The sequence below is a fragment of the Elaeis guineensis genome, chromosome 4, assembly GCF_000442705.2.
Source record: "Elaeis guineensis isolate ETL-2024a chromosome 4, EG11, whole genome shotgun sequence".
Classification (NCBI taxonomy): domain Eukaryota; kingdom Viridiplantae; phylum Streptophyta; class Magnoliopsida; order Arecales; family Arecaceae; genus Elaeis; species Elaeis guineensis.
In genome coordinates, this window is record NC_025996.2 from 139,515,759 (window position 1) to 139,587,847 (window position 72,089).

General features: G+C 36.8%; 1 protein-coding gene and 1 non-coding gene across 11 annotated transcripts; both read right to left on the bottom strand.

The window, feature by feature from the left end:
• Positions 1-2,728: 2,728 nt before the first annotated feature.
• Positions 2,729-43,446, bottom strand: LOC105060817 (ATP-dependent DNA helicase Q-like 2). 10 transcript variants are annotated; one of them, XM_073256887.1, is made up of 21 exons: positions 43,273-43,440; positions 41,725-41,945; positions 41,041-41,187; positions 40,742-40,957; positions 37,692-37,796; positions 37,484-37,588; positions 37,248-37,370; positions 31,415-31,503; positions 28,804-28,840; positions 28,688-28,721; positions 26,297-26,349; positions 26,154-26,231; positions 26,009-26,074; positions 25,718-25,784; positions 25,554-25,607; positions 22,646-22,753; positions 9,593-9,675; positions 7,374-7,452; positions 3,882-4,099; positions 3,194-3,797; positions 2,729-3,072 (listed from the first exon to the last, which is right to left on the bottom strand). In XM_073256887.1, the coding sequence occupies exons 1-20, from the start codon at positions 43,331-43,333 to the stop codon at positions 3,600-3,602; spliced, it is 2,142 nt and encodes a 713-aa protein (XP_073112988.1). In that variant the 5' UTR covers positions 43,334-43,440; the 3' UTR covers positions 2,729-3,072; positions 3,194-3,599. The 10 variants fall into 10 exon arrangements, with proteins under 10 accessions (XP_073112988.1, XP_073112989.1, XP_073112990.1 ...); XM_073256888.1 differs by lacking the exon at positions 41,725-41,945 and having other exon boundaries at positions 43,273-43,394; XM_073256889.1 differs by lacking the exons at positions 40,742-40,957; positions 41,041-41,187.
• Positions 43,447-57,106: 13,660 nt separating this feature from the next.
• LOC140857639 (small nucleolar RNA R71) lies at positions 57,107-57,213 on the bottom strand. The gene has a single exon (XR_012141131.1). It is a non-coding gene; the product is annotated as a small nucleolar RNA R71 (small nucleolar RNA).
• Positions 57,214-72,089: the final 14,876 nt, after the last annotated feature.

The window sequence follows — 72,089 nt, forward strand, 5'->3', positions numbered from 1 at the left end:
GTGACAATGATTATCATACCGTGATACTTGTCGTTTGGATGGAGATCACGATATAACTGCATATTTCTAAAAATAATAAAAAATTTATTTAAAAATTTTAAAATTCAAATTCGATTGTTATAGCGATAATGATGGTAACAAAAATAATAATAATTTAAAAAAATAATAAAATAATAATGACAATAGTAATAATGGTTGAGATGATGAGATGGCGGTGAACTTGAAGACAGCAGCAATATTAAGGAGGGTGGTATCGATGATGGTGGTAAAAGATAGAAGTCCTTTATTTTTCACAACAATAAAAATAAATTATTTTTAAAAATAATAAAAATAATTTAATAATAAATAAATAAATAATATTAAATATAATTTTTGTCTAAATTTTCTAATTTTAAATAAAAATCAAAACATATCCTTGCTTGACACTGATAGCCATTCCAAAAATTTATAGCTCGATTAGGAACCTTGAACATATCTCATTCAGCAATAGCCAAACAGACAAAGGCTGTTATAATAGGTTATTTAGCATTATAACAATTTATTGCAATATATATATATATATATATAATGGATATTATTTAAGCTTATATTTTTTTAAAAGAAAATATTAGTTTTTTCTTAATTTAATTTTATGTATTAAATTTCTCCAAAAGTGATTGTACAATTCAAAGAAGCAATATGTTTTTATTCAATAAATTGTTTTCCCACTGTTACCCATTATTTTACGTAAGACACCATTATGATAGTCATTATTTTAATAAACCTGAAAAAGCTAATGAAGGGCCTCGCACCGTCAATAATGCGTCCGGTGGATATCTCTAACGGTATACATTGTTCAAAACTTCGCTGTCCAAATTTCACCCTGAGTCTGCGCTATATGCACCACATTATTCATGCACCGCACCAATCAGATTTTTCATCCGACTCGTCTGGGATTGACGTCCCCTCCTCATCTTATTATGAAACTCGGATGATTTCTATGATGCACGGATGACGTGATGCATACGGTGAAAAGTATAATTTCTCGTTAATGAAGTTTAAAAGAATAAGACAACCCGAATTGATTGATATGGTACATGGCATGGCCATACGGTGCACTCTTTTTTTTTTTTTTGGCTATGAATCAAACCTCCTTGTCTAGCCTGATAAAGATGCACACACTTTTGGGACGAGCATGGGGTCTAAATAATAGACCCACAAAAGAACGCAAGGTCTAGGTCCAGCTGTTATTGAACCAAAAAGTATGCATGTAGGATAGACAACAAAGAAAAATAAGAAATTCTGTGCACCGGGCGTGGTGCGGGATGCACATACGCATGGTGATAGATGATTGGCTCACACATAAGATCGATGAAAAAAAAAAAAAAATTTTCTCACATGCTGTCCAATCCTAGTGTGAGCTAATCACCGTGTGCGCGGTGTGCACGTTCCGCACCGCATACAGTGCACAAATAATTTCTCAAGAAAAATATATAGGATGGACTTCCAATGACCATGTTTTTCATAATATCCATCTTAAAGTAAAAATTTAAAAATCAAAACTTCTCATAATAACAGAGTTGTTAGTTTCATAACTTTTTAAAAAAAATATAATATTTTTTTTATATATTCAGAATATATTTTTATCAATACATACTATATCACTAAACGATACACATTAGAATTGAAATCAGATCAAATACGAATCAGATATCTTCATATCCATATTTATTTTAAATAGATACAGATACAATTCAAATATTAAAATATAAATATAAATATAAATTGAATGATTAAATTTTATGACTATAAAATTAAAAATATTACTAAATAAATAATAAATCAAATTAATAATATATTTATATGATTGTATATTTTTTTTAAAATTTTATAAATATTATATAAAATTATATAAGATTATACGTAAATTTAGATATTCGAATATAGATCAGATGATTATCTATCCATATCCATTTTTTTTAATATATATAGATATGAATACGAATATTAGTCGAACCTTCCAATTTTTATCCATATCCAAATCGATTTGGATATGAAAATAAATTCGACAAGATATTATTCATACCATTTTCATCCTTAATACACACCAAACAAATTAATCATCAAGCAAGTAAATATATATTTCTAGAGAAATCGATATACAATATATGATTGGATGATACATACTTAACAAATCATACATCTAATAATACAATATAAATCTTCAAACAACTCAATATATATTTTTTAATATATATTTACCAATATATACTACATAGCCAGATGATACATATTTATCAACTTCTTGAGACATACCACAAGCTTTTTGATACACACCACCTAGTAGCAATTTAATACACACATCTCGGTAAAAAGCACGTTTTAAAAATTATATCAATTTATCTAAAGATATATATGGAATCATTGTGGGATACATATCAAAAAAAAGTTAATATTTTTTAAAAAGTCAGTGTATATTAACTAATCATATAATATATATTGATAAACATGATATTTCAAAAACTATATATGAATCTACTCGAAGACATGTATGGAATTGCTTAAATAACTAATTTTTTAATTATATATATGAACACTGGTTTAGAAACTAAATAATGATTTACTTAGATATATGATTTACTTAGATTTATATATTAACTTACTAGTTATGATTAATTTACTTGATATATATTATTTTACCATACAATGTGCATATACCAATAAAAAATATATTTTTAAAAATAAAAAAGAAAGAGAATACAACATGCAATTTTCTTTTTTAATTTTTTTAATCATGAACCCGACTTCATTAGCAGAACAGATCCCCAACTTCTAAACTTCAACTTTAATATTGATATAAGAGGAAACATGACAAAATAAAATGTCCGCCCCATATTTTCTTCTTTATTATCCGTGCCATATGATTTTTGTTCGCTATTACTCGGCAGGCCAAATTGTCCGATAGGTAGGGGTTGTAGGCAAGCAGAAACAGAGTAGGGGGCACAAACCCGGAAACAGAAGACGACTGATAAAGAGTCACATGATAATTTTTTCATGTAAACCATGTCCCTTGAGTTAACCGAGTGACCTTAACTGCAAATTATGTAGAACAAGCAATTATGAAGGAAAATTGCATAATCATGATTAACATTTAACCATTCAAGCATAAGAATAAAATTATAAATATACAAAACACAAAGAGATATAATCTCACCTGTGTGTTGCTAATTCGCATCCTTAGAATATACTTTCGAGAACAGCCTGCTCACAAGCATCAGATCTAATGAAAATATTATCAAGGCTAACAGTTCATCTGGTTGTGTGCAGTCTTGTATGCTCGCCAAAATTATGTTTGAAATGGAAAAGATTCAGGAATCCTTGGAACATAAGCTTAAGTCCACAGCATATCCAAATTCGAGACACGCTGGAACCACGTCATATACATCGTGCAACCGGTCAACGTACTTCATTTCTGATCTTCAAAATCAAGCCTTCTTTCCATGATGCCACCTTACCGCCTGGAAAAGACTCAAAAAAACTAGTTACCCTTCTCGTAAATTAGCATGGGAACATAATTTAGAAACCTCTGTGCCCCTCTATATTAATCCCCTCCAACTACTTCACTCCTCATCTTCACTGCTTTCAATTAGAATGAGACTTCTATTTTTCCGCGGCCTTTTATTTGCTCTGTTTTCACTGGCTTCAGCTACCCCGGATGTATCACCATTAGGCTGCCCTGACTCGACGTACTGCTGAATTAGGTCAACAATTCTATTGCCATACTTCTCAGCCTTTACTTTTCCAATCAGCTTCTCCACCTGCATGAGTTTTTTACTCCATATTGCAGCATATAAAAAACAATATCATTTGAAAGCAGTAACTCGGGAGATGAATAGTCTTACCTGTGTTATGGATGTTGGTTTATGGGTGCTCAATATGCTGATCTGTTGAGTAGATAGAACAGCATGAGGAAATATTCCCCCATGGGTAGAAGACAGTTCCTTACGCAATTCATCCAGCTTCATTTCCAGACCAAATGTCTGGCTATTCCTAGCATCTTTATGAATGCTGCTATTTCTGCGCTGCCCCATGCAGATCTCGAGCACAACTGGTTTTTTCCCTGTGATGAACAATGCATTTAAGGTGGCATAAGCCGATGGTTATGTTGTAATTGAAAAAACACAGTCCATGAATTAGAAAACCAAAACTTATACATTTATGCTGTTAGCTTCCCCTTTATTCATGGTTAAGCTATCTTTGCCACAAAGTAATGGTGCAACATTTCATGAAATTGAAAATGCCACGTGACTTCAGGAAGTATGGTATGAAAATCTTCACCATGCACCTCAGTATTTCAAACCTTCAAGGATCCTAGGTGCATCCTTCCACAAAATCTTAGAAAAGTAATCCTCATCAAGAGAGGCAAATTTTCTGCCCACTATGACGATAAAAATACATGATTTCATCCATCAAATGGTTGACAAAGCAGTTTTGCTTAGGGCTGAAAATGGATCGAATACGGATCGGATACCACCATATCCATATCCATATTTGTTTTGTTTGACGAATACAAATACAGATACGGATATTATTCAGATGCAAAAATTCATATCCATATTTGTTTTAAACGGATACAGATACAATTTGGATACTGAAAGTACGGATATAATTACGGATATTACTTAGATAATTAAACTTTATGACTATAAAATCGAAGATATTACTAAATAGATGATAAATCAAGTTAATAACATATTTATATAGTTGTATATTTTTTAAAAAAATTAATAAAAAATTATATAACATTATAGAGGATTACATATAGATTCGGATATTCGGATATGGATCGGATAGTTGTCTATCCATATCCATATCCATTTTTCTTTGACGGATATGAATACGAATATGAATATTAATTGGATCCTCAAATTTCTATCCATATTCGGATTGATTCGGATACAAAAACGGATCCGAACGGATAATATCCATACCACTTTCACCTCTAATTTTGCTTATCTTTAACTCTCCAGAATGGAGCAGATTGTGGAAGAGATTGTAAACCAGTCTTCCATATCTTTCAATACAACTCACTACATGAAGGACACCATGGCAACTTCTGCTGACATGACTTTCATTTCTACTCAAGGTTTCTCCTCCCATCGGGAGGTTATCTCAGTTTCATCCACAAATAACTAAATAAATAACTTTGCTGCAAGCACTCTTTTTAATGTAATAAAATCTAATAAACTGATAAAGGGTAGAAATGCCTTCCCTCCTCTTAAATGGATACTAATTAACCTCAATTTTCTCAACTGATTAATCCGGTGCAGTTTTTAAACAACAGAAAATTTACATGATTTACCTGGTAATGTTGTGCAACATGTGAAATCTTAATCAGTTTGCTGAACCAGTGGATGTAGGATGGTTTATAAAGGCATTATGTTTTATATCCAACATTATGTTTATCATTCTTGCATCCTATATGAAAGTATTGATTCCTTATTTTTTTGATTGCTACTGGCTTATCACCGTCTTATGCAAAAATGCACACATACACACGCACTTTTCGTGCACACACAACTATGCAGACCACACAAAAATAGTGGGTTGCCTCCACCATATAATACTGTGCACATTTTCACACGAGTGAATGCACATGCAGATGCTGAGCACACAGACAACCCTCCCCACTCTTAACCACCATACACGCAACAGAACCACAAGATCTGCAAGCCCACTTGTTTCAAGTGGGACATAGATAATAAAAAAATGAAAGGAAAAGAAAAAGATGACCTTAAAAGTGGCACTATGTGGTCATGCCACCACAACTAAACAAACATCTGCACAAGCATCAGCACAGGAGCATGGTCCACGAAGTCGCAAGGCATAATTTCATTGCACTGGGAGCCTATGGACTAGACCATACTATTGCCTAAAGAAGGTGCAAGGGAACCTGTTTAGGTAGTGATGTACTTTTGTGGCGAGGTGATCTACATGCTCAGTGACTGCTAGCCACACCAGCGTCTGCCTACATACACATATGCTAGATAATTTGAACCTCGGTACAAGTATGCTCTCCTAAAGTAAATGTCTTGTTATGCCTGCATAAAGATGTAGAAGACGAAGAAACTATATTATATATAATAAAAGTTACTGTTACAAAGGTTTTAAAAATAAACACTTTGATAATTGCAAGCAACAGCTACATGGTTGCAATTTAGTTTTATTTTGTGGTGGGCATAAATTAAATGAAGTTAAGCTTCTGAAACCTATTATAAATGTTTGTTCTGAGACTTGGTTGACCCTCCAGGGGGGCCCAGTCAAACCATCAGTCACCAAGCTCAGCAGGTTGGGTCAGTTTGGCATCCAGAATTAAAAGAAACCTGGGTAAGCCATTCAGCCTGGATTGTTCAACGACCAACTGGCTGGGTTGAACAGCAACAACCCTTGCAGGTCAATGAGGCAAGACAAGAAATCCTGATGTTCAAGTTTCCTCTCGCTCATCTGTCTCCTCTCTAAAATGTCTGTTGCAGCCACAAATCCCCAGCCCATCCATTGCTACTACAGGTCACCACTGTCGCCATGGATACCATTCGGACACCAATCAGTCTCTTTCAACCTTTCTCTCTCTCCAAAATCTTGTCCTGACTGTTGCCATGGTGGGGGAAGTAACATCAACGAATGGGTTCTGGATTGGTGGGCGAAGCCTCGCCTCTTGCCCATACGAAACTAAGCATAGCCAGTAAGAGAAAACGTGAACAGGTGGACTTAAGCATTAGGGTTTGGAACTGCAGGGAAGGTGATGGTCATATCAGATAGATTTTGCTCCCAAACAATAACGGGCCGCCAGATCCGATGTCATGGAGAAAGCTACGGGTATAAGAAAGGGCTTGCTGTGAGATTGGGAGAAAAATGAACAATAGAGGTTAGAGATAGAGCAATGCAAATGGACTATTGCTACTCGCCTCTCGTGGTTGGCTCATAAATGGCTTGCAGTTGAACCAGAAATTTATGACCCGGTCGTCAAACAGGTTCAAGGTGGGTCACCAAGTTCTGAACACTGGTTCAAGTCCTTCAACTCTTTTGAATCACCTCAAGTCCTTCACCAGCTCACCGCATCACAAATACAGATGATGGTGCTAGAATGATTATTTTTTTGTCCTTTTTAATCAAGCTGTTGTACATGTGTATTCATGCATGCACATATGTATTAGGATATTTGTATAACTACACTTATAGTGTTAAATTCCAAAGGGATCTTGAACTCCTGTGCACCTACCTAGTCCCATAAATCTTAAAAAATTAGATATCAGAAAGAGCACGACTCAAGAAGCTTTTTTCATGATAACTATTGCATGAAATAATATCAAAGCAAAAACAAAAAAATACTTCACCTTGCAATGCTAGCTTCCACAGTGGCCCTAGTGCAACATATGCATTAGTTGCATATGCTGTATGCTGAAATTCTTCTTTCTACATGACAGAGAAGCATAATGATCAATATTGGTTGAATTTAGTTAAATCACATGTTCAAAAAGCAATAAAACAAAACAAGAATCCAGGAAAAGAATAAGGACCTACAAGTTCATATAGGTAGGTATATTACAGTAAGAAATATCAACAACTAAGGGAAATTCTTTGTGCACCGCAGGCGGTGTAGAAAATCCGATGTGGAGCGCGTCGCTTTATATGATTGGTCCACGTAGCCACCGCTTCCTAACGCGCATTTAATGCCTGCAATTCCACTTTTTCATTTGAAAATTTTGAATGACGAAAATTCTCCTTTTTGAAAAAAATTGACATCTTATGTCCATATTATGACATCTTGCGTGTAGAAAGTCATAATTTTAACACAGGATGTCATAATTTTTTTTCAAAGATGAGCTATTTACGTCATTCAAAATTTTCAAACGAAAAAGCAGAACTGCAGACATTAAATGCACATTAGAAAGTGGTTGGATAAAAATGTCCCTTCTATATTATGACATTTTGGACCATATTATGACATCCTGCATGCAGAAAGTCATAATTTAACACAGGATGTTATAATATGCCACAGGATGTCATAATTTTTTAAGTCATATTATGGTATCCTGCATGTAGAAAGTTATAATATGTCATAGGATGTCATAATTTTTTTCAACGAGTAAGAATATTTTCGTCATACAAAATTTTTAAACGAAAAAGCGGAATTGCAGGTATTAAATGCACGTTGGAAAGCAGTGGCTACATGAACCAATCACATAAAATGGTGTGCTCCACATCGGATTTTCTACACTGCCCGTGGTGCACAAAGAATTTCTATAGCAACTAAAGCAAGGTGCTTGCAAGATATACCCAACAACAAAGCCCACAAAACATGATCCGAACTGAACTGTAACATATAGTTCTACACTCACATGAAAGCACCTATCCTTTTTCTTCTCCTTTCAAAGTCTATCAAATCTAACAGTGTAGAAAAAATCCTAGTAACAGAACTCTTCACAATGCTGAAGAAATTGAATATAACAGAACTATTCACATTGCTGGAGAAATTGAATATCTACTTGAAACTTTCTTCTAGAAAGATTTTCTTTGAAAAAAAAAAGGTAAAGCAAATTTATGAATTATTTGGTGCAAGATATTCACTAGATATATATATTCAAAATATTATAAACAAAGTTCGTCATCTCGGTATTGGATCCCATACTAGTACCATCCTATTATAGTATCGGTATGCAGTTTAATATGATACAAGACACCGTACCGGTATGAGACCGGTATGGTATGGCACGATATGAGGTGGTACAGCAGACCATAATTCTGAAGAATGCTTATCTACCATTTGAAATTTCCTAAAGTTTATAATGTGACACTTCCCCAAATTTAGCTTGTGTTAATCTTTGCATATTTAAGGTTCCCATAGAATCAATGGTATCTATAGAACAAATTTGTTAATGTGTTAAAAAAAAAGGGGGCGGCATTAAAATACAGCAGACACAAGCATCTAGAATGATTTGAGATCCTATATTTCCATGGATAGTTATGAGTTATTCTTTATTTTTCCAAACATGTCTATGTGCTATCATAAAGCAGCAAACTTGATATATGTTTCACAAAACTCAAAGAGTGAAGTACCCTATCTTATTGTGCTAATAGAGTATCCTTTTACATGCTTCCATATCTTTTCCTGTACCACTGTGTGCCAAATGTCTTCATGTTACAGCATGAGCTGCAGGATATGCATGCTGCACCAGCCTTTGACCAGCATGGAGACAATACACAATACTTTTGTCCTCATTGCTTAGTTGGGGCAAAAGCTGGTATAAAACAAAAAGGAAAGAAAAGAAAAATGCATTTAGCAAAACTCCAGAATAGATAGACCATCAACATGTCCAGGTCACAGTGATGTTTCCAAAAGGTTATACTAAAACTATGTCCTTGAAAGATCTCATCCCTAAAACCTCAGTGTTGCATGAGGGGGGAGGGGTATTTGTCAAAGGCAGGAGTGTGAGAAAAGAAAAAAAAAGATGATGCCAAATCAGGGTGTGAAAATTTCATACCAATATCAAATTAAGGTATTGGAGGCATTGCTTTATTTCAATATAGACGTGCAAAGAGTTCATTATCTTACCAAAACACGGTCTAGTATCAGCTGAATTATCAACTGCTCTAGTTCATCTTTCTTGAGATCAGAAACTGAGTTATTTGAACCACCTGATAAAATAATGTCCCAAATATTCGTTATTGAAAAAGCCTACCACGATGAAAATGATCCAATTACATGCAGGTTTAAATTAAGAAACCGTGCATGAAACACTTGATATCAAAAATGATGATAAGCATATTGATTATTTGATACATTCAATAGTCTAATAATCAGAGCATGCCTTCAGCAGATATTCATCTAAAAAAAATTTGATGTCAAAACAAAAAAGGTTATAGGAGAGAATTTATTAATGAGGAAAACACCTATTTTAGCATGATTCAAGACTCTTCAACCAGCACCTTCAGCATCAATGACAGGTAATGAGGAACTATTTCAGTGTTTTACAAGGCACAAATATAAAAGGAAATCCATGATTAGAGTTCAGCAAACTCAAGATCTAATATACAAAGGAAATGCTTGAACATAGTGTGATAGAAGCTGGCTCATATTATTTTCTGGTGTTTTTTCCCCAATTTATCATGTATTCCCCCTTTTACCACTTCGGTAATTTTAAATCTGATAAACTAATTCCAACTCATATCCATGAAATACCTCAAAATGAAATGTTCTCACTTAAAGCTAAGTTGAGATATGTCTCATATCCGAAATTTTAGACCTCAAATGCAGAGCTAGGTGGGCAACATGTGTAATTCTCTAAAACAAATATAATACAGGAGATAATGCTGATGCATATATTATAAATGATGGATGCCATGTTTCGATAGGTTGAACCCATTAGTTATTAGACACAAGTTCCAACAAAATTAGACTGCAGAAACTACATCCAATGTACAGATTCCTAGCTCCACAGATGCATTATGACTTATAGAACCAATCTTGGGGTAATCCAAAGGGACAGCAAAATAACAAGAAAAGGGACAAGATGTCTACATGCATTCGAAGATGACGGAACCATGCTCCAAAAATCACTTTACCATTTTAGGAATCCAAAATAAGCTTTTCTTCATGAAAATTTATGCGTTTTAGGCTGTTTTCTGGGGCTCTAGAAGGCTCAAGAATTTTAGTAGATAGAATTCAAGGACATTATTTTGACATAAAAACATAGCATGGAAACTCTTAGACAATAAACAATTGTTTTAGGACTTGATGTGATATATGAGACTAGGTTCTATAAAGTATTACCATGTCATGATGAAAGTAAAAGAGGTGCATGCAATGGGCATGAATATGATTTATTTTTGACATTACATTCCAAACTTTTAGGCTGTAACAATTTTCCTGAATATGTTAATTTAGGTGGGCATTGCTTGGTGCAATGGTAAAAAGCTTGGGCTGACCAAAAAATAGCATGAATTCAACACCTGATGCAGCCACTTTGTGAAAAAGAAAAATGTCCAAGGTTATCTGTCCCCGGTTCACTCCTCCCAGGACCCCAGACCACTAGAACCATAAATGGTAACGGCCCTTTTATAAATCATATTAATTTCTTTACTTAAAGAACTTCTGGATCTAGAGTATTAATCAAAGACATGATTTACTAAAATTCCACTAAAAATAATTGTTCGACTTTATACCATTTTAAGTGTCACTGCATGTTAACCCATCTCTCAGCATGGTTTAAGTAGGAGGCCTGATTTTATTTTTTTCTTAATTTAAGGAGTGGACAGGAGAGATATATCAGAGTTATAGAGGTATGAAGTAAAAGATAAAGCTGAGAAAAATTTGTGTAGGAGACCAGAGACTAAAATATGGAGAATGTCTTTAGGAGTGAATCAAATCTTAGATAAAGTCTACAAACACATTACAGCAGTTCAGTTAGTGAGATAAGATGGTAGTTAGTGGGATAAGGTGGTGGTGGAAGACACAAGCCCTGTAAGAGGAAGAAAGGAAGAGGAAAAGTAGGCATGGGACAGAGATCAGTGAGGAAAACTGCAGCTGGAGAAGAGTAAAGCTGTGTGTTTCATAGATACAACAAAAGAAACTACTATTTCGATAAAGATTTTAACTTTGTGTAGTAGATACTTATGGTAATTTAGAAAGAAAAAAAGGGAACACAGTTTTTCTTTAGGATAGGCTTGATAACTTTAAAAAGGAAAAATGCAGATTCAACATTTAAATAGCATCATTCTTCAAGGTTAAAGTTTTGAACATGTTAATTATGTGCAATATATTTGCCTGTTTATATCGTGAGCTTTCTAAGATTTACAGCTCTTTATTATTAGTTACTCACCTTGTTACAATCACTTCCTAATACGAGATGCCAGTTTGCCTCAGCTAAGCTTGGCGTTACCTAACCTCAGCTACATGACGACCTGATCTATGCTGAGCCGAGGTGATGGGCCAAGATTTGTGGTGGCAGTTATGCACCGAATACTTGCCTTATCTACTCCACACGCCATATATGCTCCAGATTGAATGGATAGTGGCCCACCTCAATCAGATAAGGTAGAAGCAGCATGCTTCACTCTACCACTCCTATCCGTATTTCCAAAAATGGCCGGCAGCCCCACCTAGAAATAGGAGGGTATGGGGGACCTTCAGGCCAAACTCTCCCATTATTCTCTAGTGACTGACTTGAGCGCCAAAGTATCCCCACCGGAAACAGCTCCGGTCAGAGACTTGATTTGCATATTTATTCCCATCCAGTGTGGAATCAAGCTCCAACCAACCCAAATCTATCAGCTCCAACACTAGGTCCGATGCTAGCAGCAACAAATTAGCACTAGGAGTGCCCAGGCCTACTCAAAAAAGAAAAAAGAGTTCGTAGCCATGAGATCTCGAAGAGAATCAAATACCTCACAACGGTCCAACTAGACGAAATCTCGTCCAGCCAAGGTGCAACCACCACCAAGGTACCGTCCTAGGTCGAAGCGCCACCTCCACGATCCAACAATCAGCCTCCACCCTTTAGCAAGTCCAGAAGGTGGCCCTCGAGCAACTTAACCTGCTCATGCAGGTCCAAACTCTGACTACGGCCATCCAAGCAATTCAGCAAGCGACCACAACCCCTCAACCGGCCCTACAGCAAGTACCTCGGTAGCAACAATAGCCTCAACCACCTCCCCGAAGTTCAGACCAAACATAGTAGAGCCGGCATAGCCAACCGAGGAGTCTGGAATAGTAGCATCAAAGGCGCTCCTTGACTCCTCAATCAGGAAAAGACAACCCCGGGAAGATCAACACCTTGGCAATCTGAGAACTACGCTACTCTAGATGCCGACATGAATCGCAAATTTCAGGAGATGCATCGACAAATTGAAGGACTACAAGGTCAGACCTCGGCATAAGATGGGGATGTCAACATCAATGCTAATCCACCCTTCAACAAAAAATCACAGACGAACCAATCCCAGCCAACTTCAAAATGCCGCAGCTAGAAGCATACAATGGGGCAATAAACCCAGTGAATCACCTGATAAGTTTTAAGGCCCTCATGCTCTTACATGGGACTACTAACAGGATCCTCTACCAAGCCTTCCCCTCCAACCCTATGGAAAGCAACTCGATATTGGTACTCAAGCCTGCAACCGAGCTCAATCCACTCTTTCGAGCAGCTAGGTCAGTCATTCGTGGTCCACTTCATCAACAACCGACGACAATGCCGGAAGTCCGACTCCTTGATGAATATCAAACAAAGGGAAGAAGAGTCCCTCAGGGACTATGTGAGATGCTTTAATGCAGCCACACTGAAAGTATGTGATATGAAAGAATCGATCTCCATGTCAATCCTAAAAGGGGGCTTCTAAAGTGCCAATTCCTCTTTTCTTTAGAGAAGAGGTATCCAAAGGACTTCGCCGAGATGCTAGCTCGAGTAGAGAAGTATGCCCACACCAAGAAAGCATATAAGCTACATAGAGGCTCCTCAGAAAGAAAATCCATATAGCAGAAGGAAGCAAAGGAAAAAAAAGATAAGCCGAGGTATGACAATCGACAAGGAAGAAGTTCACGAAAATCCCAAACTCTCCCACAGGCTCGTCGATCCAGGACCACCTCATGGTCAGTGGTCACGATCTCCGACAAAGCAGTTTGCCATTTACACTCCACTAAACACCTCAAGAGCTCAGATCTTGATGAAGATCAAGAACAATGGTCAACTATTGAGGCCGAGGAGCATGCATGCCCCACTGATCCGACGCAACCCAAAGAAGTATTGTCTATACCATCGAGACCACAGCACGATACCGAAGAGTGCATTCAACTCCAGAACGAGATTGAGGAGCTTATTTGGAGTGGGCATCTTGACAAGTACCTCAGAGATTGATGGGAACGAGATGAAAACCGATTCGAGCAACCTCAACTTGAAGGAAACCTGGATAACTAATCTGTCGCAAGCATCATAAACACCATTACTAGAGGCCAGGTCGGAATCTGCACCGGATCTAACAAACTGAGAACATGAGAGGCATCAATCAAGAAGTAGAAAATCAGAGATGTTATCACTTTTTCTGAGAAAAATGCGCAAGGAATTCAATCCCCGCATAACGATGCGGTCATTGTAACGGTAAATATAAACAATTATAATGTATGTTGCATCTTAATTGATAATAGAACCTTTGTCGACGTCTTATTTTACGATGCCTTTTCTAAGATGAACCTCACCTCACGCAATCCTCAACCAACCGAACCTAAATGCCCTCCAAGCTGTGGTTTCAACTTACCATCTGCTAGTGAGGTTCCCAGGAAGGCAGGGGGTCAGACAAATCCGAGATCAAGCACTTGCCGGGCAATGTTATATGACAACTCTTCAGAAGGCCAGACAACCCGAGGCTCTCCCAATCGAAGGGTTAGATGTCAAGGACGAGCTAAGCGAGCAGCACGATGAACCAATGGAGGACCTCATCTGGGTCCATTGGAAGAAGGAAGAACCGACCGAATGGTTCAGATGAGATAACTAAATGCCAACTTATTTCCTTTTTGTAGAAAAATACCGATGTATTCGCATGTTTAGCCTCGGACATGCTCGGCATCGATCTCAAGGTCATGGTGCACCAATTAAACATCAACCGTGGACACCAACCAATCAAACAGAAAAAGAGAAGCTTCACCCCGGACCTCCAAAAAGCAATTGCCAATGAAGTTAATAAGCTCATCAAGGCCGGATTCATTCGAGATGTCATCTATCCCAAATGGCCAGCCAATGTGGTCCTCATCGAGAAGACGAATGAGAAGTGACAAGTCTGCATCCACTTCACCAATCTAAATGAGGCGTACCTTAAGAACAACTACCCATTACCTCGGATCGATCAATTAGTGGATGCCACGTCGAACCATGAGCTCCTCAGCTTCATGGATGCCTTCTCCGATTACAACCAAATCCGAATGGCACCAGAGGATAAGAAGACTGCTTTTACTACTGATCGAGACCTTTTCTATTACTGATCGAGGTCTTTTTTTATTACAAGATCATGCCTTTCAGTTTAAAAAATACATGAGCGACCTACCAGAGACAAGTGAACTAGATCTTTAAAAATCAAACCAAAAGACATATGGAGGTGTACATGGATGATATATTGGTGAAAAGCCGAAGTACAAGTAATCATATTGCTGATCTTGGAAAAGCTTTCACCACTCTCCGTAAGTACAGGATGAAGCTGAACCCAACCAAATACACATTTGGAGTGACATCAAGGAAATTCCTCGACTTCGTGGTTTCCCAACTAGGAATTAAGGCAAAGCCAGAGAAGATCCGAGCTGTCTGAGAGATGAACTCACTAAGATCCATAAAGAAAGTCCAACAGCTCACAAGATCCGTGCTGAACCAATTTGTCTCTAGGTTGGCAGAGTGATGTCTCCATGTCTTCAAAATCCTAAAGCAGGCAAAGAACTTCTAGTGGACTGATGAATGCCGGACGGCTTTTCATAAGCTGAAGAATTACCACGACTCGCCACCCCTTCTCAACAAACCCGAACCAAATGAAGAACTCTCTTTGTACCTGGTTGTTCCCCCCCACAGCCCTTAGTTCGATTCTAGTATGTGAGGAAGGAAGGCTCCAAAAGCTGATATACTATATCAATAAGATCCTCCGTGATGCTGAGACAAGGTATTCAAAACTTGAGAAAGTGATCTACGCCCTCATCATCTCCGTCAAAAAATTATGCCCGTACTTCCAATCTCACACCATAATACTTCTAAGTTCTAACCAACCGCCCAATGAAGTCCATACTTCACCAACCTAATGCCTCGGGTCGGATTGCAAAGAGCTTTCAAAGTTCAATAAAAAGTATCAGCCTCGATCCTCCAAGGCACATGTGCTCGCCAACTTTATCTTGGAATGCACCATTCCAAAAGATCTAGAGGATCCTGAACTAAGGAAGAAATCCCAAAATCATGGGTATTGCATATAGATGGCTCGGCAAATTCCACTAGATCGAGGGTCGAGCTGATCACACCAGTCTAGAAGGTGTGGTAGCCGAATATGCCCTACAGTTCAACTTCTCGACCTCTGTCAATGAAGCCAAGTACAAAGCACTCACAACCGATTTGCAGATTGCCAAGGAGCTGGAAGTGAAGCAACTGAAGGTCTATAGTGACTCCCAGCTCGTTGTCGATCAAGTACAAGAGAGTTCAAAGCTTGGAAACCCAACATGGTGAAATACCCACAGAAGGTCAAAGACATGGCTTCCTTCTTTACCGGTCTTGACATTGAACAAGTCCCCAAATCGAAAAACACTAGGGCAGACCTGTTGTCAAAACTCGCAAACTTGGGACCAATCAAGCTGGATGGATCCGATGACCAGATATCTCCATGATGGTGTACTACCAACCGATCTCAAAGAAGCTTGAAAATTGAGACATCAAGCACCTCATTATGTATTCTTTGAAGATAAGCGATACAAAAGGTTGTTTTCGCTTCCATTATTGAAGTGTTTACGGCCTACCGAGGCGGACTATGCTCTTCATGAGGTGCTCGAAGGAATATGTGGGAATCATCTAAAGGGCAAGTCGCTAACGTATAAAGTACTGCGATAGGGCTATCACTAGCCGATGCTTCAGCAAGATGCGGCCGACCTCGTATGGAAGTGTGACCGATGCTAGAGGAATGCCCACATTCAACGCCGACTTGCTACTCCACCGATGCCAATTGGGGCACCCTAGCCCTTCACGCAATGAGGGATGGACATCCTCGAACCTTTTCCACACCTCGGATCCGTGCAAGTTCCTACTCGTCGCCATCGACTATTTTATCACATGGGTTAAGGTCAAGCTCCTAGATCGAATCACAAAAACTCAGGTACAAGACTTCCTTTGAGAAGCTATTATTTGCCGGTTCAATTTACTTTGGATCATCATCACTGATAATGGCCGGCAGTTCAACAATGCTCAATTTAGCAATTCTGCAAAGAGTTCAACATCACTCACCGCCTCAGCTCAGTGGGTCATCTACAAACAAATGGTGAGGCCAAGATGACCAACCAAACTCCACTGCAAGGTTTGAAAGCGAGATTGGATCGAGCCAAGGGGTTAAGGGCGGACGAGCTTTACAATGTGTTGTGGGCATATTGAACTATCTGGCAAATTTCTACCGAAAAAACGTCCTTCAACCTGGCTTTTGGGTCCGAGACTGTAATTCCCCTTGAGATCGACATCCCGTCACCTGGGTGGAAAGCTTTGATGAGTAGCATAACTCAAAAGATCTCTGAGCAAATCTGGACCTACTCGAAAAAATTCGAGAACATGCTCAGATCCGAATGGTGGCGTACCAACACAAGATGGCTCAGTGCTACAACTCTCGGGTCAAAGGAAAGGAATTCCGGACTGGCGACTTAGTTCTATGACGAATCGAGGTGTCCCGACCAATCAAGCAGTGAAAATTAGCCCCAAATTGGGAAGGACCATATCAAGTCGAGAAGATTGTCCGCCCTAAAGCATATCAGCTAAGACATTCAGACGGAAGCCTGATTCCCCATACCTAAAACTCTAAAAATTTATGAATGTACTATCAATAATGTAAATGCCATTTTCAAATAATTTGTTTTGGAACAAGAACTTTCACATTTAAAGTCCCACAAGTCTCGCAATAAACCAATTCTTGAAATCCAAAACCTCGACCGACTGAAAAACGAGGGATAACCCCATAAGAGGACCCTCAAAAAAATGACGAGGGATAATCCCATAAGAGGACACACGTAAGAATGGCTCATCTAGTCAAAACCGACACCCAAAACTTCGATCGATTGAGAAACGTGGGATAACCCCATAAAAGGACCCTCAAAAAGATGGCTCATCCGGCCAAAGCCGACCAAGTCCAAAACCTCAACCGATCAAGAAATAAGGAATAATCCCATAAGAGGACCCTCAGAAGGCTTGTCCAACCAAAACTGGCTAAACCCAAAATCTCGACCAATCGATAAGCAAGGGATAACCCCATAAGAGGATCCTTGAAAAAATGGCTCATCCGACCAAAGCCAATCGAGTCCAAAACCTCAACCAACCGAGAAGCGAGAGGTAACCTCATAAGAGAACCCATAGAAGGATGGCTCATCTGACTCTCAAAAGGATGGCTCGTTTGGCCAAAGCCGATCAAATCCAAAAAACTCGACCGATCAAGAAGCAAGGGATAACCTCATAAGAGGATCCTAAAAAAGACGGCTCGTTTGACCAAAACCGATCGAGTCCAAAAGCTCGACCTACCGAGAAGCGAAAAGTAACCTCATAAGAAGGCCCTCAAAAGGATGGCTCGTCCCACCAAACTCATCAAGCCCATAACCTCGGCCGACTAGAGGGCGAAGGATCCATTGGAGGTTCCTGGACACATGGAACCCCATATTGACACCGCTCGAGCTAAAATCCTTACGATAAGAATCATTTAGTGAAGGTCAGATCGGCAAACATAATTTGTAACAAGATAAGCCGACCTCAAAAACTCGACCACCGAAGAAACTAAAAATGACTCCACAAGTAGGTTCCAAACAATAACGAGCTGAGCTGTAAGGTGGAAAGGCCGAGGTGCAAGACTTCGAAAGTGTGTGATGGGCGAAGCGCCAATTCAATACAACGTACGACATCTCTCAGTAAGACCAAATAACCTTGGGGAGATCAGTTCGGTAAAAGCATAAACTATCCAAATAATAGGAAAAAAAACTTTAGCAAATAATGCTACTTTTTAAGGAAAAGTACTTTCATTCAAATATTTAAAATGTTTACAAGACAGATCGGACAAGCCGACTACAAAACAAGTTTGAAAAATCGAACTAAGATTACAAAAAAGGGAAGAAAAGAAAAAGGCATGTGCTTCAGTCGCAGGGGTGCCTTGTTCAACTCGATCAACAGTTTCATCGGCTTGACCTACCACCTCCTTGATAGTGGTGGCCTTCGGCAAGGGGAACTCGAAGATCTGGTATTCTTCGAGGCTTAGATCAAAGAAGACCAGAAGAAATTCAGTCGAACGTCGTTGTCATCATCGGACAAAAAGGAAAGGTTCATGTCAGAGTAATGACCTGCGATCTTAGATCAGCACTCATAGATGCCGATCTTGTAAGACTCCATGGTGAACTCGACCTTCTTGTCCACGGACTCCTTCGAAGCTCAAAAGTCCTCCACAGCCTTCTAAGCCAACTTAACTGCCTCGGCCACTTTTGCCTCCATCTTGGCAGCTTTTGCTTCGATAGCTGCAAGTTTCTCCTCCGATTGCTTTAATGCCTCCTTCAGGCGACCGACCTCCACCCCTACTTCAGTTAGCACGACCTGAGCCTTCTTCTCAACCCTCTCCGCTTCAAGGGTTCTTTCCTCAATCGCATCCACCTTCTTCTGGATCTCGGCCATCTCCGATCTCACCACCTTGACAATGTTCAAAAAGTACTCCAAATGGTCGGTGAGCTAAAAAACACAAAAAAAGAATAAGGGTTACCCGACCCGATCTAGATAATCAAAATAAAATGTTCAGTACAAAGGTCAGCATTACTCATTCGAATGGAGTTGTAGGCGTCAGTATAGTGAAAATTGAAGCTCGACTCCTCCAACTTCTTCGCATCGACTAGGAGAAGGATCCTATAAACAAGATCCCAAGCTACTCGCCAGCTCCCAAATGCGGAGTTTGACGAGGGCCAAGCTGTGCTGATGCACAACCCTTACTGGGCCTCAACAAGAGTTGCGATTAGTGCAAACTAGAGGCACTAGGAGCTGATTGGGAGGCCTCTCACCTCGAGGGGCCGAGGAAGCACCAGATCTGGGCAGGAGTGACACCCCAAAAAGAACCTTCATCGGATTGACCATCATCACCTCGAGATCAGTAAAAAGGGCCCCTACGAATCTCCGAGGCGAGGCCCCAACCGAGCTCAGGACGACACGAGCAATTAAGGCTTTGATGCAGGGGCACTTAGATGACTCCTCAATGGCAGTGGAGGCCCTCTTCTTCTACATCTCCTGTGCAGCCTCTCCAGGTCTTTGATCCTCATCCCCACAAAAAATCGAGGCAAGCATGTCAGCATAGATGATAAAGGGAATCAAAAAAAAGAAGAGATCGGATAAAACTAAAGTAGGCATTCACTTCATGGGTCAACCTAGCTGAGGCCGACGTTGTACAAGGTCGGCTCAGAAAACTCCTTTAAAGAGAAAACTTTCTGTCCGAGCAAAGTCTTTACGTCTCGGTGCTCGACATCGCCCAACGACGGGACTCGAATCAATGACCTCCCCTCAGAGAATCAAAAATAAAGAAAAATCTCTCCTTCCACCCGTGGACAGAAGAAGTACCTCAGATCAGGCCATGCTTTCTCCAAGATAAAAGGTACCACCAGTTCCGCTCCATTGGGTGCCTCGTAAAAGTAAAAAAAGGCTTGAAAGAGTAGGACAATAATTCAGAAGCCATCCAAAAAGCAGCGGATGGTGAAGCCCATAATGAATCACCATAAGTTCGGCACCACCAAACTCAGGGCGATCTCAAGAGAACGAAAAAGATGAATAAAAAAGGATAAAGGGATAGCCTCAAGCCAGCTGAGGGTCTCCTCTTTAAAGACCATGTTGACCTCATGGCGGATCGCACATCCTGCCACTTGGACCAGGGGCTTCTAGCCGATACTCGGCTAGGATTTGGCACTAAGCTCCAATCAGCTCTAAATCCTCAAGGCCAAGGACAAATTGAAAGCACCTAGGGCCAAACACTTCTTCGTCTCCAACCTCAGGCTCCTCGAAGTCGCTTCAAGGAAGAGGACGCCTCTCAGCTTCGAGATGGTTCTTGGTCGGTGGACCAACTCTCGATCGAGCCGAGAGTATCGCTCATCTCGGTAGCACTTTTGAAAAACAATTTTCAAAAAATAGAAAAGAAAAGTCAGAAAAATAAATGATGGGGCCGATCTAACGCAGGGCTAACCTCGAATTGGTGGTCGAAGCTCTTGCCAAAAGATGTTGGAAGCACGCTAAAGAACAGCTGAACCTCGCTAGACCCCAACAACGATGCAAAGAAAATAGGGTCAAATGATACGGACCACTATTTATAGATAGTGGGAACAGCTAGGTTCCGACGCCAGTTATAGCCAAGCCATTGGATGCTCGCTACATGTTGACTCGGGATTGGCTCAGCCAAGTTCCCGCAGATACCCACCACTGCACCAGAGGCATGCGATGGTTCATTTCAACCAGCCAGCCACTACCACGTGTCCAAGCATTAATAAGCATGATACGAACCAAGCCAAGGTAACTGGCACTTTGTTCAATGCTTTTACTCTCTTCATCCGAGCTACCAGTAGTTCGGACTCAAAAATGAGGGGCATCTGGTACGGGATGACAGTTTACCTCAAGCAAGCTCAACGTTACCTAAACGTCAGCTACATGACAATCTGATCTAGGCCGAGCTGAGGTGATAGGCCAAGATTCGCTACAGCAGTTACACACCAAATACTTGTCTTATCTACTCCATGTATCAGATATGCTCCAGAACAAATGGATAGTGGCCCACCTCATCCGGATAAGGCAAAAGCAGCGTGATTCACTCTGCCACTCTTGCATGTATTTTTAAAAATGGCCAATAGTCCCGCTTATAAATAAGGGGGCATAAGGGAACTCCCAGTAAACTCTCAACTCAAACTCTCTCCTTTCACTATTTTCTAGTAATTGACTTAAGCATTAGAGGGTCTCCACCAGAAACAACTCCTGTAAGGAACTTGATTTGCAGGTTCTTTTCCATCCAGTGCGGAATCGAGCTCGAGCCAACCCACAAATCTGTTAGCTCCAGTGCCAGGTTCAGATGCTAGCAGCAACAATACCTTAATGTTGGTATATGTGCATCAACAAGGAAATGCAAACACAAACACAAAGATCACTAAAGCTAATATGCTCAGATATCATTTAGATTAGAAAAAATAAACTTTTTTTATTGCCTTGTCACGTTGCGAACTAGACACAGTGTTATGTTATATTAGAAGCGAAATTACACATTCTTTTCAAAATATATGCTTTTATGGGGATATTTGTATGACTGGTATTCAAAAATTTATTTTGTATGATATGCAATGAGAATTACAAGTCTACATGATATAGAACACAAACGACAGACCACTAAGTTGTCATAACAAATTTGAAAATGGAACATCGATGTAACAAAAGGTTTGACTTATTTACAGGTTACCAAGAAAGAGAAATTAAAGTCATGATGGTTCCCTTCTCTTAATAAATGAGATAGAATACTATTTCAGAAGAAAAATGCAAAATTTCTTTCCAAATATTCTAATCCAAAACTAATTTGTATGACCATTAAAAACCTTCTTGGTCTCACATGTTTAGTGTTAGAAGTATATAGAACAAAGAATTGTATATATTAGAAATAATAGAGTTAAGGTTTGCAATACTTATGCATACCATCCAGTATTAGGCATATTGTACCAAACCGATACTTGGCAAAAGGGGCGTATTATGTGCTGGTATGCTGAACCAACCCAAACCAACACTATACCAACATGGTACCCATATCAGTACCTAAACCAATATTGTGAACCTTGTATAGCAAACACTATTATACAAGAATATTCAGCTCAGCTATATCATAAATAACTAAAACAAAGGAATATTCTATTCAGAGAATTTACCTACTTCCTTCATCTTCACTTTGAGCCTATCAACTAACTGCAACATGGTTGCTCTCTGCTCATTGTCTTGCATGTCACGTAACAATGATACAACGACTTTTGCATGATCTGAACAGAAAAAACAATCATCAGCATATCTTCAAAAACAGAGATAATAAGATATGAAGCAAAAGAGGTTGTTCAGTCCAACATGTAACAGGTCATTCTGATTGACTAATTCATTTAAGGCCCCTGAGATAATTTGTATCTTTTCACTTTTCATGTGCGACTGCTTGCTTTTTTTTGGGTTCATGTTCTCAAGACTTGGAAAACCAATACCAGAAATCATACCAACATTATGTTACCAGTTCAGTATCAATATGGAAGTATGGAACAGTAACCACCCCACACCAAGGCTTTCAACACCCTTTCTTACTCACAGCCATGGTACTGCTTGAAACCCAGTAGTAAAGGTAGTACCAAGCCCAGTTCCCAATGGTATCAGCCAATTCAGCTTATATATTGAACCAAACCTCATTACCTTACCAACACAATACAGTATGATCGGTATGGCAAACCTTGCATAATCTTATATATAATAAGAAGGTTTTGGTGACTAGACCGAGACATGACATGGAATTTTCCCAATTTCTTAATTTAAAGTTCCATTTCTAAATGATTTTTTCATGCATGAGAATTCAAAAACCGTGTACATGAAAACTATTGTGCTGGGAGTGAGGCAAAAACAAACTGCTGGATTTTCGGCATGCACTATATTTTAATAACACTATTTTTCCTTCCAAAAGTCCTAGTTGACATGCTTCTATGGGAATGTAGAAGTCCTAGGCAAGTGGAACCATTGATATCTAAATTTATCTGGGAAACAATAGGTAATGACATGGTTCACTGAACCGCCCCGAACCGGATGGTTTGGGACGTGCCAAACCGTACCAGTGGCTAACCGATGTGGTTTGGACATTAGATTCAGAACACCAGCGAAAACGGAGTGAGGGAGAAGGAAAGAGAGGAAGAGAGAGAAAGAAAGAGGCGAAAGGAAAGGAAAAGACCGACCGTGGCTCGTCGAGGCTGCCTGAGGACCATCGAGGCCTTCAAGGCTCCGCGGTTCTCCGTGAGATGCGAGAAGAGAGAGAGGAAGAAAGAGAGAGAAGAGGAAGGGAAGATGGCGGGGAGGCTGCCGAACAACCCAAAACTTTGCCCCTGTTTCATCATATTTTAAAAAAAACACGATGAAACATGGGCTCCGCCCCTGTTTCAAATCTGCAAAGGCCACAAAGCTGTTTTGGATAGTTCGACAGCCCTCCAGCAGCCTCCGCACCACCTTCCCCTCCCTTATCTTCTCTCTCTTCCCCTCTCTATCTCTCTCTCCTCTCATTTTCTCTCATGAAGGACCGTAGAGCTTGGGAGGTTGCGGCAGCTTCCGCAGCCCTCTAATGGCCATCACCGATGCCTCCACCTGCCTCCCTCTTCCTCCATCCCCCCCTCTCTCTTTTCTTCCCCGATTCATCCCTCGTTTCAATGTCAATTCGGGCTCGGTACAGTCTGATACAGTAGCATACCAACTCGTACTACCGGCCAGCCGACCAGCACAAGGTCCGGTTCCAAGTCGCCGATCTTTGGGTAATGGCAATCATCGTGCCAGTACCATATCCTCAATGATCTACAATCTCTCTTTGTTATCTTTGGACCCCAAAAAACCAAAGAAACCTCTATGATCTACGACGTTTTAGCTTGTTAGAAATATACCACTCTACATTAGTCCCTCTTCAAGAAAAAAATAATAGAGGCATTCTCTAATCAAAGATCCCAATCCATGTATTCTTACCACATGCATCATGCGTCAAATACTAACGCGATGTAAGTAAAAAACTACAGCATCTTATTTTTGTCTTCATTTGCCTGAGATGTGTTATACACCTACTTGAGACAGTGGTGGACACAACTGTGCACATCCCTTTGCCACTCTATATAATCCTTCCACCTATATTCATTTTTTCAATTTTCTTTAAAAGTATTCCTATGTACTTGTGTGTGTTTACATGTGTACACATTTTTGTGTACAAGTGCATATGCGTATGCATAGTATGTGCATGTGTCCGCATGTGCACAAATATTTAGCACATGCGACAAAAGTATGATAGCCAGAATTTCTACAGTAAGGCCAGCAGATGCTAGCCTTTTATGAGTGGACCTGTGAGATTTTAATAACAATATATTTCAAAAACAAGGCCTCACTAAGGCTGGTCTCAAGTTGAGTCCGGCCATGATGGACGCCATGGAACCTGTGGCTGCCTTCAGGTTGAGAGTCCAGCCACAGGAGAGACCATGAAGGTTCACAAATAATTAATGTACATATTGGTGTATGTGGGGTTACATATGCACATATTTGCGTCCATGAAGAATGCAACAGCCTTGCCATTTATGTAAGGACCATAGAATGGAACGCAAGATTATTGCCTTTGAAGTGGGATCAGTTGAAATAACTCATCCAATGTTGCTCTTTGAGCTTCACTGTAGCTGCTTAAATAATCTCATCAATCATCATAACAAAAAGGTTAACAAGCTGCCATATTCTTAGCATATACATGCATATATTATATGTATCTATGAATGTTGCCCCTGGAGCTAACTTTGGTACAATTTTTCAAGAAGTCTCATCACAGCAAAAATTCAACTAAATGCAAAATCATAGCAAATAGATGATAACAAGAGAGAGAAAAGAAATATACAATGAAGGCACATCTTCAATTGAGTTGGAGAGAGAGATGCTAATTGAGTGCTAAAGAATAACTTTTGTCTTCCAAAGAAATTTATAGTTAAAGCCATAAAACAAAACAAAACAAATAACAACACCAGGTGAAGATGACCACAAAAAAAAATCTACCAAAAGTTTAGAGGAACTTCATCATACAGGTGGCATCTACTTCCTTAATTTCATGGCCATACGCACAGTTATCACACATCCCTGAAATATTAATTGCCAGAATTAGTACAGTTTGTTAGAGAAGTCTCTCCAAACAAGTCAACTACAAGGCTGTTATTCTTGAAATTATGTAAAAAGGCATATAGAACTACCATTGCAATCCTGTAGAGGTTCCCCAAAATGCTGAAAGAAAGCACCTCGGTGGCAGTTTCTTTTAGACTGAAAAAAGAAGGCACAAACTTTACCCTTAACCTTACACACAAGAACACTATTTTGCTGGACAGTACACTAGCAATTGCTCCTATTCTTTCATCTTTTTGCCACAAGTATTCAAATAATAACATACATTTTGAGAAATATTAGTCAGGAAATTTATTGTTTGATGTAGTAGTATACTATCTAATCTGTGTAAGAAAGAGAAACATTCATGTCTGAAGGCATACCTGACAGTATCGGACAATATCATAGAGATTTTGCAAGCCAGAGTTCTCATAAAAGACCATTGAACTCTGTTTAGAAAGCACCATGTTCATTTACTTGCCACAAGGAGGAAAAGAATAACATCTAAGAAGTCAAAATTGGTTCTACCTGGCGTGGAACATCGCCTGGTCTAAAATATAACAAGCATTCTGATGGAAGTCCATCTCTTCCCGCTCGACCACTCTCCTATAATGCCAATAATTTATGGAAAAGCATTCCTTGAATAAAGCAAGAAGATAGATTTAAACTACCTGATAGTATGTCTCCATTGATTTACTGAGGCTGTGATGAATGACAAACCTGACTAGAGATAACCAAGAAAATTTTAGCATTGAGCAAACTGAAATTAGACTACAGATGGAAAGAGAAACTGCAATTAGACTATAGAGTAACACTAGTTTTAGAATGCAAAAAAGTGCACTATGAAATTATCCTTTAGGACTCATTTAGTTCACGAAAAGCAAGAACGGTGGAGCCATCCCAAACTGCTTGATTCGGGGTCTACCGAGCCATATTGGTGATGAACCAAGACAGTTCTGGCAAGCAAAACAAGAAACAGTGACAAAGGGGGCAAAAAAAAAGGAAAGAGAGAAAAAGAGAGGGGGAGGGAGGGAGGGAGGGAGGAAGAGAAAGAGAGCGAGAGGCCAAGTGGAGCCCCTTCTCCACCCCTTTGCACAGTTCCCTAGCCCTCCACTGGCCTCTCTCTCTCTCTTCCTCTCCCCCAATTCTCCCTCTCCTCCATCCTCCCCCAGCTTTGTTGTGTCAATATGGGCCCAGCACAGTACCATACCAAACTGTGCCGTCAGGCAACCAGCATGGGCCTTGGTACCAGCACACGATACTTGGCGAGAAGAATTTTACTTCACTAAAATATTTTTCTGAGAATCTGATACTTAGGAAACTGATTTTTGTATGTTTGGTTAACCATGGAAAAGTGACTTATATTTAGTTGAGCGTCTACTTTCCTAGGAAAGTTGTGAGAAATACCCATGATGCCTTTAATAAAGGAACTACAGGGAAAAACATCACATATATAATTTTTTGAGTTCGCTTGGAGCACCAAGGCCCAGAGGTTTTGAAGGTTCAACACCAAAAAGACCAGAATATATTTTTAATAGCTATTTTTAAATATTTTAAATCTAAAAAATATTTAAAAATATATTAAAAATCACTATTATAAATATTCATTGGGTTGAATTTTTTAGAGTTCTAACAAATTTTGATAGTTAGACAACTTTAAATTATGGTAATTTTTAATAGTTACTAATATTTTTATATTAAAATTACCACTTCTTTATATTGTGGTAATTTTTAATAGTATATTTTTAATAATTTTAAGATTAACTATTAAAAATAGCTATTATGAAAATCATGATAGTTTAAGGGCATTTTTGAAAAAAAAAAAGTCATAATTTCCAATCCATAGGAAAATAGCTTTCCCATATCCCATATGGATTTTTCTTTCCCATGAAATATGGAAAACTTATTCCCACAAGAAAGCTACTTTCCCATCTCTCTCTTCTGAAATCTCCTACCAAATGTGAGGTATTTTTTTCATTTTCCGCTAACCACACTTCCCCCCTGCTCTTCCCACAAATCCAATGAGTCCTTAAAGCCATTCATACATTGAAAATCATAGAAAATAGTGGAGAAAAACAATTATCAACCACATGACAATGTTTTTAATAGATAACTTGTACTTTACTCACCTAGGCACAGATATGCTTAGGCAAGAATGCGCACACACCAACACATGCATGCACACGCAAACCTCTAGGGTCCAAGAGGATCAGGTCTACCCAGATCCAGGCCAGTCTGCATCCAATTCTTCCTAGGATTTGAGAAACGGATCTAGAATGAGACCAAAATTAAAACCCAAACACCAACTAGACTGAGCACATTTTACAGAACCAGGTGCAACATGATTGAACTCAATTAAATTCAATCTTCAATTTAGACATTGCCTAACACAGCCCCAAAAATGATGGTAAATCTACGTCTAAACATTAAATCTAAAGTCAGTTCCGATTGGATCTAGGTCAAGCTAGACCTACGCCAACCTGATCCACTTGCAGCCCTACATGCATCCACACATGCTTGCATGCATTCATAAGTGTGCATAAACCAACATGGACATCTGCAGACATGCATGAACACTATGCTCACATACAAAGGTATAACATCGGAATTTCCATGATCTTTAGTTCCACCAACACAAAGGATTCTGCTACTACCCGGGTGCTCTTGCAAAAATGCCCCACCTTGAATTGAACACTGCTGAAAGTTGATCCATTTTACTGATTAAGCTGCTTTCATATAATATAAATTAACATGCTGTTCATGTTTATACCCTTTATAATATCTGATAATACCATGCACATATGGAAGGGGAGTAGTTGATGGAAACGATATGAAACCATTGCCCGTTGAAAAAAAAAAAGTCACATTTATTGGTAAGCATTTAAATAAGTCCTTACAGATTAATGTTGTAAAGAAAAGCAATGCTAGAAAGGTTGCCAATTTTCATGGAAAGCACAAGAAGGCATCAGGTAGTGAAATTAACTGGACATTCAACAAATGAAAACTAAATGTAAGGAACAAAATGGCAATTATGGTATGCAAGACTTTTTCATTCAACATACCATCCGGCTTATTTATTCCCATTCCAAATGCCACCTGCAAATTTTTTATCAAAGAGGTCATAAACTGTTTACTTGAAAAGGCCAAAAAGAAAAAAAATGGCATCAGGCATACATACCGTACCAACAATAACTTGTAATTTGTTTTTGCTCCAGCTGTTCAACAAAAGAAAGACAAAATTATATAGAACCAGGTATGTGAAAAATAGGCTCCAACACAGCAATGCAACATGTTAATTGGAAAGGAATGGAGAAATGTTGGTGCAAGAAAAACACGGGGGTAAGACCTAAGGTGACATGGATGGTAGTTAGGAAAAAGCAGATGGAAAAGATTGAAACAAAATGGGGTTGACCTTAAATATGAATTTTTGGTCAATGAGAATCCATAGAGCTAATCCCAAATATGCGACCAGGCTTGTTACAGCAAAAATCCAAGGAAAGAAGATCTAGATTATAATAGTCCTTAATATATTGCACCATGTTCACACTGTTAACTACTGATGCATATCATAAATTAAACAAAAATTTGAATTTTATAATAGACTACATCAATAACCTGTTAGACATCTAGATTGTGAAGTATAAAAGGAATGACAGGCAAACCATACAACCATCATCTTGACTTGATTTATATTAAAAAAATTGGAAAAAGGTATCCAAAGTTATAGAAATTTATTGAAAAGAGTAAATACCATGCCAGATAGGAATGAGTAATCTACTAATATATGTGGTCTTAGAAACTTCATGTACAAGGAGAATGATCATGCACGCTCCATGTTGGGTACCTGTAAGAATTGTATTTCTCGGTATTCATTGAGATAACAGGCTAGTTAAGAAGCATTTAGATCTGTCGACAATCTTTGTTCAACAATAGTCAAATAAAACTGCCCTCCTCTTTCCTGCACGGTGAATCCACAATGAATGCCCTGACTGACCTTAGAACCTGTGAACCTTCCATGTGACTGGTTTCTTTCTAATTAACTTTGTAAGTTTCCATGTCAATATATTTCCACATTCATCACAGAATCATACATTAGCTACCACATCTAGAAGGGGACCAACACTGTTGGAGACGGTTAGATCAGATATGAGTCACAGCACAGAATTTCTTGCATTTCAGATTAGCTGAACTTTCACCAACAGTCTAATTCCAAACTCGAAAGCTTCAAGATATGCCTAAGATATTGAAAAATGATGGTGATGATAAAAATAAACACAACACTACAGTGGTTAAAGATGTTTTCACTTATTGCCTAACTGCATTTAATTTAGTTTTTTATTTGCACCACTTAATAAATCATGACAATAGATTTGAAATCTCAAGGTCCTGCATACATATGTAGGTGATATAGTATATCACTTTTCTTTTTAAAAAAACAAAAGACAGAATAGCACTTTCTCTAGAGTTATTTAAATTACAACTCACGCATACAATTGCACAGGACACAAAAATAGAGACAGGAAGAGACAAGATTTATGTCCCATTTTTGGAATTTTGAGGACTTACACTACAATCAGGTCATCTATCAGTAATCCTGTGATAGGGATTTTCATAGGTCATATGTGCAATTAGCATCACAAATTTTGTGTTTTCTACTACATTGCCATCTATAAGAACTAACTACCTCATTTAGTATTTGATCTTCATCCAACATCTAGCGAGTAGACACATTGCAAGCCAGATTATATAATCATCTTTACTAATTTTGTTTTGATTTAATTGATGACTGCTGCAGATATCTTGTTACATGATAACATTCCCTTTAATAAATGCTTCCACAGGCCTACCGTCCTTCACTTCATATTTTGACCCCATCTTATTGCCAGATGATCATGATTTCCGTATCACTTGGTATTCTTTTTCTCCTACCTATCATTCATCTTAACAAGTAACAACCATATAAAACAAACTCTGCTATTCGTGTTGGCTAAGGCGCTTGCATTGTCTGTGTCTCCACAGTTGCCAGGGATGATGTTTCTGACTTTTTCTCAACTATATCACCTCTACGTTTAGAATCCTTTCCCAGCAAACTATATCGCCTCTATCTAGAATCCTTTCCCAATAAGACCATCCAGAATCCTTTTTGTCTGTGAACTCCTTTCAAAGCTCACCAATATGTATGTGTTCCCCACTGCATTCTACCATCCATGCTTTTTTTTTTTTCAGGCCACATTAATTGCACGTGCAATACTCTAGTATATTTCAAGACAAAACAATCATTTTTGTTTCACTTGTTCTTGGTTCCATCTATCATTCCCTATATTTAGTAATAACACAGACAACTCCACAAACAAAAAAAATCCTTCCTGAGCTAATGCAAAAGAACAAATCATAGCAAGTCAGTAATTCCTCCCAATTGATCTCATCATCAGTTATTTGAGTTGTGATTATTATCTGTGCAAAATCTTGAAGAAAACCTTAAAGGTGCTGAAGCCTCTTTCTGTAGATGTTCACCCATCTAGTGTTTTATATACAATCTCTTGAAATGTCCACCCTGCCAGCACTAGACAGAAACAGACTAATCAATATTAAGATGATATCCTAAACCAGATGCTTCAGACTCCTCATGCATCACTCTCTTCCATTATCTACATTATACCAAGTTGACTGCTACAAAGAGAACTACATGACCCCACCCCCAAGATAGGCTGAAACTGGGAAGACTAAATAGAGAAAATACAAGCAGCTTTATTTTACAATGACTAATTCATCAAGGACAATTAATTTACCACAGATGAACTTTCTCACGAGCAGTCACATCCATATCTGCATGGTAATAATCCGCTGAAATTCCACGTTCTCGCAACTCCTTTGCAACCTGTATGTAACAAAAAAAAAAAAAATCCATGTTCATATTAGATCAGACAAGCATTTTCAATAAAAAAAAAAGGTAGCACTGAGAAAGAGGAGTACTTTGATAATTTTCAGAATTGTCATACACACTAGCCTGCTCTTAATGGGACTAGGACCAAACCTTCCCAACCAACTGGAAGCACTTGCTTAGAAGTTGTGAAAAAGGATATGGAACATAAAGCCAACCCCATTAATGAAGCAGGCATTCTTCTAAGAATTACAATGAGCTTAAAAGGAAATTAAACATTTTTGAAAAACTAAACACATACAAAGAAAGTTGTTCTGGGTTAGTTTAGGTTTAAATTAGGATTAGACTAAATTTTTTTAGTTTTTTGGTTTTATTTTTGGTTAATTTGGTTCTTTTATTGAATTTTACATGTTCAGATAAGTTGGAAGAAGGTTTGGTGTCTTATAATATTTTTTGTTATACACTTCAGCAAGGTTCGCTGTACCGGTACCGGACGGCGTGCCGATACCAGACTGGTACGGTATGATACCGGTACCATACCGTACCGACCGGTATTTTTTTGATTTTCAAAATTTTTTTTTGAATTTTTGAAGTTAATAATTGATAAATACAACTTCAATATGGCATTATATTGCATATTATTGACATATTTGTGTTCAATTTGGAGTTAGATTGCGGTACAAAGACTCTTGATCCAAAATTTCAAACATATATTTATTTACATTATATTTCAACTATGTCATCTTAAAACTAAAGAAAAAATATATAAAATACGCATTAAAATGTATCTAAATATTTAAGTACAAAGCGCAATAACTGATATACGAATCTTAAAATGTACTCTACATTTAATTTCTTGTCGAGTGTCTGTGACGCTCGTAGATGTCTGGATCATCAACATAGTCTGAAGGGATATCAGTCCAACCCTCTAACCAAGCTGCACCGTACTCTCGAATATTCATCATCCCATAAGGCATCTTCTCTAGATTGTAAGACATCTCAGACCTCTCACTAAAATTCTGACTCTAAGAAATATCCTCGAGATGATGATACGGTTGTGGAGGAGCCCATCCAAATATGCCAGTAGCAAAATCTGATCCGTAAGATGCTCCAGGCTGCATAGGGTAGTAACCACTAGAAGATGATGCCTCGGATGCACCATATGCATATGGATCATAAGGTGGCTGTGGATAATAGGATCCATAATGCAGGATGATCCAGATACATCCATGGACCCTACTCCACGTGCAAGATCGTCCGCAGTATATATATAATTAAAATATATGCAAGTATAAGAAAACACGATAGTTTAATGATAATTAAAATAATTATATATAATTTTAAAATAATTTTAATAATTATTTTAAAACTTATAAATTCAAAATAAATATGTTATATGCTTCAAATAATATTTTTAAATTAACTAAAATATAACACTATTTTTATATATTTTTTATTTTATAATTAAATTTTTTAATTTAAATAATTAAAAAAATAATTTTTTAATTTTAAATATTTGAAAAAAAAATTGAAATTAGATTTAAGTAGCTTGAATCATTCTAAACATGATTCCCAAACTCTAATTTTTTTTACTAAAATTTATTTTTTTTAAAATTTTTAAATAAATAAATATTTAAAAATATTTAAAATATATATATAATTAACGAAAATTATCAATTTTGGTGTCATCGTGTAGATCTTCCAAGGATCTATCACATATAATTAAATTATACCAAAATCATAAGATTTTGACATTATTTTTTTCTATTTTTATTTTATCTCATTTTTATCCTATTTCTAACAACAAAAACAAAAAAAAATATTTACTAACAAAATAACAGATTATCTTACCTCCGGCCAAAGATCAGCCTCTTCTCAAATCACTCCTCCAATTTCACGAAATTTTGCCTTCTTTTCTAATTTTTTGGAGGTCTCAACGATTAAGTTGTCCACGGCCATGGGTGTTCTCTGAGAACTCTCAAAGAACACCGAAGGCCTGGTGCTTATTAAAGCACCAGACCCTCTCCCCCATGTGAAGTGGGCCACGCCCATTTCTCTCCCCTCTCTCCCCCCTATCACGTGAAAAGGCCCCCACCTTCCCCCTAACCCCCTTCTCTTGGGCGGTACGGTTCGATTCACCCCGAACCGATCCAGAACCGAGCCGTACCGCCCAATCCGGGTGGTATGGGCCCGAACCGCACCGAACCGGACGGTTCGGTGCGGTTCGGGGTTGTGTTCCGAAAAAAGGCCCGAACCGGACCGGTAAGGGACCGGTCCGGCTCGGTACGCCCCGTACCGGGCGGTTCGGCCCGGTACGGCGAACCATGCACTTCAGTCTATTCTTTGAGTGAGCATTTGAATCCGACAATCCTAATTCATTGGGACTTGGTTTCCAAGAATTCTATTTTAGGTCTTACTTGCACTAGGAAGTTTTAAGTCATTAGGATTGTGATCTCGATTTATTTTATCGTCTTTCCATATCGGTTTCATATAGTCATGAATTTTTGTACTTTCGGAAAGTTGAAAAGTATGTTGCTTCTTATTCCTTTGTTAAGGGAAAGGTCTAGAGCCATCCTAGTTAACTAGCGTGTCTTATTATGTCTTTTTTTTGGTGAGACAGATATAACATACAGTTACCTATCCATTAGAGTCTGCACATAATTTAATAAGAGACTATCCTCTCAAAAAGTCTTATTATGTCTTTAACTGAAAAAAACAAGGACAGGAAACAGAGAAAAGTCTAAAAATCAGTTTTGGTGATGAAAGAAAGAAATTTTCCCCTATTGTAGAAATCATCATCAACTTCAGGGGCACAGGAGCTGTTTGGTTGACAAGTTTTATTTAAAAGGGTACATAGAAAAATCAAATGAAGAAGTTTTTCCAAAACAGTTGTTTGGTTGTTTTCCATAGAACCTGTTTTATCAAATTGAGGCCATAAAACATGAAAAATGAGTTATATGAAAAACATGTCTCCTCTTGTTTTTCATAAAACTTGTTTTATGGCTGATTATATTTTATCGATATCTCCTTTTAGTAGAACTCTCTGGCATCCAAGTAGACCCATAGATCACTCAGTTGCCAATGCAGAGTTTATACATATAACTATGAAAATGTTGCAGATTAAATATTCCATTTTTTGTCTGAGATTTGTTTTAGATTCTCACCTGTAGTGGGTTTAATCCTGAGGATTGAATCTACATTACATGCTCATCAGAAAAATAAACAAATCTCACATCTATAGTTGAAGTTTCTTTAGACATGAATGTGAATAAATGAAAGACAATACAACCAAATGTCAAACATTGACATATGAGGAGGTATTGTTGAGTTCTACAACTACACAACATAATCAACATCACCAAGAGCTAATATAGGGTTATTTATTTGACAATGAACTATAGGATGGGTACCATGGACAGCGAGTTTCTGCAAAGAGTAATGATTTCGGCGTGTTTCTAGCTATGCTAATTCTGGGGATTGGTGCTAAACAATGAGCACTCATTGTTGGATTTGAACAAGGATTGGTTAAATATTTGTTTCTTTCTTTGAATACTAATAGGTTTTCAAAGATAGAACAAAAAGTGATGTAAAATTATAATTCAGTGTAAAGTAAAACATTTAAAATGCAGAATGGTCTAAAAGAAGTGGGTAATCTCATTAAAGTTGTTGAATCTTACAAGCACTTCAAGGTTGACGGGCCTAGTTTGTTGATGCTTTTCAGTAAATTTATCATAGGGTATACTTTGATAGCATCTGAGAGTACAGTATGAATCAGAATAGCATGTTGCATCCTAGATCATCGAATGTGTTCAAGCTTTAGGGCCAAGAAGAGCTATATGCCAATTTGAAGAAGTATGACCTTGTGACCAGAAGCTTCATTTTCTTGGGCTACGTATTTCCATCCAGGCTTGCAATGAGTCTCAATTGCAATAAAGTTAAAGAAATACATGGCTTAACAAGATTTAGAGGTCTGGTTGTGTTTTTATACAAGGCTCATCTCTCTATTAGTTTCTCATAGCTCTCAGGATCAAGTATTTGAAAAGTGGGTTTTATACCTAAATTTGAGAAGCCAAGAAAATGAAATGGTTAGGCAAAGATGTCAGGTGAACTGTGGTTGCATTATCTGTGTTGAAAGTACTGTTTAGGAATAGCAAGGTTTAAAGGTTGAATGCTATATCTGTTATTCTACCTATGACATGGAAAACTACACTATCATATAATCTTTGAATCACTGAAACTATTATTTCATAGAGAAGGAACATATATTGCACTCCACAAAAGCATAAGGAACTTGTATTTCACACTATACAAGTAAATTTAACACAAATCAGTAAGCATTGAGCAACATCAAAGCTAACAAATAGTCATGCATAAAGGATTTAAGTGTTAACAAGAGTTCACTTTAGTTATCATGAATTTTCCCAGTGGAATTAATTTCATGTAGGAGTTGTATGAGAATAGTTTCTCATCAATATGGTTTGCTCTTTGATTCAACGAATTCTGTTTGTTGGTTGCATGGAGCTATTATCTTCAAAAGGCTTGTAGACACATGGAAACTGATTACAGTAGCTATAAGATGATAGACTTGGCTTATGAAGCTTGAAATGGTCAGGTTGCATCAGGTTTTCTCTTTTATTCAACTTAGTTTTGTTGGCTGCATGAAATTATTATCTTCAAAAGGCTTGTAGACACATGGAAACTGATTATGGTAGCTCAAGATGATAGACTTGGCTTATGAAGCTTGATATGGTCAAGCTTGCATAATGTTTTCACTCCACATGTAAGGTGTTAAATTCAAGTAGAACAGATGAAATTTATGAAAAGTACAATGATGCAGAAACCAATTTGATGGTGTAATAAGAAACAAAACTAGATACAGCCATATGTAACTTGGCATTTGGATCTAAATCAAAGGAGTTGAGAGAATAATTAAAGATCTAGTATGTTTGGGACTAGTTGTGAAGAAGGATTGAAGTTTCAGTAAGAGACCAGATGGCCTCAGATCGTAAAAATTAGTAGCTCAATTTGACCACAAGAAGATAGGAATGGATCTTGTCAATAAATTTAGGCTTAACTATGCAAAAAACCTGAAACTTTTTGGGGATTTTCAATTTCATCCTGAACTTTTATTTAGCACAATCAGGTCATCCAACTTTCAAATGGTTCAATTCGAACCTTAACTGTAATTTCCGTTGGCCTGCTATGACGGAGTGCTCACATGATGTCATGGACCCGATTATGTGGCCTCCTTTTACATGTTTCAAAGCTCCATCACATGACAACTCTGTCATGGCAGCCCAATGGAAATTACAGCCAGGATCCAAATTGAAACATTTTGAAAGTTGGATGATTTGGTTGTACTAAATAAAAGTTCAGGATAAAATTGAAAACCCCAAAGAAGTTCAAGGTTTTTGCATAATGAAGCCATAAATTTATGGTAAAGTTTCTGCAAATCAAGTAATAGATTTCATGTATTTTATGAAAATCTAAACTCCTATAGTATTGTCAAATGCACAGATTGATTAGGTTACATCTCATAGGCAGAATGGATCAAGTACTCATTCTCAATGCCAAATAGTACATTCATTTCTTGTACATGAGAGGCAGAGAAACAAGTAAGGGAATATTATTTAGCTTTTTCTCTACAACAAATCAAATTTTTCCAAGAAAAAGGTGTTTACTCAGATATATCAAGAGAACAAGATGCAAAGAGTTAAATACATAAGAAACATTCCACAGACCTGCTCACACTCCTTCCTAGAGAAGCAGTAAACTATCCCCGACTCGTTATTAGGATATGACCCTCGTATAAAATCTGCAATTTCGTCAATGACCACCTTTGCAACTGATGACTTCTCAAGTACCTAATACACAAGCAAATTCAATTATAAGATATTTCCACACACAAGCAACTCCAATTAATAAAACACTTCAGCTAGCCATGCCATTAGTTAATGGATCAGTGAATAAGACATACTTTGTAGAAAAGATTGGGCCTATTAACTGTACTGACAAACTTAACACACTTAGGAATATGCAGCATCTCCATCAGATCTGTCTGGACCTTATATGTAGCAGTAGCCTACAAAATGGGAGTCACTGATCAGAAATTAATAGCAGCTATTTATATCTTTCCAATCAAATCAAATATCACAAGAATCAGTTTATTATAAGAAGAAACTTACAGTTAAAGCAATCATGGGAACATTAGGAAACTGAACCTTCAAGATACCCAGATTCTTATAATCTGGACGAAAATCATGACCCCATTGACTACAGCAGTGTGCCTCCTGCACATTAACTGAACCTGTCGGTTGTCTACAAGCTATGCAGTTCATAATATGCATTTTTCCAGTCAGAAATTCTGGCATGAGCTAACTTTTGCACAGTTACATTATCATCTTGTAAGCATCAAGTGTTCATGATTTTCATTATATAAGGTGCTAAGTGTGAAAAAATGATTATATTTGTATAGAAATACTAATAGATGAAAAGTTATAGAAGAAGAAAATTGATATAATGTCATTGTCTAGTTTACTTACAATATGCATGCATATGTTCCTAAAAAATCAGATGGACAACCTACCATACAAACTTACATGCACATCCACACACTAGCATGTATATGTACGCACGTACAAAGGATCATCAATGGTTCGCAACTAGCTGACGGCTGACCATACATGTGTCTTCCAAATAAAAGAACCAAACAACAAAACTAGTCTGTCACATATATGATTTCCAAATAAATCGGTAGCCTAAAAAAACTCATTATGCGACATTGTGAGTAGCCAACAAAAACTCATTATGTGAAATCATTAATGGCTTACATTGAAAAATCCAAAAGATAGTATTCTATTTTACATCTGAAAATTTATATAAAAATCTGAAATCCATTAACATCCTGAACATATAAAAAATATGACCATTGTCATAATAGTAAGCTTCATCCTAGTTAATTTGGATCGGCTTTACGAATCCTTATGTATCATTCATTCTTATGCAGGGGCCTATCATTTACAAAGAAGGCATTTTCAAATAATTTTCCTTATCTGTATTCATGATTTTTTATTCTAGGGAATTGAACAGAAATCCAATCACTCTTCCTCATGTAAGTCATCCCAATAATCCATCTCATTCTAATTTTTCGGTCTCTTGCTGCTAGCTTGATTTCCATACTTGGTCGACTTGCTTTCATCAACCCTGCCTCGCTAGCTCAGTAAATACTTCACCCTCAAGCATTGTCATTTGTTCTCTAAAGCCTCAAGAGCACATTTAAAGTTGCTACATCAGCAGCTCATTTCAGGCCCAAATGGGCCGAATATGCAGTACCTTAATCCTCAACCAAAAACTTAGCTACTGAAAGCAGGTCTAGTGTGGGTACAAGAAAGTGGGTCTCTTAAATTATTAAAAAAAAAAAAAAATGCAGATAACAAGAAAACACCTAGGAAGCAGGTGCTAGGACGAGTTTCTGGGGAGATTGGGGGGTGTGCCACCATAAGTGCAAGACTCTTGCTACTCAAACCTAAATAAACATGCAATAGGTATTCAAAGCTACTTCACCAACAAACTAGGTATCTTTTTTTTTTCCCTCCCTGCATCCCCCATAGATACAAGGCTCTCTACTGTCGCTTCAGATACATAAACCTCTTTTACCTTGACTTTCTCTATGCCATCTTTGTCATCTTGAGATGATTTCTGTAATGTCAGGTATATGACCGTCCAATGCCACATCTATTTTGCAGTTCTTCTCTCGTGAGAACTGCCCACTCATGGTTTTCCTAATATCATCAGTCTGCAATATCATAGTAATGCTCTAAACCTTATCCTCTCATCTGCTAATCTATTTCTTGTTAGTGAACTTCGTAAAAAATTAACCCATTTTGGTATTAGTCAATTTTGTGGGTTAGTTTACTTGATCTTAGCATTCATCACCAGGCACATTCAATATGCTGTCAAGTTGGCTGCCCTTCAAGCCATTCTAGCTCACCTACTTAACATGCATGGTCACCAGCATTGCACCTTTGAACCTTCTTCTCAGTTGCTGAACTGTTAGCTTTCCCATGCTTGTAACTCCTCAATTTTTGTCATAATAAGTCGTCTCTATTATCTTAGGCACTGTAAGTACAATTTTATTATCCCTTTGAGCAGAAGCATACCATAATCATCCAGCCTGGCCTTAATTAATTGGGAATTGGGTTGCCTATCCATTTGGGTAGAACCAAAAAAAAAAAGATTCCATGTATGACAAATATGTAAAGACTACCAAAAAATAAACATTCACTCATACAAGAATGTGAAGGAATACATTTGCTGAATGCATAAACAGGTATGAAGTAAAATGTATACATAAAACACTAGCTGATATGAACTTTTCAACTACCATGCTTCAAACTTAATGTGGACCATAGCAGGGGTTTTCCCATGAAAGTTGAAGACTTCTTACATGACAGACACAAGATGATGAAAATGAGCAAACTAAGTTACCTTTTGGTATCCAATTATGATAAGAACCTCAATTTTATTTCTATCTTTACTTAAATTAAACAGTAAACACAATACATGTTTTCTAGTTACTTTTAAGACCATCATCCTTCAAAACTTTCATTTACAATTCTAATCACTTCTCCTCTTTCTGGATGACATTGAAAATCATTGACTATTATTAATAGTAAAAAATTGATGAAATAATTATTAATAATAAATGTTTGATAAAATAATTAGTTTGAAACATGCCATAATCGTACATATTATTCAATTTTTTGATAATGATCCATATATACCTCAGTTACATGTTAATACATACACATCAGTTCATCCAAAAAGAAGATAACCATTTATTTTCAAATGTCAGTATTTTGTTAATAACAAAGACTAGTCTTACGTCAAACAAAAAGTAAGAGATGTTAGATCTTATTATCTTAACCTTCATATGCATGACGTCAAAACCAATATATTCCATCAATTTAGTAGATTTTCAGAGAATAATAACATTTCTAACCCAGCCCACAAGGTAGCATTTGAAGTTTGGAACAATGGCTCATGATTGAGAAACTACTGAGTATTCAATAAATGGTCAAAGGAAAGAGGTGATTTTCCTCTTCTTGCACATCTGGTTCTACCCTCGACTTCAAATTAGACAATCTCGGAAATCCTGATATTCAAGAAAGTACACCATCATCCATAATAGCTTTCTGAAAGGTCTGCAGAGCATAATCAAAAAGCCATTACTCACATCAATTGCTACAAGAGAAAGGCGCCCACCATTATGGCACTTTTCAAGCTTAGACATAAATCTCTTGCTCTTCGAAATCTTTTCAGGTGTAACATATAATATCTTCATTTCTCCTTCACCTTTATCAAGGGCTTTGTAGATAAATTTTTCATCTTCTTTACTAGTGGTTGAAGTTAACATGTAAGCTGGAATTCCCAATGCTGTCAGTCCCATAACCTGAAATGATAGCATTTCAAAACTAAGAAGTTTTGAGAAGTAATGCATGCAATAGGTGATATGTTATGATCAAATATAAGCACCTGATCCTGAATTAGAGAAAGCAAAGGACTGACAACCAGGGCAACACCATTGCAAAGTACAGCTGGCAGTTGATAACAGAGGCTCTTACCACTGCCTGCAGCCATTATAACCAAAACATCCCTTCCTCTCATGACGGCATTTATAATCTGGTGGTTGTAAAGTATATGTTAATAAGCTTATGAACGAACTAGGTTAATGCATACATTGTTGTAAGGCTGTGAGACTACTTGAATACAAAAAGCACTTATGGCAAATTGGAACCCTGAAAGATGCCAAATAAATTAATACTTTAGAAACACTATTAACATCTGATAAGGATCCCTAACCATTACAAAATTGGGTATTCTGCAAAATGTGATATTCCAGATCAAGTGCAGTTAAGTATCTCAAAGAAAAAAGGAAGATCCATAAATGCTCTGTGTGTGTGTGTGTGTGTGTGTGAGAGAGAGAGAGAGAGAGGGATGGTGCGTCAGACAAATTGAGACTGCCTATAAACAATTCTTGTTACCATTATAAATAAAAAGCGATAAGACCATCTTGATGAACAATATTCAAGCTGGCAATGCCTTTCACATCATATGTGATACTGATGACTTACAACTAATGGTCAACTTTGAAGATTTTTCCCCTGCTTTACTAATAGAAAAAGGGAGAAGTTTTACTATTAGTTGCAGTATACTTACTTCGCGTTGATTTGCTCGATAAGAGGAAATACCAAAAACATTGAATCTAATATCATCAGCCTGAGAATCCCATTCAAAATTCCCTGACCAATTTTCTGCTGCCATGGAAGCATTGTTATTTGCTTCATTTTCAGATGTTTTACATTCTTCCAACAAGGCCTTGAGCTCAGATTGTTTCCTGTACAACCTTTCTTGGTGGTCAAGTAATATCTTAATTTGGTCTGCAGAGTGCAAAATTCAATAGAAGGGAAGCTGCATCAGTATTTATTATATACTGTCATGAACAGATATATATGTAGATGTATGACAGCAAAGTGATCATACAGAAACATATTGACCACACAATAGAAGCATTGTGTTTGTTCTGAAAACTTGTCCGATAGATCTTAGAGGATCTGTTATTCTGCATAGTATTTGTTGTCAAATTATCAAAATTCCTTTCTAATTAATGGTGCTTGATGTATTTGTTCAAAATTTTCTCACATTCTTGCCTTCTAAGAGAGTGAACATATGTACATGGATACTCCAGTTAAAAAGAAAAAAGAAAGGAAGGAAAGAAGGAAGAAAGAAAGGAGAATGAAAAGAAAAGAAATATTTCAATTTTCAAGAGACTTTAAAAAATACCAATTAACCAACTTGAGGGTAACCAACTTGAGGGTACAATTGCTTCAGCAATTGTTTTTTATTTTTATCTTAGTTTTTATGGTCTAGTGGCAGCAAGGTCTTAATCATGCAGATATTCCAAACCAAGGAACCCTCTCTAAAACCGTTATTCACCATTAAAGTGGATAAACAGACATTATTTGCCAGTTCATTTCTTTCCTGGGTGTATATGAGAATAAGATAATGACCTCACAGACAATTACAGGATATAACCGTCTTATATACTTAAACCACTTTTTACTGAATAAAACACTAGCATTTCCAAGCTGGTGCAGAGATTTGGCTTCGGAAAGATTACTCTATTTACTTGAACAGTGAAAATATCAAATAACAGCAACAGTTCCAGTATGCATGGGTCATCATAATGGAACCACAGCACGATAACCGAGGTTACTTAAACTCTTATGATTAATATATATAATGCAACGGGAGACCTCCAAAAACTCCATAGCGGCCATCAATTTAAACCTCGTATTTGCCCAGGCAGATCATCATGATAGACTTTTTTACTTCACCGGTTCTTCATATTAAAAAAAAAAAACTAATCTTTTACAAAAGGCCTATACAGATGAAAGCTAATTACTTTAAAAATCGATCAAGAATCAGCTTCGCAGTCACAAACTTGAAATTTTTCAGAATAAATACATTCAACAACGCGTAAACATTCATCAATTTAGGAAAAAGAAACATCTCTATCAAATCGAGCCATTAAAAGAACAGGCCCATCCAGAAATCAAATGACGAGTCTTGCAGCATTCTTTTAGAACCCTAAATATCAAACTACAACTCCTCTATCGATTTAAGAAAAAAGAAAGAAGATCGAGCAGTAAGAGCAACAGCATTTTCGAGTAAAGAAAAGAAATCGACTAAAACCCTAATCTTTACCTTGGACGTCTTGGAGCTCGGCCTCAACGCAGAGAAGTTCCTCCACGATATCGCTCTCCATGGGAATTCCCAAAGCGGATGCTGCTGGTTCGCTCCTGTTGCACCCGAAAATAGGAGGGAGGGTGCGATTGCCGAGCCGCGGTCGCAGACTGCACCCCAACCGGGTTTGGCTATTTTTGGTTCGGATTAGAGTTTACATGTATATCGTTTGCTATTCACCTCTTTTATAGGTTAAAAAAAAAAAAGTTGAATTCATGGTGTTTGCGATGCAAAAAAATAGCTTATTATCAATTTACACACCAAAACTTATTCTAATCCTTTATATTTCAAGAAGATAATTCAATTACTTGAGGGTATGCAAGATGAATAGCATTAGAAAAATCAAAAAGTGAGTTAAAATGACATGAAAATTAAATAAATTGAGTGCACCTTTTCTTATTTAATAGAAATTCTAATTCAATTATTTCACATGCAAAAGTGGAAGTACCGTGAACTGGTTCAATTTGAATAAGTTTACAACTGGTTTGCCGTTTCATGAATTGGAGACTTACTGTACTCTTTTTTTTTTTTTTTTTTTTTTTTTTTTTGACATGCATTCTCATATATCCAATTTTAATACACAAAAATAGATACTATTGCTGCGAGGCTCAAAATCTCCGACGGAGAGATGGGATAAAGCCGTGATAGAGTGACTGTAGCGATCCGATCCAGATCTCCTTCGAAAATATCTGCAAAACAAGTAAAAAATGGTGGAGATCCTTTGATTTTTGACCCTACAATACTTAAGTCAGTTTGAGCCTCAAAAACAAGAGGTGGAAAAAATGGAATAGAGAGCATGAGGATTTGGTATGAAATTAGAGGGTTTGTGACTTTGTGGGAGCTAGATTTTCAGCGACAGAGTCTTTCTCTAGTTTGAACTCTAGTTTGAACTTAAGACTTGGGAGTCCGAACTTACCTAGAGGATCTCCTAGCCTTTTATTTATAGAGAAGCTAATGAGACTATTGGAAGAGTTTGTTGGACTGTTAGAGGAGTTTGTTAGGCCGTTAGAGGCCAGCTGTAGAGTTTGTTAGGCCATTGGATACCAGCTGTAAGTGAGTTAGAGCATAGCTGTATATATTAGCTGAAAATGAGGTCATACTTAGCTGTATGTGCTAGTTGGGGATGAGTTGTAGTACAGCTGTATGTGAGATCGTGGTCGGTTGTAGCTTAGTTGTAGAGACTATGGTGGGATTTAATAGGATGACTGTGACCGTGAATATAATAGTTCACCTCGATAAAATACCGTGATGAAATCAAATATCATATAAGACCCAGAATATCTCGGATATATATAATACTCTGCTTCAGGTCGGTTTTTATATGAGCTGAGATGAGTTAGATCGATATTTTTATGAGCTAAGAAGAGTCAAGTTGGTATTTAGCCTTCAGATCGACTTTATTATAGACAGCTTCCAATTCAAATCGATTTTACGATAGACAGTCTCTAATTCAGGTCGGCTTTACGACAGACAGTCTCTAATTCAGGTTGGCTTTATGATAGGCTCAGTCTATTGAGGTCGGCTTTAGGTTGAGCTCAACTTCCTTCCTGATGTTCTTAGCTTTCTATTGAGGTCAGCTCTCGTTGAGATCGATTTTATAGTGACCTCGGCCTCAAGTTGAGGTCAATTTTGTAGTGATCTCAGCCTTAAGTTGAGGTCGGCTCTATGATGAGGTGAGGTGGGATAACCTCCATAATACTTGTCTCCTATTTTTAAGTCCGAAGAAGTTGCTTTGGATGAAAAAAGTAGTCCAAGAAACAAGATATTTGAGGTGGCGAATTTGTACCATTTGATTTTTCAAGTGAACTGCTTGTAACTTTGAGTAGATCGGAAGATATCTTCGATTCGAAAATCGGTATTTAATAGAACTTCAAAATAAACTTTATCCAAATATCGATAATAGAATTTCAAAATAGCTTTGATCCGAAGATCAACAATAGAATTTCAAAATAACTTTGATTTGGAGTTCTGTATTTGATATAATATTGAAATAACTTTGACCCTGAGGTCGATATCTATATGAGCTGAAAGATAATATCGATTCATAAATCGATATTTGGAAGATCTTATCTCCGTTTATGCCCTTAGGGCTCTACCAATCTAGAGATTGAATTTGAAGAGATCTTATCTCCATTTATGTCCTTCGGGGCTCTACCAATTCGGAGATTGAATTTTTATAGATTGGAAGATAATGTGCAAGAATAAACTCATCAGAGTATTTTTTATTGATAGTACTTTCGAAGATTTTCAGAATTCTAAGTGCGGAGAGATCGATATTTTGCATGATAACCTCAATCCTGAGGTCAGTATAACCTCGATCCAGATGTTGGTATTTTATAAAGCTGAAAAGATAACCTTGACCGTGAGGTTGGTATTTATGTGAGCTGAAATATAACCTTGATCTTAAGACCGATATCTGGTAAAAATCCAAGATAACCTCAACCTTCAGGTTGGTATTTGATAAAACTAAAAAATAATCTTGACCTTCATATCGATATTTTATAGAACTGAAAGAGAACCTCAACCTCCCGAGAGTTTACTTAAATAAAACTTTAAAATCATCCTAGCAATGAGTTCTAGAAAATAAATTTAAAGTAAACAAGAGAAAGAATTAAAAACTCTGAAGGAATTGCAGAGCCGAATGAATCCTCTCTTCAAATCTTCCAGATACTCCAAACTCTCCTTGCTTGATTTCTAGCTTTCAAAGATGATTCTCCTCTCCCTTTTGCTGGTATTTTTTGATCCTTAAATAGGGCTAGGGCTAGGATTAAGGTGGTAATTTTTTCATAATTTTATTTTATATATCATTCTTTCTATTTGGTATAGAATCTCTCCTCCTTTGGATAGGCTTTAAGCAACCACCAGCCATCTACTCCTTATGCTGCCCAAATTTTCTGATTTTATTATGATTTCCATAGTAAAAGAAGGAAAGGAGGCATGGTTAATTAGAGAAGAAGAATTTCTTCCTTCCTGGGTCCACAAAATCTGCAAAACAAAGTAAGATTTCGGCTGGCCAAATCAAGTTTTTCAAGAATTGGTTCCAATTCTTTTTAAGTTTGCTCCTCATACAGAATTAGTTTAGACTCTGATTTTTTTTCATTTAATTCTTTCCAAGATAGCTCTTTGCCACCCAAAATTGGTTGCCATATCAGATCTTTGTGCCAAGAAATACTAAGAAGAATCTGGGTGTATCGGGTGTTTCTTGTTGTGTCCAACATTGTTACCAACTTCAACCTACTGTAGCCACCTCATTTGAAATCCAAATTTAATTCTATAAATTATGTTCCTTTCTTGCTTCTCTCAAAATTCTGTAGGATCTAATCTTGCTCAATTTGGAGTCCTGTAGCTTGCCTTTTAGGGGTCCTCACACCAAAATATCCAGAATTTAGATTGGTTGACTAGATGGGAGAGATCAACTACTTGATTTATTTTCTATACCTCTAGTTTCTTTTCTGGCTGATGATGCCAAAAAGGATAAGGTGTGGGGTCCATTGATATCTTGATTTGGTTATTCTGCTTTGAGGTGGACTCTGATTTTGATGCAAGACCTGATGACTCCGGATGACAAACTCTGTTGAATCGGACTCAATCAATTTCACTTAATTTGACCTTTAAAACATGGTTAAGCCCAATTAGATGTGACCTGGCTCAATTACCTGCAATTGACATAAAACATATCAGGTTCTTACATTTATTTAGTTAATTATTATACCAATTTCATCAAAATCATTAAAAACTAATAATAATAATTACTATAAAAATGCAATACATCAGGCCTGATCTCAACCCAAAATCAAAATAATTTAAAGCACAGATCAAGTCTGAGCCGAACAGCAAGGAGTCAAGCAGAACTTTCGAGTTCTCAAACAAAAACTCTTGATAAAAGACTCCTAATTTTTTATCTGCTATTCTTTCTTTTTTCCTTCTTACAGGATCAAAGGAGAAAAATATGGTCAAGCCAGATCAAAATCATGACCGAGCCAAAATCAAGATTAGGTCAATAAAAAGCAAAAACAAGCCCAAACTGAGGCAAAGAATAAAGAGGAGTCAAACAGAACTTAAAGTCTCTCAAACAGAATGCATAACCCACATGGTAATAGACCCTCAAACCCCATCTATTATTTTACTCATTTCTTGTAGAACAAGAGATTCTTGAGCATATCAGCCGAAACAAAAGAGTATCAAGCTCAAAGATAAGAGGAATATTAAATAGAGGCTCATCAGGAAGCCTAGCTAATCACAAAGCCAACCTCATTAGAAGGGTAACGGCTGAGCTCATGAAAATATCGACCTCAATAGAAAGGTCAACAGAGGCTCATCAGGAGGCCTAGCTCATGAAAAAATCCGTCTCAACAGAAAGATCAACATAGGCTCATTGGGAGGCCTAGCTCACGAAAAAATCAACCTCAACAGAAAGGCTCAACAGAGGCTCATCAGAAGGTGAGTCACCACAGCTTCACATAAGATCTCCTTAAAATCTAATCCTCAGGATTGGTAGAGCCCCGAGAGGCATAAAGATAAGATCTCCTCAAAATCTAATCCTCAGGATTGGTAGAACTCCGAGGGATATAGAGATAAGATCTCTTCAAAATTCAATCCTCAGGATTGATAGAGTCCCGAAAGACAGAGATAAGATCTCCTTAAAATCCAATCCTTAAGATTGATAAAGCCTTGAGAGACATAAAGATAAGATCTTCTCAAAATCCAATCCTCAGGATTGATAGAGCCCCTCTGAATTGGTAGAGCCCCAAGATGTATAAATAGAGATAAGATCTCCCAAATACTGATATATAAATCGAGGTTATCTCTTAGCTCGATAAAATACCGACCTGAAGATCGAGGTTATCTTGAAAATACAGACTTCATGATCGAAGTTATCTTCAACTCTACAAAATATCAATCTGAAATCGAGGATATCCTAAAAATACCAACCTTAAGATCGAGATTATCTTCAGCTCTATCAAATACCGACCTCAGGATCAAAGTTATTTTGGATTTTCATTAAATACCGACCTCAGAATCGAAGTTATCTTTAATTTCTACTAAATACCGATCTGAAGGTCGAGATTATCTTCAGCTCTATCAAATACCGACCTCAGAATCTAGATTATTTTGGATTTCTATTAAATATCGACTTTAAGATCGAGGTTAATTACTAAATACCAATATGAAGATTGAGGTTATCTTCAGCTCTATCAAATACCGACCTCAGGATCGAGGTTATCTTGGATTTTTATTAAATACTAATCTTAGGATCAAAGTTATCTTAGATTTCTATCAAATACCGACTTTAAGGTTGAGGTTATCTTTTCAGCTCTACAAAATACCGATCTTAGGTCGAGGTTATCTTTAGCTCTACGAAATATTGATTTTCAGATTGAAGTTATCTTAAAATTCTATTACAGGTCTTCTCCAAATTCAATCTTCGAATTGATAGAGTCTTGAGAGGAACAAATGGAGATAAGATCTCCTCAAAATCCAATCTCCAAATTAGTAGAGCCCCAAGAGGCATAGAGTTATGATCTCCTCAAAATCTAATCCTCAGGATTAGTAGAGCCTTGAGAGGCATAAAGATAAGATCTCCTCAAAATCCAATCTCCGAATTGGTATAGCTCAAGAGGCATGAAAATAAGATATCCTCAAAATTCAATCTCCAGATTGGTAGAGCTTTGAAAAATATAAATGGAGATAAGATCTCTCAAATACCGATATCAAGATCGAAGTTATCTTGATATTCTATCAAATATCGATCTGAAGATCGAGGTTATCTTTCAGTTCTATAAAATATCGATATAAGGATCGAGATTATCTTTCAGAATCTTGTATTAATTTTTTTTGTTAATGCAATTATTTGTTATTTGCACTTAATGCTTTTAAGTATTATTATCTTTGGTACTTGATTGATTTTGATTTATAATTGATACTGGGAAGGAAGATTATAAATTGAAGTTAATAACAAACATCATCGGAATAATAATTGGAGCGGGAGCAGAAGATTTGACCTGTGGGATCTTGAAAATAATCACTGTGCTTATTGAACTAATTGAAATCTATTTTACTATTGGAAGATAGATTATAGGTTTTAATTAGTATATTTAATAAGACTCGGAAGAGATTATTAAATAATTTAGGATTATTTATCTTTGCATTAATAATTAAATTTGGATTATTAATCGGAATAGCTTGAATTGATAATTGGTCCAAGTAAAATCAGATATACCCTAGTGCTTTATCAATCAAATTTTGATTCGACTTTCATTGAGTTCTTTAGAGTTAATTTTATTTTCCACTGTCATTCAGTTTCGATCGTTTAGATATTAGTAAAATTAGCATTCATTTTTGGTAATTAAACTCAGTCCTCGTGAGAACGATATCTTATTTATCATTATATTACTTGAGCGATTTCGTACACTTGCGAAATAGGCTATCAAGTTTTTGGCGCCGTTGCTGGGGACTGATGCTTTAATATCAAGAATAGTTGATTTTACTAGTAATCTAGATATTTTATTTCTTAGATACTTAAAAAAAAATCACTGATATTTCATAATGCTTAACTAATATAGTATAACAAAAAATATTAAAAAAAAAAATCAAACTTGATTGGACATCTGTTTAATTAATTTTAACCCATTAATCAGATAAGGTGGAGATTTGATCACCCTTCCTTAGCCCAAAAATCACATCCTTCATCCTGCATAACCTAGACCTTAATCTAAAATCAATTAAACGTTGGTCCTAGGATATTCGAGCTCAATAGGACAAGAAAGCCCTAAAGTTAGACCAGATTCGAATTGATTAATTGCTCGGTGTCTAAGGCAAGTGGTTTAAGAAGGTGGTTTTCAATTGGTTCCGTTGTCTGACCTGGCAAACTCAGTTGGTGTCTAAGAAAAGCAACAAGCAGGGGACCTCCCACATCTTACACTTACCTGGCCGAGACAGTTAGTCAGTTTTGGGCTTGGAGTGCTTGAAGGCGATCTTGGAACAGTTAGGAGCAGTCTAGATCTAGGTTAACCCTAGGATAGAAAGTCTATTTTGTGCTAACTTATTTGCCATTAAAATTTAAACCTAATTAAAACACTCTTCTCTTTCATCTCTAGATTTAGGACTCATCTCTAGAACTCTTTTTTCTCTCTTTCCTCTTCTCTCTTCTCTTAAAAAAAAAGAAAAAAAAAGAGATAATAATCTTTCAAAATTACAACTTGGAAAAGAGAATCGGATCGACTTATGAGAATTGAATCAAATCTCATTTCAAGTCAAAAAATTGAACGCACTTGTAAACAAAATATTAAAGCAGTCAGAGAAGGGAAGAAATCTGAGACAAAAGTAGATCCAGAAATGGCTGAAGATCCAAGGAGAGAAGTAATCCTAGTAGGGAATAATGAGGTTGCTAGAGAGGCAAACCCCAGGGCACTGCGGGATTATGCCATGCCTACCGTGAATGGAGCTTCATCTAGCATCACAAGACCATCCGTGCAAGCAAACAACTTTGAGATCAAGTCTGCTTTGATCCAAATGATCCAGACAGCAATTCAGTTTGGAAGATTGCCCAATGATGACCCTAATGCGCACATTGCAAACTTCTTGGAGATGTGTGATACCCTTAAGCATAATGGAGTGTCAGATGATGCAATTCGGCTAAAATTGTTCCCGTTTTCACTTAGAGACAAAGCTAAAGCATGGTTACAGTCTCTTCCTGCTGGCTCGATCACCACTTGAAATGACTTAGCACAAAAATTTTTGGCAAAATTCTTTCCACCTGCTAAGACTGCCAAGTTGAGGACTGACATCCAAACCTTCGTGAAATTTGACATAGAGACCTTATATAAAGCCTGGGAAAGGTTCAAGGATCTGCTTAGGAGGTGTCCACACCACGGGCTGCCTAAATGGTTGGTTGTGCAAACCTTCTATTTTTATGGATGACTTTTCTGTTTTTGGTCTAACCTTCTCCGAGTGTCTGAATCACCTGCAATTAGTTCTAGAACGATGTAAGGAGAAGCACCTAGTTCTCAACTGGGAAAAATGTCAGTTTATGGTCAAACAGGGAATAGTTCTTGGCCATGTCATTTCTAAAAAGGGGATTGAAGTGGACAAGGCCAAAATAGATCTAATTGCAAGTCTTCCACCACCTAAATCTGTGAAAGAAATACGTTCATTTTTAGGTCATGCTGGATTCTATAGAAGGTTTATTGCCAACTTTAGCAAAGTAGCACGTCCACTGACTAATCTTTTGGCAAAGGATACTAAATTTGAATTTACTCATGAGTGCTTGGAATCCTTTGAATTTCTAAAAAATGCACTTGTATCAGCTCCAATCATTCATCCTCCTGTCTGGTCTGAACCATTTGAATTAATGTGTGATGCGTCCGATCATGTTGTGGGCGCAATCTTAGGTCAACGAATAAATAAGCTGCCTAGAGTGATATATTATGCAAGTAAAACCTTAAATGATGCGCAGCTTAACTACACCACAACTGAGAAGGAGTTCCTTGCCGTTGTCTTTGCTTTAGAGAAATTTAGATCTTATTTGGTTGGGACCCACACCATTATTTACACCGATCACTCAGCCATTAGACATCTCCTAGCAAAGAAGGATGCCAAGGCACGTTTAATCAGATGAATTTTGCTCCTTCAAGAATTTGACCTAGAAATTAGGGACAAGAAAGGCACTGAGAACGTTGTAGCAGATCATTTGTCCCGAATTCCAGTTGCACCATCTAGTGAACCACCCATCAATGAATCTTTCCCAGATGAGCAACTCATGTCTTTGTCTACTGAACCTTGGTTTGCTGATATTGTAAATTATTTAGCCATAGGCAAGATACCTTCTCATTGGACTAAGCAGGATAAATATAAATTCTTTGCCCAAGTGAAGTATTTCATTTGGGATGATCCTTATCTTTTTAAACAATGTCCTGATCAAATTATTAGAAGGTGTATCCCAGATAACGAAGTCATGAATATTTTATCTTTTTGTCATGATCAAGCATGTGGGGGTCACTTCGCGTCTAAGAAAACTGCTGCTAAGGTTCTCCAATGTGGTTTTTATTGGCCCAATTTGTTTAAGGATGCTCACGAATATTGTAAAAATTGTGCTCAATGTCAGAAAATGGGCCGAATCACCAAGCGACACATGATGCCACTCAACCCAATCTTGGTAGTTGAAGTTTTTGATGTTTGGGAGATCGATTTCATGGGACCATTTCCAAATTCCTTTGGAAATGAATATATTCTAGTAGCAGTTGATTATGTTTCAAAATGGGTAGAAGCAATTGCATGTAGAACACCCGATAGCAAAATGGTCATTAAGTTTCTTAAAGAAAATATTCTCTCCCGTTTCGGTATTCCTAGGGCAATCATTAGTGATCGGGGAACCCATTTTTGTAACCGACCTTTTGCAACATTGATGAAAAAGTATAATGTCACCCACAAATTGGCCACACCATATCATCCTCAAACTAGTGGGCAAGTTGAAGTGTCAAACCGACAAATCAAACAGATCCTGGAAAAAACTGTTAATGCCAATAGAAAGGATTGGTCTTTAAAATTAATTGATGCACTTTGGGCATACCGAACCGCTTTCAAGACCAATCTAGGAATGTCTCCTTATAGGATTGTGTTTGGTAAACCATGTCACTTGCCTATTGAGATAGAACACAAAGCCATGTGGGCCATCAAACAACTAAATACAAATTTGAACGATGCTGGAAACTATAGGAAGCTTCAATTGAATGAATTAGAAGAACTTAGAAATGAAGCCTATGAAAATGCAAGGATATACAAGGAACGAACCAAAGCATTTCATGATCAATCAATTATAAGAAAAACTTTCAATATCGGACAAAAGGTGCTCTTATATAACTCTAGATTACATCTGTTTCCAGGAAAGCTTAGGTCTAGATGGACAGGATCATTTTTAGTAAAGGAAGTTTTTTCACACGGGACTGTTGAGATTGAAAACCCAAGTAATGGTGTTATCTTTAAAGTTAATGGTCAACGATTAAAACCATTCTTGGAATTACCTGTCAAGACTGTTGAAGATGCCATGGTTCTTTATGAACCAACTTATTCTGATTAAGTTGCTTCGAGGTTTGGTCTGGCTGAAGACATAAAACTTAGCGCTTCTGGGAGGCAACCCAGCTTATTTAATTTCTAATGCTTTCTTTGTTTTCAGTTTACTTAGGACAAATAAATTAGATAAACTCCATTGGGGACAATGTCGGTCAAGTTGAGGGGAGAGCTTGAACAAAATCAGGTGTTATCATTTCCTTTTCCTTCCACTATGAGTTATTTCTTGCATTTAATATATTATGTAAAAAATAATAATAATAATAATAATAATAATAAATATATATATATATATATATGAAATAAATTAATCTATAAAAGAAATAAGAGTAAGTTAGAAAGTATTTGCTAATGTAGTGAGTCACGGAGAAGATTAGCTGGTTAGACTCTTGGTGGCTTAGGTCATTTAAAGACTATTAGCACTTCCAATTGCACATGCACACTAACAAGGTAAAGTAGGTGTTAATTGTAAGGCCAATTAAGGATTTGAGTATTATTTAAATTAGATAATTTTCTCTACACCCCAATTGAAGAAATTTGAATTTAAGGAAAGAGCTACCTGCCTGAAATAAAATGCAAAACACAGAGTAAATGTGGATTGCCCTAAGCCTAGTAACCGGATCTCTTCACCTAAGTCAAGTGTTGAGATTCGCGTCAAACGGTGGTGGGAAGGCCAGGATGCTCAGCAAAAAAAAAAAAAAAAAAAAAAAAAAAAAAACAGTGTGAAAGCTACCTTAGTTCTTTGTTTAATCTGGGGTGTATAAAAAATTAATCGAACTAAGTTATGAAAAATGATACAATTGGCCTGTACAAGTTAATACTGAAATACTAAGTTAGTTATCACTCACACAAGTGCTATAAAACTTTAAGTGTACTCTAAGAAAGCTTCTAAGTAGACTGACTACTGATTCTAATTCGAAGCTCATTACTTAGTAATACTAGAAAACTTCTTGAATTTCGATCTTAAATTAATTTGCAAAGGAAGGATCTTTTTGGAATATGATCTTATTTTGGTACATTGCTAAGGGACTAGCAATGATTAAGTTGGGGGGTGTGATTTATGTCACAAATTGACATAAAAAGTATCAATTAATATCTAAATTATCTAACTTTATTAAGAAATTGATACTTGTTATTATATTTTGCAGAAGAAGAGATCATCAATAGAAAGAACAAGGAAAGAGGATTCCAACGGCGCAAATTTTATGCAAAACGGAGTTAAATTGACCCAGGAATTGAAGAATGAAGAAAGAAGACTCAATTGGGTCAAACCCGAGTCAAATCAGATCAAAATTGGTCAAAAATCAACTGATTTGGTGATCTGGTTAGCCGCCTGGTCCACAGCAACAGGCGCATGGACCATGGATCCATCGGCACACCATAAACCCCCTAAAACCTCTTAGTCCCACATCGGAAGTTTTGAAAACCTTATAACCCCCAAATGCCTATAAAAAGCCCCCAAAGGCCCTTGTTTTATGTATTCTTCCTTGAGATCAAGCTTGTAACCCTAGATAGTGGGGTTTTTAGCTCTCTTTTCAAGCCTCGAGCTTTGAGGTTTTTGTAATAAATTTTTTTTTTATATATAAAATCTTATTTTTATGCAATTTCATCTCTTTACATTATGCAATTTATTTTTCTTGCAATTAGGATAGTTTAATTTATGCAATTTAATTTTATGCAATTAGGTTAGTTTAAATTATGCAGTTTAAATTTATGCAATTAGGATAGTTTAATTTATGAAATTAGGGTAGTTTATTTTTCTGCATTTAAATTTTGCAAGTAGATTTAGATCATGTCTAGCTAAGCATCCCTTCTAGGGTTTGCGATGAAGCTAGATCATGAGTAGGGATTTTACATAGAGTTCTTTCTTTTTCTTAGGGTTTCTTTTTCTTCCTCTTTTGCCAAGAATTTTTGATGAACTACAGTTGGGTCAGAGTCCCTTCATAATTCATGCTTGATTCAGTGCATAGGAGGAGAAAAGCCTAAGGGATCCTAGTTACTACTCCCCTGTAAAGAATCTTGATGGATTATCGTTGGGCCTTAGTCCCTTCATAATCTATGCTTGGGAAAGACAAGAGGAGTAGTCGTTAGGATCAATAAAAAAAATTCTAGGTAGAATTCCCTAATCTAGATCTAGTGGATTCAAAAAACCCTAGATCCTTAGTCTTATTGTCTTTAGCAAACAACTTTCGACTTTCGATTTTTGTTAAAGCTCGCTTGAGCATAGATTTGAAAATCATTTTAAAAACCAAGTCTCTGTGGGATCGACCCGTACTCGCTGGTCGTGCTACTCTGCACACCGTGCGCTTGCGGTTTCATTTACAAATTTTAAGATTTGCACATCAAGTTTTTGGCGCCGTTGCCGGGGATTTGGCGTTTTAAATTGTTTTCAAATATTTGTTCTTCGTGCGTTATAACTCTCTTTCTTTTTTTCTTTAGGTTTCTATATTTAGTTGGTGATTGCTGGAAAACTCAGGTACGCTTCTAATTTCTCTTTTATTATTTTTAGTTAATTACTTTTGCTTTTAGACCTAATCATTTGAATTTACTTAATCACAAAAAAAAAATATAAAACAAAACAAAAGACATTTCATAATCGTGAAGTAAAATATCAAAATAAAAAAAAAAATTCTAAATTAAAATCTTTTACATTCTTGGTCATCTTGTTTATTTGTATTTGCATTTTCATAATTAATCTAAGGGCATCAACCCATTAACAAGATAAGGTGGGGATTTCATTACCCTTCCTTAGCCCAAAAACTATCTCCATCATATTGCATTACCTAGACTTTTAATCTTAAAATCAATTAGACGTCAACCTTAAGGAATTCGAGCTCAATAGGACAAGGAACCCTAAGAGTTCTACCAAGTTTGAGTTGTTTGATTAGTTGGTGTCTAGGCAAGTCCCTGAGGGTGGTTTGTTAAATTGGTTCAGTTGCTGGCCTGGCCAACTCGTTTGGTGTCTAGAAAGGCAACGATGAGTGAACCTCCCACCTCTTATACTTACCTGGCTAACTAGTTGATCAATCTCCACTTGGAAGGTTTGAAGGGTCATCTTGGAACAGTTAGGAGCTGTCTAGATTTAGGTTAATCCTAGGATAGATTGAGTTTAATTTATTGTTTCACTTGTTTGAAAAAATATATATATATATATTAAAATTTAAATTAATTTGGTTACTTTTCTTTAGATTTAGGACTCCTTAGGGTCTTCTCTTTAGAATTTTTTTCTCTTTCTTTTTCTTATACATAAAAATTTTATAAAAAAAAAAAAAATTGTATAAACATCGAGAACCGTACACCTCGTGTGTGGAGAAGAGTGTCGGGTCGTCTAGTTAGGATTGAGTCAATTCCTGTTGTTCCAATGGCTGAACCAATCCAACCCATGACCCTTAAGGATTTGTGTTATCCAGTTGGCTCCATCCAACCATCTTGTATCAGGTTGCCACAACCCACAGCTAACAATTTTGAAATCAAACCTCAAATCATAAATATGCTTCCAAAATTCACAGGATTAGAGGATGCCTATATATTTATTAGAGAATTTGAGGAGGTATGTGCAACCATGAAACTGCAATTAACAGAGGATGAGGTCAAACTTAGATTAATCAACTTTGCCCTTAAGGACAATGCTAAGAAGTGGCTTTATAGTTTGCCAAACTATTCTGTCACTACCTGGGAGGGCTTTGTGAGAACATTTTTAAAAAAGTATTTTCCCCATCATAAAACAGCTAGGATTAGGAATGAAATAAATCAATTTTACCAACTAGCTGGTGAATCATTTTGGAAGTACTTTGATCGTTTCAAGAATCTTTTGACCCAATGCCCACACCATGGAATAGAAACTTGGAGACTATGCCAGATCATCTATGAGGGGTTAGATTCAAACTCAAGAACCATGCTAGAGTCCATGTGCCAAGGCCAATTTATGGACAAAGAAACTACTGAAGCTTGGCAATTCTTAGAAGACCTAGCCGAGAAAAATTTACAGTGGGAAACAACTAGGGAACCTGATAAAGCTACACCTTCAAGAGGAGGAATGCATCAAATTCAACCAACCCTAGCATCAGAGGCCAAGATTGCAACCTTAACACGTAGATTGGAAGCCTTAGAATTACAGAGACCAGCCAATGTAAATCAAATATCTGCACCCATGTGTAAAGGGTGCAATGCACCAGACCATGTCTTAGAAGAATGTTCCTACTCGAATGAGTGTGCACAGGTGAATGCCACCTATCAAGGACCATTGAACAATCCTTATGCACCCACATATAACCCAGATTGGAGGAATCACCCGAATTTCTCATGGTCCCAGAATCCTAATGTAGGTAATCCAAATTTCAATCAGCAAAATCTAAGGTCCAACCCAGTGATGAACAACCCGCCAGGCTTCCATGATAATGACAAAAAAATTACCTCTTTAGAGAAAAGCCTAGAAGCCATGATGAAAACACATACCAGCTTTATGCAAACTATGGGTCAACTCATAAATAATAACACCCAAGCTATAGCCCGTCTGGAAATGCAAGTAAGTCAGCTGGCTTCGACCATTAGTGAACGAGAACATGGTAGGTTACCTAGCCAACATGAGCCAAATCCTAGGAACCAAAATGGTCCACGACCCCAACAAGGAAACCAAGTTAATGGTATAAATGCCATTCATACCTTAAGATCAGGAAAACAAATAGACAATAAGGTAGTTGCACTTGATGATATAGATGACTCATCTGTCGAGTCACCTTCTAAAACTACTACCTTTCAACCTCAAGCACCAGAAACTGAAAATTCACCTAGTCCAGTACTTAAAAGTCCTAGAGCTCCTTTTCCAAACAGACTGAAATCCAATAAATCTGAACATTTAGACAAAATTTTAGAGGTATTTAAACAAGTCCAAGTTAATATTCCTCTTTTAGATATAATCCATCAGGTTCCAACTTATGCCAAATTTTTAAAAGATCTTTGCACTAGAAAAAGGACCACTAATGTACCAAAGAAAGCATTTTTGGCTGCAAGTGTCAGTTCATACCTATCTAGCCATGTGCCAATTAAATATAAGGACCCTGGAGCTCCAACAATTTCTTGTGTTATTGGAGAAACCAATATAAAAAAGGCCTTGCTAGATCTAGGAGCTAGTGTGAATATCCTTCCATATTCGGTGTATGAACAACTAGGATTAGAAAAACTTCAACCTACTGGGATCACATTACAGTTAGCCGATAGATCTCTCAGGATCCCTAAGGGAATGGTCGAGGATGTTCTGATAAAGGTTGAAAATTTTATTTTCCCTATAGATTTTATTATTTTAGAGACTGAGCCAGTTGCGAATCCTAAAGGACATATACCTGTCATTTTAGGAAGACCATTCTTAGCTACGGCCAATGCTGAAATCAATTGTCGAAATGGTCTGATGAAGTTATCCTTTGAGAATATGACCATTGAGCTTAATGTTTTTAACTTAGAACATGAATCCTCTTCTCATGCTGATGTCAATGTAGTCCAAGATGGTATTTATGAATCCATTGACATTAGTGATGATGAAGTCGACCTAGAGTCTAACCCCTGGTTAATCCATGAGTCTGAGGATGTCAATGAAATACTTAAAGAAAATCAGATTAATCAGGAATCGACACTTCCTACTGAACCAATCATTGAGATGGTAAAACCATCACCTAAACCATCGATAGAGGAAGCACCCATTTTAGAACTGAAACCCCTCCCAGAACATCTCAAGTATGCATATCTAGGACCCAAAGAAACTTTGCCTGTAATTATTGCATCAGACCTAGATCCCAAGCAAGAGGAGGAGTTAGTGTTAGTTCTAAAAGCAAATCAGGAAGCAATAGGTTGGACCATAGCAGATATCAAAGGAATAAGCCCTTCTATAGTTCAACATAGAATATACTTAGAGGAAGAAGCTAAACCAACAAGAGAAGCCCAAAGAAGGCTTAATCCAGTTATGAAGGATGTAGTTAAAAAGGAGATTCTGAAACTCCTAGATAGTGGAATAATTTATCCTATTTCTGATAGCTCTTGGGTAAGCCCAGTTCAAGTAGTACCCAAGAAATCTGGGGTAACAGTGGTCCAAAATGATGCAAACGAACTTATCCCAACTAGGACCCAAACGGGATGGAGGGTCTGTATAGACTATAGAAAGTTGAATGCTGCGACAAGAAAAGATCACTTTCCTTTGCCATTTATTGATCAAATGTTGGAAAGACTAGCCGGACAAGAGTTTTACTGTTTTCTTGATGGATACTCCGGTTACAACCAGATCTCCATAGCCGCTGAAGATCAAGAAAAGACTACATTCACCTGTCCATTTGGTACTTTTGCCTATAGACGAATGCCCTTTGGACTATGTAATGCACCGGCAACCTTTCAGAGATGCATGATCAGCATATTTTCAGATATGATAGAACGATTTTTAGAAATTTTTATGGATGACTTTTCTGTTTTTGGTCTAACCTTCTCCGAGTGTCTGAATCACCTGCAATTAGTTCTAGAACGATGTAAGGAGAAGCACCTAGTTCTCAACTGGGAAAAATGTCAGTTTATGGTCAAACAGGGAATAGTTCTTGGCCATGTCATTTCTAAAAAGGGGATTGAAGTGGACAAGGCCAAAATAGATCTAATTGCAAGTCTTCCACCACCTAAATCTGTGAAAGAAATACGTTCATTTTTAGGTCATGCTGGATTCTATAGAAGGTTTATTGCCAACTTTAGCAAAGTAGCACGTCCACTGACTAATCTTTTGGCAAAGGATACTAAATTTGAATTTACTCATGAGTGCTTGGAATCCTTTGAATTTCTAAAAAATGCACTTGTATCAGCTCCAATCATTCATCCTCCTGTCTGGTCTGAACCATTTGAATTAATGTGTGATGCGTCCGATCATGTTGTGGGCGCAATCTTAGGTCAACGAATAAATAAGCTGCCTAGAGTGATATATTATGCAAGTAAAACCTTAAATGATGCGCAGCTTAACTACACCACAACTGAGAAGGAGTTCCTTGCCGTTGTCTTTGCTTTAGAGAAATTTAGATCTTATTTGGTTGGGACCCACACCATTGTTTACACCGATCACTCAGCCATTAGACATCTCCTAGCAAAGAAGGATGCCAAGGCACGTTTAATCAGATGGATTTTGCTCCTTCAAGAATTTGACCTAGAAATTAGGGACAAGAAAGGCACTGAGAACGTTGTAGCAGATCATTTGTCCCGAATTCCAGTTGCACCATCTAGTGAACCACCCATCAATGAATCTTTCCCAGATGAGCAACTCATGTCTTTGTCTACTGAACCTTGGTTTGCTGATATTGTAAATTATTTAGCCATAGGCAAGATACCTTCTCATTGGACTAAGCAGGATAAATATAAATTCTTTGCCCAAGTGAAGTATTTCATTTGGGATGATCCTTATCTTTTTAAACAATGTCCTGATCAAATTATTAGAAGGTGTATCCCAGATAACGAAGTCATGAATATTTTATCTTTTTGTCATGATCAAGCATGTGGGGGTCACTTCGCGTCTAAGAAAACTGCTGCTAAGGTTCTCCAATGTGGTTTTTATTGGCCCAATTTGTTTAAGGATGCTCACGAATATTGTAAAAATTGTGCTCAATGTCAGAAAATGGGCCGAATCACCAAGCGACACATGATGCCACTCAACCCAATCTTGGTAGTTGAAGTTTTTGATGTTTGGGAGATCGATTTCATGGGACCATTTCCAAATTCCTTTGGAAATGAATATATTCTAGTAGCAGTTGATTATGTTTCAAAATGGGTAGAAGCAATTGCATGTAGAACACCCGATAGCAAAATGGTCATTAAGTTTCTTAAAGAAAATATTCTCTCCCATTTCGGTATTCCTAGGGCAATCATTAGTGATCGGGGAACCCATTTTTGTAACCGACCTTTTGCAACATTGATGAAAAAGTATAATGTCACCCACAAATTGGCCACACCATATCATCCTCAAACTAGTGGGCAAGTTGAAGTGTCAAACCGACAAATCAAACAGATCCTGGAAAAAACTGTTAATGCCAATAGAAAGGATTGGTCTTTAAAATTAATTGATGCACTTTGGGCATACCGAACCGCTTTCAAGACCAATCTAGGAATGTCTCCTTATAGGATTGTGTTTGGTAAACCATGTCACTTGCCTATTGAGATAGAACACAAAGCCATGTGGGCCATCAAACAACTAAATACAAATTTGAACGATGCTGGAAACTATAGGAAGCTTCAATTGAATGAATTAGAAGAACTTAGAAATGAAGCCTATGAAAATGCAAGGATATACAAGGAACGAACCAAAGCATTTCATGATCAATCAATTATAAGAAAAACTTTCAATATCGGACAAAAGGTGCTCTTATATAACTCTAGATTACATCTGTTTCCAGGAAAGCTTAGGTCTAGATGGACAGGATCATTTTTAGTAAAGGAAGTTTTTTCACACGGGACTGTTGAGATTGAAAACCCAAGTAATGGTGTTATCTTTAAAGTTAATGGTCAACGATTAAAACCATTCTTGGAATTACCTGTCAAGACTGTTGAAGATGCCATGGTTCTTTATGAACCAACTTATTCTGATTAAGTTGCTTCGAGGTTTGGTCTGGCTGAAGACATAAAACTTAGCGCTTCTGGGAGGCAACCCAGCTTATTTAATTTCTAATGCTTTCTTTGTTTTCAGTTTGCTTAGGACAAATAAATTAGATAAACTCCATTGGGGACAATGTCGGTCAAGTTGAGGGGAGAGCTTGAACAAAATCAGGTGTTATCATTTCCTTTTCCTTCCACTATGAGTTATTTCTTGCATTTAATATATTATGTAAAAAAAAATAATAATAATAATAATAATAATAATAATAAATATATATATATATATATGAAATAAATTAATCTATAAAAGAAATAAGAGTAAGTTAGAAAGTATTTGCTAATGTAGTGAGTCACGGAGAAGATTAGCTGGTTAGACTCTTGGTGGCTTAGGTCATTTAAAGACTATTAGCACTTCCAATTGCACATGCACACTAACAAGGTAAAGTAGGTGTTAATTGTAAGGCCAATTAAGGATTTGAGTATTATTTAAATTAGATAATTTTCTCTACACCCCAATTGAAGAAATTTGAATTTAAGGAAAGAGCTACCTGCCTGAAATAAAATGCAAAACACAGAGTAAATGTGGATTGCCCTAAGCCTAGTAACCGGGTCTCTTCACCTAAGTCAAGTGTTGAGATTCGCGTCAAACGGTGGTGGGAAGGCCAGGATGCTCAGCAAAAAAAAAAAAAAAAAAAAAAAAAAAAAAAAAAACAGTGTGAAAGCTACCTTAGTTCTTTGTTTAATCTGGGGTGTATAAAAAATTAATCAAACTAAGTTATGAAAAATGATACAATTGGCCTGTACAAGTTAATACTGAAATACTAAGTTAGTTATCACTCACACAAGTGCTATAAAACTTTAAGTGTACTCTAAGAAAGCTTCTAAGTAGACTGACTACTGATTCTAATTCGAAGCTCATTACTTAGTAATACTAGAAAACTTCTTGAATTTCGATCTTAAATTAATTTGCAAAGGAAGGATCTTTTTGGAATATGATCTTATTTTGGTACATTGCTAAGGGACTAGCAATGATTAAGTTGGGGGGTGTGATTTATGTCACAAATTGACATAAAAAGTATCAATTAATATCTAAATTATCTAACTTTATTAAGAAATTGATACTTGTTATTATATTTTGTAGAAGAAGAGATCATCAATAGAAAGAACAAGGAAAGAGGATTCCAACGGCGCAAATTTTATGCAAAACGGAGTTAAATTGACCCAGGAATTGAAGAATGAAGAAAGAAGACTCAATTGGGTCAAATCCGAGTCAAATCAGATCAAAATTGGTCAAAAATCAACTGATTTGGTGATCTGGTTAGCCGTCTGGTCCACAGCAACAGGCGCATGGACCATGGACCCATCGGCGCACCATAAACCCCCTAAAACCTCTTAGTCCCACATCGGAAGTTTTGAAAACCTTATAACCCCCAAATGCCTATAAAAAGCCCCCAAAGGCCCTTGTTTTATGTATTCTTCCTTGAGATCAAGCTTGTAACCCTAGATAGTGGGGTTTTTAGCTCTCTTTTCAAGCCTCGAGCTTTGAGGTTTTTGTAATAATTTTTTTTTTATATATAAAATCTTATTTTTATGCAATTTCATCTCTTTACATTATGCAATTTATTTTTCTTGCAATTAGGATAGTTTAATTTATGCAATTTAATTTTATGCAATTAGGTTAGTTTAAATTATGCAGTTTAAATTTATGCAATTAGGATAGTTTAATTTATGAAATTAGGGTAGTTTATTTTTCTGCATTTAAATTTTGCAAGTAGATTTAGATCATGTCTAGCTAAGCATCCCTTCTAGGGTTTGCGATGAAGCTAGATCATGAGTAGGGATTTTACATAGAGTTCTTTCTTTTTCTTAGGGTTTCTTTTTCTTCCTCTTTTGCCAAGAATTTTTGATGAACTACAGTTGGGTCAGAGTCCCTTCATAGTTCATGCTTGATTCAGTGCATAGGAGGAGAAAACCCTAAGGGATCCTAGTTACTACTCCCCTGTAAAGAATCTTGATGGATTATCGTTGGGCCTTAGTCCCTTCATAATCTATGCTTGGGAAAGACAAGAGGAGTAGTCGTTAGGATCAATAAGAAAAATTCTAGGTAGAATTCCCTAATCTAGATCTAGTGGATTCAAAAAACCCTAGATCCTTAGTCTTATTGTCTTTAGCAAACAACTTTCGACTTTCGATTTTTGTTAAAGCTCGCTTGAGCATAGATTTGAAAATCATTTTAAAAACCAAGTCTCTGTGGGATCGACCCGTACTCGCTGGTCGTGCTACTCTGCACACCGTGCGCTTGCGGTTTTATTTACAAATTTTAAGATTTGCACATCAATTTATCTATTAATACTGTCAATACTTGTGTGCAGACCTATGAGATGTGTACTGGGCAACATGCTACTCGAGATTGCTCGATTGACAGTTCATTCATGCCTCCAGTACAAGAACAAGTGCAATATGTGGCAAACCAAGGAAGGCAACAGAACAATCCATACTCAAACACCTACACGCCTGCCTGGAAGAACCATCCAAATTTTTTCTGGAGAAATCAACAGCAACAACAGAATTATCAGAATAGAGGACCATCTGATTTTTCACAGCAAGAAAAGAAGTCTAACCTGGAAGAATTGGTTGCAATTCTCACCAAGGCCACTACTGATTTCATGGGTGAAACTAAGGCAAACTTTCAAAACCAGCAAGCTGCCATTAAAAACTTGGAAATACAAATGGGACAGTTGGCCAACATGGTAGCTAACAGAACTCAAGAGTCATTGCCTAGCAATACTGAAACGAACCCGAAGGAGCATGTAAAGACAATTACCTTGAGGAGTGAAAAATAACTAGGGGAACAACAAGGGAAAGAGCCTGTTAAAGAACAAGTAAAGGAACAAACTCAAGAAGAGACTATGGTCAAAGAGAAGCTAAAAGAGAAAAAAGAAGAGCCAGTAAAGCCTTACAATCCACCAGTTCCTTTTCCTCAAAGGCTCAAGCAAAGGATGACAAAAACTTTCTGAAGTTTTTGGAGGTCTTCAAAAAACTACACGTAAATATTCCATTTGCGGAGGCATTAGCTCAGATGCCTAGCTATGCCAAATTCTTGAAGGACATCCTTTTCAAAAAGAGAAGGCTAGAGGACCATGAGACAGTCATGCTCACCGAAGAGTGCAGTGCAATCATTCAGAATAAGTTGCCATCAAAATTAAAGGATCCAGGGAGTTTTACAATTCCATGCAATATTGGCAATATCGAATTCACTAAAGCATTGTGCGATTTAGGTGCTAGCATTAACTTAATGCCTTTATCTATTTTCAGGAAGCTTGGACTAGGGGATGTGAAACCGACCAGTATCTCATTACAACTAGCTGATCGATCGGTGACATATTCTAAAGGCATAGTGGAGGATGTATTAGTCAAGGTGGACAAATTTATCTTCCCAGTGGATTTCATTATCTTGGATATGGAGGAAGATAGAGAGGTTCCTTTGATATTGGGGCATCCATTCCTTGCAACTGGCAAGGCACTTATAGATGTCCATGAGGATAAGCTTACTTTAAGAGTGGGACAAGAAGAGGTAATTTTTAACGTGCTTAATTCTTCTAAATATCCTCTTGAGAATGATGAATGTTTTAGATTAGATGTGATTAATAAATTTGTTAGTGATATAATTGACAATTCTGAATATGACTTGATTGATGGTGTTAAAAATAAACAGCATGTTGATGTATTAAATGATGTTGAGAAAATACAGGATTCAGTAGAGGCTAAGCCAAACCCCAAGCTTGAGCTTAAGCAGCTCCTTTCTCACTTAAGATATGCATTCTTGAGAGACTCATCTATTTTTCCTGTCATTATATCTGCTCATTTGTCTGCTGAACAATAGAAAAAATTATTGCATGTGTTGAAAAAGCATAAGAAAGCACTAGGCTGGTCTATTGATGATATTAAGGGAATTAGTCCCAGTATATGCATGCATAAAATTTTAATGGAAGAAAACTACAAACCTTCAATTGAGCATCAACGTAGGTTAAATCATAATATGAAGGAAGTAGTTAGAGCTGAAGTAATGAAATTACTTGATGCAGGAATTATCTACCCTATTTCTGATAGTAGTTGGGTGAGTCCTGTTCAAGTAGTTCCTAAGAAAGGGGGGATGACTGTTATTATAAATAATAAAAATGAGCTGATACCCACTAGAATAGTCACTGGTTGGCGTGTGTGTATTGATTATAGGAAGTTAAATAAAGCCACACGAAAGGACCATTTTTCTTTGCCTTTTATTGACCAGATGCTTGAGAGATTGTCTGGATATCCCTTCTACTATTTTTTAGATGGTTATTCAAGATATTTTCAAATTCCTATTGTACCTGAGGATCAAGAAAAAATTATATTTACTTGTCCATATGAAACATTTGCATATAGGAGAATGCCATTTGGGGTTATGTAATGCACCTGCAACTTTTCAAAGATGTATGATGTCTATATTCTCTGATATGGTTGAAAAATTCATTAAAATCTTTATGGATGATTTTTCAGTTTTTGATCTTTCTTTTGATATGTGTTTGACTAACTTCTCCCAAGTTCTACAGCGTTGTGAAGAAACTAATCTTGTGTTGAACTGAGAGAAATATCATTTTATGGTGCAGGAAGGAGTAGTTTTAGGCCATAAGATTTCATCTAGAGGGATAGAAGTAGACAAAGCAAAGGTGGAGGTCATTAAAAAATTACCACCACCAACATCTGTTAAAGGAGTGAGGAGTTTCTTAGGGCATGCTGGCTTTTATAGAAGATTTATAAAAGACTTCTCTAAAATTATCAAATCTCTTTGTAATTTATTGATCAAGGATGCACCTTTTAAAATTACTGATGAGTATTTCGTTGCTTTTAACAGGTTAAAGAGAGAATTAATCTCAGCTCCTATCATCACTGCACCTGACTGGAATCTACCATTTGAACTCATGTGTGATGCAAGCGACTATGCTATAGGAGCAGTCTTGGGACAAAGAAAGGAGAATAGACTTCATGTGGTGTACTATGCGAGTCGAACACTGAATGATGCACAGTTGAATTATGCCACCACAGAGAAAGAGTTGCTCGCCATTGTTTTTGCTTTTGATAAATTTAGGCCATATCTTATAGGAGCAAAAACAATAGTGTATACTGATTACTCAGCAATTAAATATTTACTTGAAAAGAATTGAATAAATCGAGACTAATTCGTTGGGTGCTCTTATTGCAGGAATTTGACTTGGAGATTAGGGACAAGAAAGGAGTAGAAAATCTTGTAGCAGTTCACTTATCTCGGTTAGAGTTAAGTAAAGAAATTGAGAACACTGAGGTACCCATTAATGAGTCATTCCCTGATGAGCAATTATTTGTATTACTCATATCTAGTACATCCTGGTATGCTGATATTGTTAATTTTAAGGCATGTGATATTATTCCTCCTGAATTTAATTACCAGCAAAAAAAAAAAATTTACATGATGCAAAATATTATTTTTGGGAGGATCCATATTTATATAAGTATTGTCCAGATCAGTTTATTAGGAAATGTGTGCTTGATAATGAAATTAAAAATATTTTAAAACACTACCATTCATTAGAGTGTGGAGGCCATTTTGGACCCAACAAAATAGCTGCTAAAGTATTACAGTGTGGTTTTTATTGGCCTAACCTGTTTAAAGATGCTATTGCTTTTGTTTCTTCTTGTGACCGATGTCAAAGAACTGGAAATATTTTTTTTAGACAGGAAATGCCACTAACCAATATCCTTGAAGTAGAACTGTTCGATGTGTGGGGATTAGATTTTATGGGGCCTTTTCCACCTTCTCATTCAAATCAATACATCCTGGTGGCGGTGGATTATGTATCCAAATGGATTGAGGCAGTAGCACTTCCCTCTAATGATGCCAAGAGTGTGCTCAAGTTCTTAAAGAAATACATATTCACACACTTTGGTATTCCAAGGGCTATCATTACGGATGGAGGTAAGTATTTTTGTAATCATTATTTGAATTCTCTATTGACAAAATACGGTGTTACTCATCGTGTAGGAACACCATATCATCCCCAAACAAGTGGATAAGTAGAGATCTCCAATCGTGAAATTAAAAAAATATTGGAGACTATTGTCAACTCATCAAGAAAGGACTGGTCCCTAAAATTAGATGATACGTTATGGGTATATAAAATAGCATTCAAAATACCAATTGGGATGTCCCCGTATCGTCTAGTTTATGGAAAAGCATGCCATTTACCTGTGGAGCTAGAGCATCGAGCTTACTGGGCAACTAGGTTGCTAAATTTCAATATGGAAGCTGCTGGGGAGAAAAGGTCATTACAGCTTAATGAACTTGATGAGTTCCGCCTCCATGTATATGAAAATACAAGAATTTACAAGGAGAGAATGAAAAGATGGCATGACAAGCATATTGTAAGGTGTGAATTCCAAGCATGACAAAAGGTGTTGCTGTATAACTCCCACCTAAAGCTATTTCCAGACAAGCTCCGGTCTAGGTGGTCAGGTCCCTTTGAGATTATACAAGTTTTTCCACATGGAGCTGTTGAGCTGAAGAGTGGTGATAGGACCTTCAAGATCAATGGGCAAAGGTTGAAGGAATACATAGATGGAGGATTTGAGCAACCAAAAACCTCCATATCACTGACATAATGCATTAGGATAGTCAAGCTAACGACTATAAACTAGCGCTTCTTGGGAGGCAACCCAAGCAAAATTTTTTTTATTTTCTTTATTTTTGAGTCAATTTTAATCCTCACTATATTTTCAAGATTTAATGGACGTTGTTCACTTTTTATAGGCACATTGAAGAAGATAAGAGAGATGAAATGACTGAAGATGAGTTGCAAACTCGCACAAGTGCATAGGCACGCTACAAAGGGAAGTACCCCTAACCTTTAAGAATGCCTTGCTATAATATGTATTGTGATGATGATCTTGTCATTGAGTGCAATGTCCAATTCAGATTTGGGAGTGCATTTGCATGAGCATTTCGTGTTAATAATATAGGATTGCCATTATGTTTGCATCTTTGTATTTATTTTTTAATAAAATTTAATTAAAAAAAATTGGAATGTTGATTCATTGATCACTTGTAAGGATATAGAGGGGGATAATTTTATTTTTGTGTTATTGTTTGGCTATTTTAGCTTTAAATATTAGAAGTCAAATTCAGGGATTGACTATTTTAAACTTGTAAATACTTAAATAAAATCTCGTATAGGAGATAGTTACTTTGCTTCGCCAATCCTATTTGTGAGCTTTGTTGCAATAAAATGTAGACAATTTACTTGGGAGAAATGATATAGGCATTCCTTTGGCATACCCTTTTTGACCCCTTATATTTTCTTTTCATCCTATCTCATATCTACTGTTCATATTTTTTGAGAATAAATTGATTATAATGGTTAGAGCATACTGAATTTTTAGTTTTTCTTCCATTCAAAAAAAAAAAAAAGCACAATCTGCTTCGCTATTTCAAGTTGCCTAGTAACTAGGAGCATTCATGAGCCCCATGTTTGCTTTTACGTCAAACAGTGACTTGAATTATGAGTATGCAAAGCACTTTGAGTATATGACTTGCTGAGTAACCGAGTGCCTTCATCGCCAATGTCGGTATTCGCGTAAAAAGGCAAATAATGACTTAAGGAAGAGTGCCAAAGTGTATAGGCTGTTCTAAAAGTATAAAATAAAACAAATAAAGGAAGGGATGTAAAGTATAAGTAATTGAGTATGCTTTGATTTATTGTGGTTAATTTATTTTTACTTATATGACCATAACCATCATTCTTATTGCTTGCTTTCCATTTTTTAATCCGAAAAAGTCCTATTGATCTCTTGAGTACGTTGTTTGCACTATTGGAGATGGGCTGATAGGATTTTGCATTCAAGATTGGATGTTTGAACCGAATTATTTTATTAAAACCTAAAGGAAGCAAGATAGCTATTGATTGTGCGTAATTTTGTTTGAGTATGAATGAGTTTGGAATAGTTAGCTTGTGGGTTTGCCTTTCAGTTTTGGGTTGAGGTGGTTAAGCCATGGCATTTGGGTATTACTCCTTTGTGTCTAGATGAATTTTGAGTATATTAATGTTAAATAAAATTTTTAGCATTAATTTTTTGAGATTCTCTATTTTTGATTTGGACTTTTTTTTTACTTGGGGATAACCAAAAACTTAGATTTGGGGGTATTTGATGTATTATATTTTTATAGTAATTATTATTATTAGTTTTTAATGATTTTGATGAAATTGGTATAATAATTAACTAAATAAATGTAAGAACCTGATATGTTTTATGTCAATTGTAGGTAATTGAGTCAGGTCACATCTAATTGGGCTTAACCATGTTTTAAAGGTCAAATTAAGTGAAATTGGTTGAGTCCGATTCAGCAGAATTTGTCATCCGGAGTCATCAGGTCTTGCATCAAAATCAGAGTCCACCTCAAAGCAGAATAATCAAATCAAGATATCAATGGACCCCACATCTTATCTTTTTTGACATCATCAGCCAGAAAAGAAACTAGAGGTGCAGAAAATAAATCAAGCAGTTAATCTCTCCCATCTAGTCAACCAATCTAAATTCTGGATATTTTGGTGTGAGGACCCCTAAAAGGCAAGCTACAGGACTCCAAATTGAGCAAGATTAGATCCTACAGAATTTTGAGAGAAGCAAGAAAGGAACATAATTTACAGAATTGAATTTGGATTCTAGATGAGGTGGCTACAGTAGGTTGAAGTTGGTAACAATGTTGGACACAACAAGAAACACCCGATACACCCAGATTCTTCTTAGTGTTTCTTGGCACAAAGATCTGATATGGCAACCAATTTTTGATGGCAAAGAGTTATCTTGAAAAGAATTAAATAAAAGAAAATCAGAGTCCAAACTAATTCTGCATGAGGAGCAAACTTAGAAAGAATTAGAAATAATTCTTGAAAAACTTGATTTGGGTAGCCGAAACCTTACTTTGTTTTGCAGATTTTGTGAACCCAAGAAGAAAAAAATTCTTCTTCTCTAATTAACCATACCTTCTTTCCTTTTTTTACTATGGAAATCATAATAAAATCAGAAAATTTGGGCAGCATAAGGAGTAGATGGCTGGTGGTTGCTTAAAGCCTATCCAAAAGAGGAGAGATTCTATACCAAATAGAAAGAATGATATATAGAATAAAATCATGAAAAAAATACCACCTTAACCCTAGCCCTAGCCCTATTTAAGGATCGAAAAACACCAACAAAAGGAAGAGGAGAATCATCTTTGAAAGCTAGAAATCAAGCAAGGAGAGTTTGGAGTATCTGAAAGATTTGAAGAGAGGATTCATTCGGCTCTGCAATTTCTTCAGAGTTTTTAATTCATTCTCTTATTTACTTTAAATTTATTTTCTAGAACTCATTGTTAGGATGATTTTGGAGTTTTATTTAAGTAAACTTGAGTTTGATTTTGATATGATGAAAAGCTAAATTTCTAGCTAGGGTACCTGATGTAGCTTGGATTTAATTTCAATTCTAGAATCTTGTATTAATTTTTTTTGTTAATGCAATTATTTGTTATTTGCACTTAATGCTTTTAAGTATTATTATCTTTGGTACTTGATTGATTTTGATTTATAATTGGTACTGGGAAGAAAGATTATAAATTGGAGTTAATAACAAACATCATCAGAATAATAATTGGAACGGGAGCAGAAGATTTGACCTGTGGGATCTTGAAAATAATCACTGTGCTTATTGAACTAATTGAAATCTATTTTACTATTGGAAGATAGATTATAGGTTTTAATTAATATATTTAATAAGACTCGGGAGAGATTATTAAATAATTTAAGATTATTTATCCTTGCATTAATAATTAAATTTGAATTATTAATCGGAATAGCTGGAATTGATAATTGATCCAAGTAAAATCAGATATACTCTAGTGCTTTATCAATCAAATTTTGATTCGGCTTTCATTGAGTTCTTTAGAGTTAATTTTATTTTTCACTGTCATTCAGTTTCGATCATTTAGATATTAGTAAAATTAGCATTCATTTTTTATAATTAAACTCAGTCCTCGTGGGAACGATCTCTTATTTATCATTATATTACTT

Coding starts and splice junctions, on each gene's coding strand:
- LOC105060817 (XM_073256887.1), bottom strand. CDS start 43,333: ATGGAGAGCGATATCGTGGAGGAACTTCTCTGCGTTGAGGCCGAGCTC. Junction 40,958..41,040: donor TTTCTCTAATTCAGGATCAG/GTGCTTATATTT, acceptor CTATCATTTCAG/GTTATGGGACTGACAGCATT. Junction 3,798..3,881: donor AACCAACATCCATAACACAG/GTAAGACTATTC, acceptor AAACTCATGCAG/GTGGAGAAGCTGATTGGAAA.